Genomic DNA, 70,166 nt, shown 5'->3' on the forward strand with positions numbered 1-70,166 from the left:
CAGTGGGGCACTCACGCATCATAGCCACAGCTCCCCTCTCCCCACGGGGCCCCTGGCTCCCACCCGCACTTCACTGTGAGGCCTGCAGCATCCCCAGCGCTAGCTGCTGCTCTCTGTGCTGCCTTTCTCCTCCTCAGGAGCTGCTTTTCCGAGAGACGGAGAAGGCAAAGGGAGGCAGTACACTAGCAGTGGAGGGCCGTTTGGTGAAGTGCAGAAGGGGAGAAGGAGAAGGAGATTGGAGAGGAGGAAGTTCCTTTTCCCCCACCTTCTGCTGGTGTTAAGCTGGAGAGAGGGTGTGGAAAGATGGAAGGCATGAAGCCTGGCATGTTTCCAACGCTGCGCGATCTCACCACTGATGGTAAGGCCTTGCAGAGCCGTTTCATGTCTCTATTTGAAGAGAGGAGCAAGTGTAAGAGGTGCTGTGAAGACCCTGGAGCCTGTGGGGGACGTCTGGGCAGGACTGGGAGCTGCAAAGGGAGCCCGGAGAGAGATTGTCCCTCACGGGCCTGGGTGTCAGTTTGGCAGCCAGCATTCCGGGGTTCTGTTGCCTTGGAGAAGGCACTGGCCACCGCTGGCAGGAAGAATTGGCGTTGCCCCAGTGGAAGTGCCAAGTCTGTGCGGGCAGGCATCGAATATGGGTGAAGCTGGCCCCTGCCAGGGACAAACCTCGGCATTCCCTGAGCCCATGGGACTCCTGCGGGCACAGCAGCATCCTCTTGCGGGCTGGGAGCCCGTTGGCGAGTTTCCCTAGGGAATGGCTCTCACTTGGAGAGCTGCCCAGGACGGAGAGGAGTCTCCTTTCCAGATGGCTCAGCTGTGCGGCAGCTCTGGCCCAACTCGAGAGAGGCTGCCTGAAAGGCAGGTCTGCAAAGTGAAACCTCGTACTTTTGACAGGCGGATCTCAAGAGCACTTGGAGCTCTCTGTTTCCCTTTGGGAGCTCTCCTGGGCTGAGAATGAGGCTGATAGCATAACGCCACGCAAAATGTTGGCTCTGCAGCCCCCGCCTCGGGTGCTTTTGATGTGGGAGGGCGCCGGAGGAGGCGAGGCTCGCTCATTCCCTTTGCAGCCACTGCCTCCCTGGTTAGGAGCGAGCAGGATGATTGTGAGCTTGCTGACTTAGAGCACGGTTATCTCTCACTTGCCTTCCAGATATCGTTGCTATCTGGGGTGGTGTGTCGGATTACATTTTCCGAGAACTTATCCTGGACAAGGTATCCCCTTTCTCCCCTCAAATTCCAAGGATGTGGGTAGCCCTGACACCCCCGTGCCATCGAGTGCCCTAATGCTCCCCCTCCTTTTAAGGCAGAAAAGACAGCTTAGCAGTGCGCTGCGCTTGACCAACGTGGGGCAGAGCAGCTTCTCTCTCACTTGGGAGAAAGGAAAAAGCCCAGCTCTAGCAGAAGAAAGGGCTGTGCACTTTCTGCGGCTCCTCGAGGCCCCACGGCCAGAGTGGAAGGAGCAAGCCCAGACAGCCTTGGACACTTTGCGGGGCCTGTCCCATTGTAGGACACCCGTGGAGCTGAGCTAGCATAGGGAAGTTGCTCTGCTTCTGCTTCGCCCGCTGTCTGTTAGAGCGGGCAGAGGCAAGAGAGCACCAGACTCCACATCTTCCCCAAAGCTCTCCCAAGCTGAGAGACCCTTTGTGCGTCTGGAGTGGGCAAGGCACCAAGCACCAGGGCCATGCTCTGACAAGCCATCAGTCACTTTGCCTGCCTAAACAAAGATGCTTTCTTCCTGCCCTTCTCTTCTCTTCTCTTCTCTTCTCTTCTCTTCTCTTCTCTTCTCTTCTCTTCTCTTCTCTTCTCTTCTCTTCTCAGGCTGTCAGAATGGAAATCGGGACATTCTGCCTTCTGGACCAGGACCTCTACATGAAAAACCGTGCCCCTTTGACTGTTCGGAGGCCTGTGTTTTGTCTGTCTGCCTCCTATGCACAGTCATTAGGGCTCAGACCTGTCTGCAATGATATTTCTGGTAAGCAGACCGATCCAACCCTTTGCTTTGCCCTGCAGCGTATGTGGAGCATGCACTGCCTGGGCTCTGGCCACGGCTGGTCGATGTACAGAGGTCCCTGAGAAGCTCCTGAGAACAACTTCAGCTCTTGAAAACCAAATAGCCACCAAGTAGCACAAACTTAGGCTACGTGCCTTGGAACGGCTTTAGCCACATAGGGGCAGCTGCGGCTCTCTCAGGCCGTCCACCTTGTACAGGGAACTGGCCCCATTCTGCCCGACTTGTCCTGCAACCCTCTTCTGCTCTTCCCTAGGTTTTATGCAAACTGTTCCGCTCAACTCTGCTCTGATAACCTTGGCCACCCGGTACCCTCAGCACACGGTGGAAGCCTGTATCCGAGAGACGCTGCGTTTCTTCTCTCGGGTCTTAGCCAACGGGAAGGATGCTGACTTGGTTTTCAACAACATTGGCATCCTGGTTATCAGAGAAAAGAAAGTGAAAATGAGGTTTTACGAGGACTTTCTTCAGAGCGTGGATAGGACGGGGTACCTGCTGGAATCTCTTCTCTGTGTAAGTTGGGGCGTTTCCGCGGTGCTCCTTGCAGTTCCTTCCCAACCCGGCCAAAGCTCCATTGATCTGATCACCGCTGGCCTGCCAGGACCCAAGGAGCCCCACGGCCTCAGCATGTTCTGCACTATTGACAGCTCTCTGCAGATTTACTCTCCAGCATTTGGTGCTCTTTGCAACATAGAAGAGGTGTCTTGGGTCAGACAAAGATCGGAGTTGCTCTCTATCCCATGGTGCTTCCCTTGCTCTTCCCACACACACCTTCCAGAAAGCCATGCCTTAGAGACCCTTTGTGTGAATAAAACGTGGTGATCCGTCTCTGCCACTGTTGCAGACCCCCTGGGCAAGGGATTCGGTCATACGAAGCAGCGAAGCCACCGTCTTTGACATGCGTTCCGTTGGTGTCTTCCTGCTTCCAAGGTGAGTAGGTTGCTTTCTGTAGCCCCTGGCTGACCAAGCTGGCAGCTTCTCGGCTCCAGAATGGTAGCAGCACATTTCCAAGGCTTGTCTACTTGTGAAGTCATTCACAACCAGTGCTTTCTAAGGAACGGTTCCCCCGTAACTCCAAGCCTGTGACACGGAGAGGAGCTAAGGCAACCTTTCCCACACAGCTTCAGCCCATTGCTCTCTTAGCAGGTGGCTCAAAGAGCAGGTCCATCCAAGTCATCTGCTTGTGACTTGGGTGGACCACATCTCTTGGAGGACTCCAGTAAATAAAAGTTACCAGAAAGCCTTTGTCTTGGGCCAAAAGTGTACAGGACGAGGGATTTCTCAGCAAAACCTCCCGTGGGTCTCTGCGGAGATGCGTGCAAAGGGAATCCAGTGCTGCTAGGAAGTTCCGTTAGGGACCTAGGCGACTGACACTACGCTTCCCAGTCGCAATGACATGGCGTTACTCAGGGAGGGTCTGCAAGTGAACTCAAGGGCGAGATTAGAATTTAGTTTCACCGTGGCGACTGGGAGGAAAACCAGACGGTTCTCCACAAACTTTATGAGCCCCAGGCGAGAGCTGGGCTAACAGCACAAGAGAGCGCACTGGTGTTCGAATACGCTTTCTCACAGTAAGGCCCCCCAAAGCCCCTGAGCTTACTAACAAAGATGCTCCTGCCCCTCCAGGCACGGGAATTCTTTCCTGTGTAACTCGCGTTCTGAATATAGCCCCCCCAGACATTGCATATTCTGCTTTGGAAAACTATGGCCTTCCCAACAGCCCTGGGACACCTACACAGCGGCCTTGCTAGCGCAAGCTACAAAGGGACCTGGAGGCCTGTGTTCAAACTGATGTTGTCCGCTTGTTTCCAGGTTCGAGCTCCACCTACCCCCAAAGAGAAGAGGCACAAAATTGGCCACCGTGTCCGTAAAGCCCAGAGCAGAAGAGGCTGCGGAAGAAGAGACCGATGGTCACGGTAACAAACAAGGTAACGTAAGAGCAGGCACATGAGCACGCTTTCTACACTTTCATCCTGGCCTTCTTGCTATGCGATTTGAGACACCTCGTGAATGCACTGCAGGGGACAAGCAGACTGTGGCAAGACTACCTACCCATCATGACAAATCTCCCTACAAGCACCCTACAAATCAAGCTCAGAGAACAGCCCAGCACTGCAAACTGCAGTTGGCAGGGCCGGAGGACACTTCCTGCCGGACTCTCTTCCCTCACAGTCACAGGCATTGCAAACTGCCCTTTGCTTTGCGGTGGAGAAGAGGAAACCTGTAGGCAGGTCTCATCAGCCTTCTGGGGGACTAATTCTACCTTGAGTCATCAGCTATGGCAGGGGTTGACCCCATGTCGGGAAAACTGGTTGTACTCTTTCCATGAGAAGAGGGGGCTCGGACTGAATAGGCGGCTAGCAAGATTGTCTGTATGAGAGTGATACAGACATGCCAAAACGTGCTCCCCTGGTGTGAAGGTATTCCCCTAAAAGAGACTATGTCAGCTCCTGGAAAGGTCCCTGCTATCCACCCTGTGAAGCACAGGGACTGGGAAAAGCAGGCAAAGGGTGATGCCCCAGGGAATAAGGCTCGGCTGTGGACGTTCAGAGGCAACAAGGCAGCTGCCCTAGCCACGGAGGATAAAAGAGCCCAAAGACCTCTTCAGAAGCATGGCGTGGATGGAATGCGGCTTGCTGCTGCCATTTTCTAAGAGGCTGGATCAGATCGGAACGGCGTTTTAGTTCAAGCTGACCATGGGCTTCTGATCTGAGGAGCTCTCTCCTGTTGCCCTTGCAGGGAATCTTCCTGGGACGCGCCAGTTTCCCCAACAGAGCCATTCTTCCCGGAGCATGAGTGGGCTCACTGTGCCGGCCAAAGGGAGGGAGGAGAGCAAGTCTCCTGTGAGGTGAGAGCCTCGGAGAAGGCAGCTGGGTGGATTGTTTGCTCTGGTACTTTGGGGAGGGGAATGTGGTGCTGAGACACAATGTTCTTCAGCACCCCGAGAGATTGTGGCTCCCTGCCACCAGGGCCTCTCTGTTCTTGCTGCGTGGCTAGCAGGTATCGGGCTTTGGTGAGACTCTCCTGTCAGGCTCATTTGCCTCTTCCTCTTTGTTCCAGGTCTGAACGCAAGCTCTTTCCAAGACCTCCACCAACTAGAGTGGCCCGTGCACCGCTTTGCCCCAGCCCAACAAGCAATGTGGAAGAAGAGCTGGGCCGTGACAATACAAACAAAGGTAACGCGAAAACCCAGGGGAGAATTTGTGAAGGTTTGTAGGCCTTTGCTTTCTTCTTCTTGCTCAGGAATTCTAGCCGAGACGCAAGTGCAGTGCAGGGACCATTAGAGCTGATGTACTCTCACTGCTCGCCTTGCAGGGAGTCTTCCTGGGAAGGGCCAGCTTCCTCATCAGAGCCATTCTTCCCGGGGCACAAGTGGGCTCCCAGCGCTGGCAAAAGTAGGGACAAAGAGCAAGTCTCCTGTGAGGTGGGTGCCTTGGAGAAGGGGATTGGGCTGATCCTGTGCTCTGGTACTTGTGGAGGGAGATGTGTCACTGGGACACAATCTTCTTCCGGACCCGGAAGATTGTTACCCTTTCCCACCAGGGCCTCTCTGTTCTTGCTGCACGGCAGGCAGGTAGCTCTTCCAGGTGAAATTCTCCTGTCAGGATCATTTGTCCCTTCTTCTGGGTTCCAGGTCCGAAGGCAAGCTCTTTCCAAGACCTCCAGCAACTGGAGTGGCCCGTGCACCGCTTAGCCCCAGCCCCAAAAGGAACATGCAGGAAGAGGCTGGTGATGACAATGCAAAGAAAGGTAATGTAAGACCCGACCCGACTTTCCGTAGCAGTTTGCAGGCTTTCGCTTTGTCCTTCTTGCTCGGGAATTCTAGCCAAGACGCAAATGCAATGCAGGGACAGGCACAACTGATTTGCTCACCGCTGTCCCTCTTCCAGGGAATCTTCCGGGGAAGCGCTTGTGTCGCCAACAGAGCCATTCTTCCCGGAGCATCAGTGGGGTCCCTGTGCCGGCCAAAGGGAGGGAGAAGAGCGAGTCTCCCGCGAGGTGAGCGCTTTGGAGAAGGCGACTGGGCGGATAGTGTGCTCTACTACTTGTGGGAGGGGGATGTGGTGCTGGGACACAATGTTCTTGTGGACTCCGAATGTTGTTACCCCCTGCCACCACGGCCCCTGCTTTCTTGCTGCACCGCAAGCTTTTAGCAGCAGCTTGTGTCTCTGTCATGCCATACTCACCTCTGTCTCCTTGCTTCCAGGTCAAGCCTTTGGACAACCCCCAGAAGACCACCTTTAAAAAGTTCCTCTCTTCTCCCAAAGTCCTCCCACGTGAAGAGGATGGCAGAAAGGGAGAGTACGGCCACAAACATGGCCACGAGGAAGTGCCCGACTTACTGGGAGACACTACAGGCACTAGGTTTGTTCCCTGTGGCAAAGGGAAGGCTAAGGCAGGCTGCCTGTATGGCTTGCTTTGACTCCCCCTCACACCCCCTTACTCACACCCACTGGTTGGTTACAGGGAAGACAGAGTCAGAGCTTTCTCAGGGGTACCCAGGGAGGGGTCGAGAGGCAAGAGGGAGAGGTTGCTGGAGGAGAAGCGCCCAAAGCCAAAACCATTCACGGGGAGGGCATGCAAACTTCATACCAGGTTGCCAGGAGAGGCCCTGGAATGGCCATCCTCGGCGATACTTCACCCTTGGCTGGACAGGAACCTGAGGACCCTGATCCAAGGCGGCCCCGCTCTCTGAAGAGTTTTCTCATTTCACCCTGTCAGGGAGCCTTCCTCTAACCCCTGCCTGCAAGCGACTCCTTGCTCGAAGGAGGATAACGCCTCAGAAGTTGGCGGCTAGAGCTAAGACTGTGCAGGAAGAAATGAGGAAGAGTGCCTATCGAGACGAGTCTCCTGTGAGGTGAGAGCCTTGCGCAAGCCTGTACTTGTGCGTGGGCAGAGATGCTTCCCTTGGACACTGAGTCTCGCTGAGCTCAAGAGCTCTTGTCACAGTGACCTGTGCTTTCCTGCTGCAGGGCAGGCAAGGGCACAGCACGTTTCCATGAGACTCTCCATCTGCCCCTGCTTCTGGTGCTGGCCCATCTTTATCTGCTTCTTCCTTCCAGGTCTGAGCTTGAGATGGCACCTAAAAGAGCCGGCTCCAGATCTACCATCCTCCATGCTACACCCGCCCAAGGTAGTAAGCCCCAGGAAGAAGGGAACGTGGCCACGAAGGTCCCTAGGGGGCGAGCGCACGTGGTGGTCAAGGAGATGCTGGGGCATCTGGGTGTGGGGCAGAGAGGGCCTTGGCGGTGGGGGGAGCATTGTACTAGTGCCTTCAGCTACCCAGTGGGCAGTTTCTCCCGATTCCTGCTTTCAGGGAGCCCCGCAAAGTGCCTCCTTACGCTAAAGAGGCTTCGTCTTCAAAAGCGGTCCCAAGTTCATGTGCTGCCCAGCCTCAAGGAAGAAGCAGGGGAGGTGGCCAGCAGAGCAGTGCCTTCTGTCAGGTGAGACTCTTGGAGAAGTGCGGTGGGGTGGCCCTGTGTTCTTGTCCTGTGCGAGGGAGAGGTTTCCCCGGCACACAGGGTCCGCATGCACTCGGGAAGGTCTCTAGCAGCTGTGCCAAGTGGTGCGCATAGCTGCCTTCTCTTGTTGGGGAGGAAGGGTGTCACAGGTTGTTACGAGACTCCCATGTTGAGCTCGCTTTTCGGGGGACGGTGCTTCCAGTGCACACATCTCTTTGGGAACTAAGTGCAAGTAACCATTCACGAGGCTTAGCATCTTTGCCTCATTCCTTCTGCATTTAAAGGACCTTGATCCTTTTGATTCACAGGAGCCGTCTTCAAGATCTATAAGCATTTCATGACAAGGGGAGAAGTCAAAATGCTCTCCAGATAGCTTCCCAAGAGGGCACTTGTGGGAGCAATGACACTGCTCCTATTCTTGCTCTCTCTTACAGAGAGGGGGCCCAGGCCTGAGCTCCCTGCACCATGCTTGCGGAGTATTGGGGCACATCTGAGGGTTACAGCTCAGGGTTTTGCCTTCCTCTTTTGGTTTATCAAGCCCAGGAAGGCACTCCTGCAGAAGCACCTCCTGCTGCGGAAGCAGGCGTGCAGCTTTTGAGCACAAGGGGGACAACAAACTTATCCCGCACACACGTGAACGCATCTCTTTGCGTACTTGCAGATTGCCACCATATCCCAGCGGCTGCCGAGGGCAGGAAACCCGTGAAGCCCAGCGCCAGGCAGCACACCCTGTGTGTGAAGGATGTCTGACAGCAGGACAGGTACACTGTACGGATTGGTACGATTCTTGTGTCTGACTGCAGACAGCTGCACGAACACACTTGAACGGGTATTGAGCAGGGAGCCCTTCCTATGTGTTCATAGTAACATGCGGTTACTTCTTTTGGCTCTTACTTTCAAAGATGCCAGCTGCTCCACGTTTTTACAGACTACTCTTCATGCCTAGAGTCTCACAAAACACTTTACAGCTCCTTCTTGGGGCATTGTTCATCCCAGAATGGTTAATTGCAAGGCTTTTGGGGGATAGCAAATGTGCAGTTTCCTTGTAGCGCCCTGATGGTTTCGAACTCCGGTCAATGCAGAAGGGCCTCTCAGTTGTGCCTTGAGAACAAAACGCTGTGGACAGAAAGGCACGAAGAGAAGGGGCAGAAGCGAGAGCGAGCACTAGCTACTCGTCTGAAAAAGAAAAAGAAAGAAAAAAGGAGAAAGAAAAAAAGCTGAGACTAATCCTGCATACTCTTGCCTTTGTGTGGCCCTGCAGGAAATGTGCTTCCACTGCCTGCAGGAGGAGCAAAGAATCTTCTGGGCTTCTGTGGCTGCAGATATACAAAGGAAAGAAAAGGAAGAAAGAAAGAGATGGCAAGAGAGGCGGAAAGCAATATAAACGGGAAGCGGCATTCAAAGAAAGCGCCTGTGAGCCTTTGTCCTTTCCCATTCAAGTGCTGCCTGCTTGCGAGAGATGAGTTAGCCAGCTTTCCAGCTGAAGGGCATTGCTCTTGCCTGGTGCTCACTGGCATGCCCAGCCAGGGGCAGCAAGGAGTTTGGAGGTCACTGGGGGACCAGGCACTTCTGGGACAGAACCTAGGCTGAGGGAGGGCATCCTGGCCTCAGGGGCCATTAGCGTGCTGCCAGGCTGAAGAGAAAGGCTTCTCTCGGAACTATGTCAAGGCCCCACAGAAACATCTCTAAGTGTACCTCCCGCCGTACGCATGCACGCACCTGAACACGGATAAATAAGGCAGAGATACCTGCTTTTATTCTCTTTCTTATAGACATATGACTGATAGGAGTATATATGTACAAGGGAGGGCACATAGATAAAAGCATACATTTATCCACATATGTATGCATTATATATATATATATATATATATACACATGCCCCCCACTATTATCCTCCATTGCCCTCAGAGCAATGTCTGCTAGGCACCTCCAGGTGTACTCAGGCCCCCACCTGCTCCCTCCCTGTGTTTTCAGTGCTTCAAGTGCTGCTGTTGCAGAAAGAAAGGCAGCGGTTTCTTCCCTCTGCCACAGACTCACTTCCCTGCCTGGCCGTCACAGTGCCACTTCCACAGGAGAGCAGGAGCGCAATGGTGAGAGTGGAGAAGGCTGAAACCACCTGGGAGCTGGAAGGCTCAGAGGGGGCTAGCTAAACCATAATCAGGCTTCTTAAAAGCACCACGTTACACACTGGCCTTTTCTGTCCAACCATTTCCCGCCTGTGAGCGGGAAGCTTTCCAGCAGACAGCTGACCCAAGGGATGACCTCCTTCTTCCCTCACCTGCACCTGGTTGTCCCCTTCAGACCTCTCCTGCTGAGGCCTGGGCACTTGTCTCAGCGGGCAAATGAGCACGTACGAATGGCAGCCCCACCATCTCTCTGCTGCACCCGGCCAGGCTCTTCCATGCCGGCAGACAGCCCCAGAGGCACGCACAGCTGACTGCTGCAGCCACTGCTGCAACTCTCCTCACCAAGTCCCCAGGCAGGAGGCTTTGGAGACTGCTTCCTCCCCTCCCCGGGCTCCCCAGCAGCACTCCCTCAGCTGATGCTGCCATAGGGATGGGGGCTGCCGGAGAGGACGTGCTCATGGCCCGGGCCACTGCGGCTGTCTTCAGCACGATCGGCGCTCTGGCTCTGACACCACCAGCCAGGGCAAAGGGCCACCAGGTGCCTTGACGGGAGGCCTGAGACCACCCCGACACACACTTTCCGCCTCTTCTTTCCCAAGCCCCGTCCTCCAGGGGCATGGGACCCCCTTCAGCACCTGGAAACCACTCCACATTTTCCCACACGCACGTATTGTCTGCAGAGCGAGCAGCCCCCTCTGAAGCCCAGGAGGCAGTGAGCAGTGCCCAGTCTCTTGGCTCTACGCCCACGCGGAGGTCTGCCCCAGGCAGGTAGGGCGCTGCCCTTCCTGGAGCACTTGGAGCATGCAGACACACAGAAGCCAACTCTGCCAGCACCGTTGCTCCCGCCCCACTGACCACGGTGCCACTGACTCCCCTGCTGCATGTAAAGCCTGACCAAGGTAATCACGTGCAGCAAGGAGAGAGGACAGCCACCAAGGTCATTAGGGGACAGGAACAGGAGTGGTGTTAGCTTGCTGGAGGGCATGGAGGGAGGCAGCACCATGCTTCTACTGCCCCTGGCTCTGCCCTCCAAACGCCTGAGTGCTGATGCAGAAAGGGCTTGTCATGGCTGCTTTCAAGGCATTCATTTGTGCTGTGTAAGTGAAATGACACTTTCTGGAAACCAGCTGTCTGGTATGGTGGTAAACAGTCCAGCACGTGCAGTCCTCAGAATGTGAGAATTGCTCATAGAGCGGTGTGGTGCGAGGCCTTCTTTCCCACACGTTGTCAGGTTGGCCACCTGTAGGCGCCTCTGCCTTAACCCTAACCCCCTTATGAAAGAGCAGGTGGTGCTGGGCTCTCGGAAGATGCTTTGAGGAATGGTAAGGGCAGAGAAATCCCATTTGCTCACCAGTCTCTACCATTCTAATGCCAGACTAATAAACACAGGGGAGCATCTCCATCGAAGCAGCACACTTCCATTGCACATGGAATGGGAAGCAGATGAACCCCTGCTAGAAAGCAGCTTTTGGTTTCTATACCTGTTGGGTTGTGTAGTATTGTTGGTAGTGCGCGTAGGCACTCAGCTAACACTGGTGCATGAGATCCCCGAAAGAGAAAAGCCAAGAGCAGCCAGACAAGCAGTCAGGGCAACGACTGTGGCTGGCTACCACAGAAATGCTGTAGTTTGGCTGAGAAATGCTCTCCTTGGCAAGCTTCCACCTACTTTCTCTTCCTGGTCAGAAGGGGTTTAAAGGCCCCCTGACTCTTTTCTCTCCCTTCAATCGGGCTGGGCGCTGTCAGCATTTCTTCTCCATTGTCGCGGCCTCTTTCATCAGGAGCCCCTCTGGATGCGGGGCCGCTTGGGTTTGCGAGGGTTAGGGGGGATTTGTAGTCTTTGGAGGCTCAAAGGGTATTGTAAAGTGTTCACTGAGGAAGCGCCCCGAGTTGTATCCCCTTTCCTGTCTGTCTCTCCTTCAGGGGAATTCTGGTGGATTTCATCGTCCGTTTGTTTGAGGCTTGCTTGTTGTTCCCAGTGGGGAAAGAAGACTTGGCGAGGGAGTGCGTGTGTGGGGTGGACTTAGTTCGACAGTGCGTGTGAAAATACTTTCTCCTGCAAGAAGCACTCGTGTGGCAGTGATGCTGCCTGAAGCAAGTTACTTAGCAGGTTTATGCCCAAGTCCCATTCAGCAGTATCAGTGCAGGAGAGATCAGCAGTCCCGGGGGCCTGGGCAGTGAAGAGGACGAAGAAACATGAGGGGAACGACTTTGCCCTGAGATTTCTCTGAGGAGGAAAAGGGGAAATGATGCCTAGCCATGAGCACCTAGTGGCATCCGTTGTGCTCTCCCTTATCCATGAGCTGGTCATGTAGCTTGTTAGGAAGCCATCCGTGAGGGCAGGCATCAGATCTGTCTCTGTGCAAGGCGGCCTGGGACTTTCGAGCTTCTCAGCTCCCGTGCACTACCTCTGGAGCCAACGGTTCAGGCTGCAGGCTAGCTCTGTGCATTCTTGATCAAGGCGCACTGGTGAGCACAGGGCAAGGGTGCCTACCTGGCTTCCTGAGGGGGACAGCCACACCGGAAGGGACTTGGTGAGACAGAAAACGGGGGGAAAACTTGGCTCGGCAGGACACACTGCTCCCTGCCCTGATTCTTCCATTGCAGCCGTGTCCCAGGGGGAAACTCTCCTTTCTGCAGGAGTGCTTACTACTGCAGGGGCTAGAGACCTGGTGCTTTTCAAAGGCTCGTGTGTGACTGAGGAGTGTGACCCCGAGAGAGCTGTAAATCATCAGATTATGTTACAGGCGGGCGCTATTTCCAGGCATCGTTGGGGTCCCTCTTGTTGTGTTGCCATGATCTGGATCAGGAGTGGGTCTAAAAGTCCTCCAGAGGACAGGAGTGTGGGAGGCTGCAAGTGAGTTTTGTGGCCTGCTTGCACAAAAGGAGCAATCTCCAGTCAAAGTTGGTGTTCAGCCTCCCATCACAACCTCAGCCTCGATCTCCTCCCGTGTGATTGTGAGGACTGCTTAAGAAAACACAAACGATGTCACACCAAAAGAACCCCCCCACCACCACCACCCCAGCCTTCTCAGCGCTCCTCAGCATGGCGGGAGATTTGGGCAGCACGAGCAGAAGCAAACTGTCCCGTGTCCGACTGGAGAGTCTTCACAGGCTTTGGCACCACCTGGTGGCAACCACGATAAGACTTGCTTCCAAGTTTTTGAGAATCCCTGTGGGAAGAGGAAGTAACCCTTCCTCAAGCTGACAGGGGAAATCTCTCTGCTCCTTTGCCAGGCTGTGCTATTTCCACGCGCATGGCCTACTGAAATACCAGCCAGCATCAGCCCTTCCTTCCCACTGGCCGCATGAGCGTATAGCCAACAGTGCAGGCCTCTTTATTCATTCCCTCCCCTGGGCAGCAGGGAGAGCAGGAGGAGGGCAGCTCCCCCAAAGGGCCAGTGCCACCGCCATGTCCATTGTAGGGCATGATCTGGCAGGCCGGTCAGGGCCCTGCAGCCCCTCCGGGTGTGACAAGGCCTGGGGTCACAGTGGGGCACTCACGCATCATAGCCACAGCTCCCCTCTCCCCACGGGGCCCCTGGCTCCCACCCGCACTTCACTGTGAGGCCTGCAGCATCCCCAGCGCTAGCTGCTGCTCTCTGTGCTGCCTTTCTCCTCCTCAGGAGCTGCTTTTCCGAGAGACGGAGAAGGCAAAGGGAGGCAGTACACTAGCAGTGGAGGGCCGTTTGGTGAAGTGCAGAAGGGGAGAAGGAGAAGGAGATTGGAGAGGAGGAAGTTCCTTTTCCCCCGCCTTCTGCTGGTGTTAAGCTGGAGAGAGGGTGTGGAAAGATGGAAGGCATGAAGCCTGGCATGTTTCCAACGCTGCGTGATCTCACCACTGATGGTAAGGCCTTGCAGAGCCGTTTCATGTCTCTATTTGAAGAGAGGAGCAAGTGTAAGAGGTGCTGTGAAGACCCTGGAGCCTGTGGGGGACGTCTGGGCAGGACTGGGAGCTGCAAAGGGAGCCCGGAGAGAGATTGTCCCTCACGGGCCTGGGTGTCAGTTTGGCAGCCAGCATTCCAGGGTTCTGTTGCCTTGGAGAAGGCACTGGCCACCGCTGGCAGGAAGAATTGGCGTTGCCCCAGTGGAAGTGCCAAGTCTGTGCGGGCAGGCATCGAATATGGGTGAAGCTGGCCCCTGCCAGGGACAAACCTCGGCATTCCCTGAGCCCATGGGACTCCTGCGGGCACAGCAGCATCCTCTTGCGGGCTGGGAGCCCGTTGGCGAGTTTCTCTAGGGAATGGCTCTCACTTGGAGAGCTGCCCAGGACGGAGAGGAGTCTCCTTTCCAGATGGCTCAGCTGTGCGGCAGCTCTGGCCCAACTCGAGAGAGGCTGCCTGAAAGGCAGGTCTGCAAAGTGAAACCTCGTACTTTTGACAGGCGGATCTCAAGAGCACTTGGAGCTCTCTGTTTCCCTTTGGGAGCTCTCCTGGGCTGAGAATGAGGCTGATAGCATAACGCCATGCAAAATGTTGGCTCTGCAGCCCCCGCCTCGGGTGCTTTTGATGTGGGAGGGCGCCGGAGGAGGCGAGGCTCGCTCATTCCCTTTGCAGCCACTGCCTCCCTGGTTAGGAGCAAGCAGGATGATTGTGAGCTTGCTGACTTAGAGCACGGTTATCTCTCGCTTGCCTTCCAGATATCGTTGCTATCTGGGGTGGTGTGTCGGATTACATTTTCCGAGAACTTATCCTGGACAAGGTATCCCCTTTCTCCCCTCAAATTCCAAGGATGTGGGTAGCCCTGACACCCCCGTGCCATCGAGTGCCCTAATGCTCCCCCTCCTTTTAAGGCAGAAAAGACAGCCCAGCAGTGCCCTGCGCTTGACCAACGTGGGGCAGAGCAGCTTCTCTCTCACTTGGGAGAAAGGAAAAAGCCCAGCTCTAGCAGAAGAAAGGGCTGTGCACTTTCTGCGGCTCCTCGAGGCCCCACGGCCAGAGTGGAAGGAGCAAGCCCAGACAGCCTTGGACACTTTGCGGGGCCTGTCCCATTGTAGGACACCCGTGGAGCTGAGCTAGCATAGGGAAGTTGCTCTGCTTCTGCTTCGCCCCCAGAGGCGGGCAGAGGCAAGAGAGCACCAGACTCCACATCTTCCCCAAAGCTCTCCCAAGCTGAGAGACCCTTTGTGCGTCTGGAGTGGGCAAGGCACCAAGCACCAGGGCCATGCTCTGACAAGCCATCAGTCACTTTGCCTGCCTAAACAAAGATGCTTTCTTCCTGCCCTTCTCTTCTCTTCTCTTCTCTTCTCTTCTCTTCTCTTCTCTTCTCTTCTCTTCTCTTCTCAGGCTGTCAGAATGGAAATCGGGACATTCTGCCTTCTGGACCAGGACCTCTACATGAAAAACCGTGCCCCTTTGACTGTTCGGAGGCCTGTGTTTTGTCTGTCTGCCTCCTATGCACAGTCATTAGGGCTCAGACCTGTCTGCAATGATATTTCTGGTAAGCAGACCGATCCAACCCTTTGCTTTGCCCTGCAGCGTATGTGGAGCATGCACTGCCTGGGCTCTGGCCACGGCTGGTCGATGTACAGAGGTCCCTGAGAAGCTCCTGAGAACAACTTCAGCTCTTGAAAACCAAATAGCCACCAAGTAGCACAAACTTAGGCTACGTGCCTTGGAACGGCTTTAGCCACATAGGGGCAGCTGCGGCTCTCTCAGGCCGTCCACCTTGTACAGGGAACTGGCCCCATTCTGCCCGACTTGTCCTGCAACCCTCTTCTGCTCTTCCCTAGGTTTTATGCAAACTGTTCCGCTCAACTCTGCTCTGATAACCTTGGCCACCCGGTACCCTCAGCACACGGTGGAAGCCTGTATCCGAGAGACGCTGCGTTTCTTCTCTCGGGTCTTAGCCAACGGGAAGGATGCTGACTTGGTTTTCAACAACATTGGCATCCTGGTTATCAGAGAAAAGAAAGTGAAAATGAGGTTTTACGAGGACTTTCTTCAGAGCGTGGATAGGACGGGGTACCTGCTGGAATCTCTTCTCTGTGTAAGTTGGGGCGTTTCCGCGGTGCTCCTTGCAGTTCCTTCCAAGGAACTCCTTCCAAGGCTCCTCCCAAGGAGCCCCACGGCCTCAGCATGTTCTGCACTATTGACAGCTCTCTGCAGATTTACTCTCCAGCATTTGGTGCTCTTTGCAACATAGAAGAGGTGTCTTGGGTCAGACAAAGATCGGAGTTGCTCTCTATCCCATGGTGCTTCCCTTGCTCTTCCCACACACACCTTCCAGAAAGCCATGCCTTAGAGACCCTTTGTGTGAACAAAACGTGGTGATCCGTCTCTGCCACTGTTGCAGACCCCCTGGGCAAGGGATTCGGTCATACGAAGCAGCGAAGCCACCGTCTTTGACATGCGTTCCGTTGGTGTCTTCCTGCTTCCAAGGTGAGTAGGTTGCTTTCTGTAGCCCCTGGCTGACCAAGCTGGCAGCTTCTCGGCTCCAGAATGGTAGCAGCACATTTCCAAGGCTTGTCTACTTGTGAAGTCATTCACAACCAGTGCTTTCTAAGGAACGGTTCCCCCGTAACTCCAAGCCTGTGACACGGAGAGGAGCTAAGGCAACCTTTCCCACACAGCTTCAGCCCATTGCTCTCTTAGCAGGTGGCTCAAAGAGCAGGTCCATCCAAGTCATCTGCTTGTGACTTGGGTGGACCACATCTCTTGGAGGACTCCAGTAAATAAAAGTTACCAGAAAGCCTTTGTCTTGGGCCAAAAGTGTACAGGATGAGGGATTTCTCAGCAAAACCTCCCGTGGGTCTCTGCGGAGATGCGTGCAAAGGGAATCCAGTGCTGCTAGGAAGTTCCGTTAGGGACCTAGGCGACTGACACTACGCTTCCCAGTCGCAATGACATGGCGTTACTCAGGGAGGGTCTGCAAGTGAACTCAAGGGCGAGATTAGAATTTAGTTTCACCGTGGCAACTGGGAGGAAAACCAGACGGTTCTCCACAAACTTTATGAGCCCCAGGCGAGAGCTGGGCTAACAGCACAAGAGAGCGCACTGGTGTTCGAATACGCTTTCTCACAGTAAGGCCCCCCAAAGCCCCTGAGCTTACTAACAAAGATGCTCCTGCCCCTCCAGGCACGGGAATTCTTTCCTGTGTAACTCGCGTTCTGAATATAGCCCCCCCAGACATTGCATATTCTGCTTTGGAAAACTATGGCCTTCCCAACAGCCCTGGGACACCTACGCAGCGGCCTTGCTAGCGCAAGCTACAAAGGGACCTGGAGGCCTGTGTTCAAACTGATGTTGTCCGCTTGTTTCCAGGTTCGAGCTCCACCTACCCCCAAAGAGAAGAGGCACAAAATTGGCCACCGTGTCCGTAAAGCCCAGAGCAGAAGAGGCTGCGGAAGAAGAGACCGATGGTCACGTTAACAAACAAGGTAACGTAAGAGCAGGCACATGAGCACGCTTTCTACACTTTCATCCTGGCCTTCTTGCTATGCGATTTGAGACACCTCGTGAATGCACTGCAGGGGACAAGCAGACTGTGGCAAGACTACCTACCCATCATGACAAATCTCCCTACAAGCACCCTACAAATCAAGCTCAGAGAACAGCCCAGCACTGCAAACTGCAGTTGGCAGGGCCGGAGGACACTTCCTGCCGGACTCTCTTCCCTCACAGTCACAGGCATTGCAAACTGCCCTTTGCTTTGCGGTGGAGAAGAGGAAACCTGTAGGCAGGTCTCATCAGCCTTCTGGGGGACTAATTCTACCTTGAGTCATCAGCTATGGCAGGGGTTGACCCCATGTCGGGAAAACTGGTTGTACTCTTTCCATGAGAAGAGGGGGCTCGGACTGAATAGGCGGCTAGCAAGATTGTCTGTATGAGAGTGATACAGACATGCCAAAACGTGCTCCCCTGGTGTGAAGGTATTCCCCTAAAAGAGACTATGTCAGCTCCTGGAAAGGTCCCTGCTATCCACCCTGTGAAGCACAGGGACTGGGAAAAGCAGGCAAAGGGTGATGCCCCAGGGAATAAGGCTCGGCTGTGGACGTTCAGAGGCAACAAGGCAGCTGCCCTAGCCACGGAGGATAAAAGAGCCCAAAGACCTCTTCAGAAGCATGGCGTGGATGGAATGCGGCTTGCTGCTGCCATTTTCTAAGAGGCTGGATCAGATCGGAACGGCGTTTTAGTTCAAGCTGACCATGGGCTTCTGATCTGAGGAGCTCTCTCCTGTTGCCCTTGCAGGGAATCTTCCTGGGACGCGCCAGTTTCCCCAACAGAGCCATTCTTCCCGGAGCATCAGTGGGCTCACTGTGCCGGCCAAAGGGAGGGAGGAGAGCAAGTCTCCTGTGAGGTGAGAGCCTCGGAGAAGGCAGCTGGGTGGATTGTTTGCTCTGGTACTTTGGGGAGGGGAATGTGGTGCTGAGACACAATGTTCTTCAGCACCCCGAGAGATTGTGGCTCCCTGCCACCAGGGCCTCTCTGTTCTTGCTGCGTGGCTAGCAGGTATCGGGCTTTGGTGAGACTCTCCTGTCAGGCTCATTTGCCTCTTCCTCTTTGTTCCAGGTCTGAACGCAAGCTCTTTCCAAGACCTCCACCAACTAGAGTGGCCCGTGCACCGCTTTGCCCCAGCCCAACAAGCAATGTGGAAGAAGAGCTGGGCCGTGACAATACAAACAAAGGTAACGCGAAAACCCAGGGGAGAATTTGTGAAGGTTTGTAGGCCTTTGCTTTCTTCTTCTTGCTCAGGAATTCTAGCCGAGACGCAAGTGCAGTGCAGGGACCATTAGAGCTGATGTACTCTCACTGCTCGCCTTGCAGGGAGTCTTCCTGGGAAGGGCCAGCTTCCTCATCAGAGCCATTCTTCCCGGGGCACAAGTGGGCTCCCAGCGCTGGCAAAAGCAGGGACAAAGAGCAAGTCTCCTGTGAGGTGGGTACCTTGGAGAAGGGGATTGGGCTGATCCTGTGCTCTGGTACTTGTGGAGGGAGATGTGTCACTGGGACACAATCTTCTTCCGGACCCGGAAGATTGTTACCCTTTCCCACCAGGGCCTCTCTGTTCTTGCTGCACGGCAGGCAGGTAGCTCTTCCAGGTGAAATTCTCCTGTCAGGATCATTTGTCCCTTCTTCTGGGTTCCAGGTCCGAAGGCAAGCTCTTTCCAAGACCTCCAGCAACTGGAGTGGCCCGTGCACCGCTTAGCCCCAGCCCCAAAAGGAACATGCAGGAAGAGGCTGGTGATGACAATGCAAAGAAAGGTAATGTAAGACCCGACCCGACTTTCCGTAGCAGTTTGCAGGCTTTCGCTTTGTCCTTCTTGCTCGGGAATTCTAGCCAAGACGCAAATGCAATGCAGGGACAGGCACAACTGATTTGCTCACCGCTGTCCCTCTTCCAGGGAATCTTCCGGGGAAGCGCTTGTGTCGCCAACAGAGCCATTCTTCCCGGAGCATCAGTGGGGTCCCTGTGCCGGCCAAAGGGAGGGAGAAGAGCGAGTCTCCCGCGAGGTGAGCGCTTTGGAGAAGGCGACTGGGCGGATAGTGTGCTCTTCTACTTGTGGGAGGGGGATGTGGTGCTGGGACACAATGTTCTTGTGGACTCCGAATGTTGTTACCCCCTGCCACCACGGCCCCTGCTTTCTTGCTGCACCGCAAGCTTTTAGCAGCAGCTTGTGTCTCTGTCATGCCATACTCACCTCTGTCTCCTTGCTTCCAGGTCAAGCCTTTGGACAACCCCCAGAAGACCACCTTTAAAAAGTTCCTCTCTTCTCCCAAAGTCCTCCCACGTGAAGAGGATGGCAGAAAGGGAGAGTACGGCCACAAACATGGCCACGAGGAAGTGCCCGACTTACTGGGAGACACTACAGGCACTAGGTTTGTTCCCTGTGGCAAAGGGAAGGCTAAGGCAGGCTGCCTGTATGGCTTGCTTTGACTCCCCCTCACACCCCCTTACTCACACCCACTGGTTGGTTACAGGGAAGACAGAGTCAGAGCTTTCTCAGGGGTACCCAGGGAGGGGTCGAGAGGCAAGAGGGAGAGGTTGCTGGAGGAGAAGCGCCCAAAGCCAAAACCATTCACGGGGAGGGCATGCAAACTTCAGACCAGGTTGCCAGGAGAGGCCCTGGAATGGCCATCCTCGGCGATACTTCACCCTTGGCTGGACAGGAACCTGAGGACCCTGATCCAAGGCGGCCCCGCTCTCTGAAGAGTTTTCTCATTTCACCCTGTCAGGGAGCCTTCCTCTAACCCCTGCCTGCAAGCGACTCCTTGCTCGAAGGAGGATAACGCCTCAGAAGTTGGCGGCTAGAGCTAAGACTGTGCAGGAAGAAATGAGGAAGAGTGCCTATCGAGACGAGTCTCCTGTGAGGTGAGAGCCTTGCGCAAGCCTGTACTTGTGCGTGGGCAGAGATGCTTCCCTTGGACACTGAGTCTCGCTGAGCTCGAGAGCTCTTGTCACAGTGACCTGTGCTTTCCTGCTGCAGGGCAGGCAAGGGCACAGCACGTTTCCATGAGACTCTCCATCTGCCCCTGCTTCTGGTGCTGGCCCATCTTTATCTGCTTCTTCCTTCCAGGTCTGAGCTTGAGATGGCACCTAAAAGAGCCGGCTCCAGATCTACCATCCTCCATGCTACACCCGCCCAAGGTAGTAAGCCCCAGGAAGAAGGGAACGTGGCCACGAAGGTCCCTAGGGGGCGAGCGCACGTGGTGGTCAAGGAGATGCTGGGGCATCTGGGTGTGGGGCAGAGAGGGCCTTGGCGGTGGGGGGAGCATTGTACTAGTGCCTTCAGCTACCCAGTGGGCAGTTTCTCCCGATTCCTGCTTTCAGGGAGCCCCGCAAAGTGCCTCCTTACGCTAAAGAGGCTTCGTCTTCAAAAGCGGTCCCAAGTTCATGTGCTGCCCAGCCTCAAGGAAGAAGCAGGGGAGGTGGCCAGCAGAGCAGTGCCTTCTGTCAGGTGAGACTCTTGGAGAAGTGCGGTGGGGTGGCCCTGTGTTCTTGTCCTGTGCGAGGGAGAGGTTTCCCCGGCACACAGGGTCCGCATGCACTCGGGAAGGTCTCTAGCAGCTGTGCCAAGTGGTGCGCATAGCTGCCTTCTCTTGTTGGGGAGGAAGGGTGTCACAGGTTGTTACGAGACTCCCATGTTGAGCTCGCTTTTCGGGGGACGGTGCTTCCAGTGCACACATCTCTTTGGGAACTAAGTGCAAGTAACCATTCACGAGGCTTAGCATCTTTGCCTCATTCCTTCTGCATTTAAAGGACCTTGATCCTTTTGATTCACAGGAGCCGTCTTCAAGATCTATAAGCATTTCATGACAAGGGGAGAAGTCAAAACTCTCTCCAGATAGCTTCCCAAGAGGGCACTTGTGGGAGCAATGACACTGCTCCTATTCTTGCTCTCTCTTACAGAGAGGGGGCCCAGGCCTGAGCTCCCTGCACCATGCTTGCGGAGTATTGGGGCACATCTGAGGGTTACAGCTCAGGGTTTTGCCTTCCTCTTTTGGTTTATCAAGCCCAGGAAGGCACTCCTGCAGAAGCACCTCCTGCTGCGGAAGCAGGCGTGCAGCTTTTGAGCACAAGGGGGACAACAAACTTATCCCGCACACACGTGAACGCATCTCTTTGCGTACTTGCAGATTGCCACCATATCCCAGCGGCTGCCGAGGGCAGGAAACCCGTGAAGCCCAGCGCCAGGCAGCACACCCTGTGTGTGAAGGATGTCTGACAGCAGGACAGGTACACTGTACGGATTGGTACGATTCTTGTGTCTGACTGCAGACAGCTGCACGAACACACTTGAACGGGTATTGAGCAGGGAGCCCTTCCTATGTGTTCATAGTAACATGCGGTTACTTCTTTTGGCTCTTACTTTCAAAGATGCCAGCTGCTCCACGTTTTTACAGAGTACTCTTCATGCCTAGAGTCTCACAAAACACTTTACAGCTCCTTCTTGGGGCATTGTTCATCCCAGAATGGTTAATTGCAAGGCTTTTGGGGGATAGCAAATGTGCAGTTTCCTTGTAGCGCCCTGATGGTTTCGAACTCCGGTCAATGCAGAAGGGCCTCTCAGTTGTGCCTTGAGAACAAAACGCTGTGGACAGAAAGGCACGAAGAGAAGGGGCAGAAGCGAGAGCGAGCACTAGCTACTCGTCTGAAAAAGAAAAAGAAAGAAAAAAGGAGAAAGAAAAAAAGCTGAGACTAATCCTGCATACTCTTGCCTTTGTGTGGCCCTGCAGGAAATGTGCTTCCACTGCCTGCAGGAGGAGCAAAGAATCTTCTGGGCTTCTGTGGCTGCAGATATACAAAGGAAAGAAAAGGAAGAAAGAAAGAGATGGCAAGAGAGGCGGAAAGCAATATAAACGGGAAGCGGCATTCAAAGAAAGCGCCTGTGAGCCTTTGTCCTTTCCCATTCAAGTGCTGCCTGCTTGCGAGAGATGAGTTAGCCAGCTTTCCAGCTGAAGGGCATTGCTCTTGCCTGGTGCTCACTGGCATGCCCAGCCAGGGGCAGCAAGGAGTTTGGAGGTCACTGGGGGACCAGGCACTTCTGGGACAGAACCTAGGCTGAGGGAGGGCATCCTGGCCTCAGGGGCCATTAGCGTGCTGCCAGGCTGAAGAGAAAGGCTTCTCTCGGAACTATGTCAAGGCCCCACAGAAACATCTCTAAGTGTACCTCCCGCCGTACGCATGCACGCACCTGAACACGGATAAATAAGGCAGAGATACCTCCTTTTATTCTCTTTCTTATAGACATATGACTGATAGGAGTATATATGTACAAGGGAGGGCACATAGATAAAAGCATACATTTATCCACATATGTATGCATTTTATATATATATATATATATACACATGCCCCCCACTATTATCCTCCATTGCCCTCAGAGCAATGTCTGCTAGGCACCTCCAGGTGTACTCAGGCCCCCACCTGCTCCCTCCCTGTGTTTTCAGTGCTTCAAGTGCTGCTGTTGCAGAAAGAAAGGCAGCGGTTTCTTCCCTCTGCCACAGACTCACTTCCCTGCCTGGCCGTCACAGTGCCACTTCCACAGGAGAGCAGGAGCGCAATGGTGAGAGTGGAGAAGGCTGAAACCACCTGGGAGCTGGAAGGCTCAGAGGGGGCTAGCTAAACCATAATCAGGCTTCTTAAAAGCACCACGTTACACACTGGCCTTTTCTGTCCAACCATTTCCCGCCTGTGAGCGGGAAGCTTTCCAGCAGACAGCTGACCCAAGGGATGACCTCCTTCTTCCCTCACCTGCACCTGGTTGTCCCCTTCAGACCTCTCCTGCTGAGGCCTGGGCACTTGTCTCAGCGGGCAAATGAGCACGTACGAATGGCAGCCCCACCATCTCTCTGCTGCACCCGGCCAGGCTCTTCCATGCCGGCAGACAGCCCCAGAGGCACGCACAGCTGACTGCTGCAGCCACTGCTGCAACTCTCCTCACCAAGTCCCCAGGCAGGAGGCTTTGGAGACTGCTTCCTCCCCTCCCCGGGCTCCCCAGCAGCACTCCCTCAGCTGATGCTGCCATAGGGATGGGGGCTGCCGGAGAGGACGTGCTCATGGCCCGGGCCACTGCGGCTGTCTTCAGCACGATCGGCGCTCTGGCTCTGACACCACCAGCCAGGGCAAAGGGCCACCAGGGGCCTTGACGGGAGGCCTGAGACCACCCCGACACACACTTTCCGCCTCTTCTTTCCCAAGCCCCGTCCTCCAGGGGCATGGGACCCCCTTCAGCACCTGGAAACCACTCCACATTTTCCCACACGCACGTATTGTCTGCAGAGCGAGCAGCCCCCTCCGAAGCCCAGGAGGCAGTGAGCAGTGCCCAGTCTCTTGGCTCTACGCCCACGCGGAGGTCTGCCCCAGGCAGGTAGGGCGCTGCCCTTCCTGGAGCACTTGGAGCACGCAGACACACAGAAGCCAACTCTGCCAGCACCGTTGCTCCCGCCCCACTGACCACGGTGCCACTGACTCCCCTGCTGCATGTAAAGCCTGACCAAGGTAATCACGTGCAGCAAGGAGAGAGGACAGCCACCAAGGTCATTAGGGGACAGGAACAGGAGTGGTGTTAGCTTGCTGGAGGGCATGGAGGGAGGCAGCACCATGCTTCTACTGCCCCTGGCTCTGCCCTCCAAACGCCTGAGTGCTGATGCAGAAAGGGCTTGTCATGGCTGCTTTCAAGGCATTCATTTGTGCTGTGTAAGTGAAATGACACTTTCTGGAAACCAGCTGTCTGGTATGGTGGTAAACAGTCCAGCACGTGCAGTCCTCAGAATGTGAGAAGTGCTCATAGAGCGGTGTGGTGCGAGGCCTTCTTTCCCACACGTTGTCAGGTTGGCCACCTGTAGGCGCCTCTGCCTTAACCCTAACCCCCTTATGAAAGAGCAGGTGGTGCTGGGCTCTCGGAAGATGCTTTGAGGAATGGTAAGGGCAGAGAAATCCCATTTGCTCGCCAGTCTCAACCATTCTAATGCCAGACTAATAAACACAGGGGAGCATCTCCATCGAAGCAGCACACTTCCATTGCACATGGAATGGGAAGCAGATGAACCCCTGCTAGAAAGCAGCTTTTGGTTTCTATACCTGTTGGGTTGTGTAGTATTGTTGGTAGTGCGCGTAGGCACTCAGCTAACACTGGTGCATGAGATCCCCGAAAGAGAAAAGCCAAGAGCAGCCAGACAAGCAGTCAGGGCAACGACTGTGGCTGGCTACCACAGAAATGCTGTAGTTTGGCTGAGAAATGCTCTCCTTGGCAAGCTTCCACCTACTTTCTCTTCCTGGTCAGAAGGGGTTTAAAGGCCCCCTGACTCTTTTCTCTCCCTTCAATCGGGCTGGGCGCTGTCAGCATTTCTTCTCCATTGTCGCGGCCTCTTTCATCAGGAGCCCCTCTGGATGCGGGGCCGCTTGGGTTTGCGAGGGTTAGGGGGGATTTGTGGTCTTTGGAGGCTCAAAGGGTATTGTAAAGTGTTCACTGAGGAAGCGCCCCGAGTTGTATCCCCTTTCCTGTCTGTCTCTCCTTCAGGGGAATTCTGGTGGATTTCATCGTCCGTTTGTTTGAGGCTTGCTTGTTGTTCCCAGTGGGGAAAGAAGACTTGGCGAGGGAGTGCGTGTGTGGGGTGGACTTAGTTCGACAGTGCGTGTGAAAATACTTTCTCCTGCAAGAAGCACTCGTGTGGCAGTGATGCTGCCTGAAGCAAGTTACTTAGCAGGTTTATGCCCAAGTCCCATTCAGCAGTATCAGTGCAGGAGAGATCAGCAGTCCCGGGGGCCTGGGCAGTGAAGAGGACGAAGAAACATGAGGGGAACGACTTTGCCCTGAGATTTCTCTGAGGAGGAAAAGGGGAAATGATGCCTAGCCATGAGCACCTAGTGGCATCCGTTGTGCTCTCCCTTATCCATGAGCTGATCATGTAGCTTGTTAGGAAGCCATCCGTGAGGGCAGGCATCAGATCTGTCTCTGTGCAAGGCGGCCTGGGACTTTCGAGCTTCTCAGCTCCCGTGCACTACCTCTGGAGCCAACGGTTCAGGCTGCAGGCTAGCTCTGTGCATTCTTGATCAAGGCGCACTGGTGAGCACAGGGCAAGGGTGCCTACCTGGCTTCCTGAGGGGGACAGCCACACCGGAAGGGACTTGGTGAGACAGAAAACGGGGGGAAAACTTGGCTCGGCAGGACACACTGCTCCCTGCCCTGATTCTTCCATTGCAGCCGTGTCCCAGGGGGAAACTCTCCTTTCTGCAGGAGTGCTTACTACTGCAGGGGCTAGAGACCTGGTGCTTTTCAAAGGCTCGTGTGTGACTGAGGAGTGTGACCCCGAGAGAGCTGTAAATCATCAGATTATGTTACAGGCGGGCGCTATTTCCAGGCATCGTTGGGGTCCCTCTTGTTGTGTTGCCATGATCTGGATCAGGAGTGGGTCTAAAAGTCCTCCAGAGGACAGGAGTGTGGGAGGCTGCAAGTGAGTTTTGTGGCCTGCTTGCACAAAAGGAGCAATCTGCAGTCAAAGTTGGTGTTCAGCCTCCCATCACAACCTCAGCCTCGATCTCCTCCCGTGTGATTGTGAGGACTGCTTAAGAAAACACAAACGATGTCACACCAAAAGAACCCCCCCCACCACCACCACCCCAGCCTTCTCAGCGCTCCTCAGCATGGCGGGAGATTTGGGCAGCACGAGCAGAAGCAAACTGTCCCGTGTCCGACTGGAGAGTCTTCACAGGCTTTGGCACCACCTGGTGGCAACCACGATAAGACTTGCTTCCAAGTTTTTGAGAATCCCTGTGGGAAGAGGAAGTAACCCTTCCTCAAGCTGACAGGGGAAATCTCTCTGCTCCTTTGCCAGGCTGTGCTATTTCCACGCGCATGGCCTACTGAAATACCAGCCAGCATCAGCCCTTCCTTCCCACTGGCCGCATGAGCGTATAGCCAACAGTGCAGGCCTCTTTATTCATTCCCTCCCCTGGGCAGCAGGGAGAGCAGGAGGAGGGCAGCTCCCCCAAAGGGCCAGTGCCACCGCCATGTCCATTGTAGGGCATGATCTGGCAGGCCGGTCAGGGCCCTGCAGCCCCTCCGGGTGTGACAAGGCCTGGGGTCACAGTGGGGCACTCACGCATCATAGCCACAGCTCCCCTCTCCCCACGGGGCCCCTGGCTCCCACCCGCACTTCACTGTGAGGCCTGCAGCATCCCCAGCGCTAGCTGCTGCTCTCTGTGCTGCCTTTCTCCTCCTCAGGAGCTGCTTTTCCGAGAGACGGAGAAGGCAAAGGGAGGCAGTACACTAGCAGTGGAGGGCCGTTTGGTGAAGTGCAGAAGGGGAGAAGGAGAAGGAGATTGGAGAGGAGGAAGTTCCTTTTCCCCCGCCTTCTGCTGGTGTTAAGCTGGAGAGAGGGTGTGGAAAGATGGAAGGCATGAAGCCTGGCATGTTTCCAACGCTGCGCGATCTCACCACTGATGGTAAGGCCTTGCAGAGCCGTTTCATGTCTCTATTTGAAGAGAGGAGCAAGTGTAAGAGGTGCTGTGAAGACCCTGGAGCCTGTGGGGGACGTCTGGGCAGGACTGGGAGCTGCAAAGGGAGCCCGGAGAGAGATTGTCCCTCACGGGCCTGGGTGTCAGTTTGGCAGCCAGCATTCCGGGGTTCTGTTGCCTTGGAGAAGGCACTGGCCACCGCTGGCAGGAAGAATTGGCGTTGCCCCAGTGGAAGTGCCAAGTCTGTGCGGGCAGGCATCGAATATGGGTGAAGCTGGCCCCTGCCAGGGACAAACCTCGGCATTCCCTGAGCCCATGGGACTCCTGCGGGCACAGCAGCATCCTCTTGCGGGCTGGGAGCCCGTTGGCGAGTTTCTCTAGGGAATGGCTCTCCCTTGGAGAGCTGCCCAGGACGGAGAGGAGTCTCCTTTCCAGATGGCTCAGCTGTGCGGCAGCTCTGGCCCAACTCGAGAGACGCTGCCTGAAAGGCAGGTCTGCAAAGTGAAACCTCGTACTTTTGACAGGCGGATCTCAAGAGCACTTGGAGCTCTCTGTTTCCCTTTGGGAGCTCTCCTGGGCTGAGAATGAGGCTGATAGCATAACGCCACGCAAAATGTTGGCTCTGCAGCCCCCGCCTCGGGTGCTTTTGATGTGGGAGGGCGCCGGAGGAGGCGAGGCTCGCTCATTCCCTTTGCAGCCACTGCCTCCCTGGTTAGGAGCGAGCAGGATGATTGTGAGCTTGCTGACTTAGAGCACGGTTATCTCTCGCTTGCCTTCCAGATATCGTTGCTATCTGGGGTGGTGTGTCGGATTACATTTTCCGAGAACTTATCCTGGACAAGGTATCCCCTTTCTCCCCTCAAATTCCAAGGATGTGGGTAGCCCTGACACCCCCGTGCCATCGAGTGCCCTAATGCTCCCCCTCCTTTTAAGGCAGAAAAGACAGCCCAGCAGTGCCCTGCGCTTGACCAACGTGGGGCAGAGCAGCTTCTCTCTCACTTGGGAGAAAGGAAAAAGCCCAGCTCTAGCAGAAGAAAGGGCTGTGCACTTTCTGCGGCTCCTCGAGGCCCCACGGCCAGAGTGGAAGGAGCAAGCCCAGACAGCCTTGGACACTTTGCAGGGCCTGTCCCATTGTAGGACACCCGTGGAGCTGAGCTAGCATAGGGAAGTTGCTCTGCTTCTGCTTCGCCCCCAGAGGCGGGCAGAGGCAAGAGAGCACCAGACTCCACATCTTCCCCAAAGCTCTCCCAAGCTGAGAGACCCTTTGTGCGTCTGGAGTGGGCAAGGCACCAAGCACCAGGGCCATGCTCTGACAAGCCATCAGTCACTTTGCCTGCCTAAACAAAGATGCTTTCTTCCTGCCCTTCTCTTCTCTTCTCTTCTCTTCTCTTCTCTTCTCTTCTCTTCTCTTCTCTTCTCTTCTCTTCTCAGGCTGTCAGAATGGAAATCGGGACATTCTGCCTTCTGGACCAGGACCTCTACATGAAAAACCGTGCCCCTTTGACTGTTCGGAGGCCTGTGTTTTGTCTGTCTGCCTCCTATGCACAGTCATTAGGGCTCAGACCTGTCTGCAATGATATTTCTGGTAAGCAGACCGATCCAACCCTTTGCTTTGCCCTGCAGCGTATGTGGAGCATGCACTGCCTGGGCTCTGGCCACGGCTGGTCGATGTACAGAGGTCCCTGAGAAGCTCCTGAGAACAACTTCAGCTCTTGAAAACCAAATAGCCACCAAGTAGCACAAACTTAGGCTACGTGCCTTGGAACGGCTTTAGCCACATAGGGGCAGCTGCGGCTCTCTCAGGCCGTCCACCTTGTACAGGGAACTGGCCCCATTCTGCCCGACTTGTCCTGCAACCCTCTTCTGCTCTTCCCTAGGTTTTATGCAAACTGTTCCGCTCAACTCTGCTCTGATAACCTTGGCCACCCGGTACCCTCAGCACACGGTGGAAGCCTGTATCCGAGAGACGCTGCGTTTCTTCTCTCGGGTCTTAGCCAACGGGAAGGATGCTGACTTGGTTTTCAACAACATTGGCATCCTGGTTATCAGAGAAAAGAAAGTGAAAATGAGGTTTTACGAGGACTTTCTTCAGAGCGTGGATAGGACGGGGTACCTGCTGGAATCTCTTCTCTGTGTAAGTTGGGGCGTTTCCGCGGTGCTCCTTGCAGTTCCTTCCAAGGAACTCCTTCCAAGGCTCCTCCCAAGGAGCCCCACGGCCTCAGCATGTTCTGCACTATTGACAGCTCTCTGCAGATTTACTCTCCAGCATTTGGTGCTCTTTGCAACATAGAAGAGGTGTCTTGGGTCAGACAAAGATCGGAGTTGCTCTCTATCCCATGGTGCTTCCCTTGCTCTTCCCACACACACCTTCCAGAAAGCCATGCCTTAGAGACCCTTTGTGTGAACAAAACGTGGTGATCCGTCTCTGCCACTGTTGCAGACCCCCTGGGCAAGGGATTCGGTCATACGAAGCAGCGAAGCCACCGTCTTTGACATGCGTTCCGTTGGTGTCTTCCTGCTTCCAAGGTGAGTAGGTTGCTTTCTGTAGCCCCTGGCTGACCAAGCTGGCAGCTTCTCGGCTCCAGAATGGTAGCAGCACATTTCCAAGGCTTGTCTACTTGTGAAGTCATTCACAACCAGTGCTTTCTAAGGAACGGTTCCCCCGTAACTCCAAGCCTGTGACACGGAGAGGAGCTAAGGCAACCTTTCCCACACAGCTTCAGCCCATTGCTCTCTTAGCAGGTGGCTCAAAGAGCAGGTCCATCCAAGTCATCTGCTTGTGACTTGGGTGGACCACATCTCTTGGAGGACTCCAGTAAATAAAAGTTACCAGAAAGCCTTTGTCTTGGGCCAAAAGTGTACAGGATGAGGGATTTCTCAGCAAAACCTCCCGTGGGTCTCTGCGGAGATGCGTGCAAAGGGAATCCAGTGCTGCTAGGAAGTTCCGTTAGGGACCTAGGCGACTGACACTACGCTTCCCAGTCGCAATGACATGGCGTTACTCAGGGAGGGTCTGCAAGTGAACTCAAGGGCGAGATTAGAATTTAGTTTCACCGTGGCAACTGGGAGGAAAACCAGACGGTTCTCCACAAACTTTATGAGCCCCAGGCGAGAGCTGGGCTAACAGCACAAGAGAGCGCACTGGTGTTCGAATATGCTTTCTCACAGTAAGGCCCCCCAAAGCCCCTGAGCTTACTAACAAAGATGCTCCTGCCCCTCCAGGCACGGGAATTCTTTCCTGTGTAACTCGCGTTCTGAATATAGCCCCCCCAGACATTGCATATTCTGCTTTGGAAAACTATGGCCTTCCCAACAGCCCTGGGACACCTACACAGCGGCCTTGCTAGCGCAAGCTACAAAGGGACCTGGAGGCCTGTGTTCAAACTGATGTTGTCCGCTTGTTTCCAGGTTCGAGCTCCACCTACCCCCAAAGAGAAGAGGCACAAAATTGGCCACCGTGTCCGTAAAGCCCAGAGCAGAAGAGGCTGCGGAAGAAGAGACCGATGGTCACGGTAACAAACAAGGTAACGTAAGAGCAGGCACATGAGCACGCTTTCTACACTTTCATCCTGGCCTTCTTGCTATGCGATTTGAGACACCTCGTGAATGCACTGCAGGGGACAAGCAGACTGTGGCAAGACTACCTACCCATCATGACAAATCTCCCTACAAGCACCCTACAAATCAAGCTCAGAGAACAGCCCAGCACTGCAAACTGCAGTTGGCAGGGCCGGAGGACACTTCCTGCCGGACTCTCTTCCCTCACAGTCACAGGCATTGCAAACTGCCCTTTGCTTTGCGGTGGAGAAGAGGAAACCTGTAGGCAGGTCTCATCAGCCTTCTGGGGGACTAATTCTACCTTGAGTCATCAGCTATGGCAGGGGTTGACCCCATGTCGGGAAAACTGGTTGTACTCTTTCCATGAGAAGAGGGGGCTCGGACTGAATAGGCGGCTAGCAAGATTGTCTGTATGAGAGTGATACAGACATGCCAAAACGTGCTCCCCTGGTGTGAAGGTATTCCCCTAAAAGAGACTATGTCAGCTCCTGGAAAGGTCCCTGCTATCCACCCTGTGAAGCACAGGGACTGGGAAAAGCAGGCAAAGGGTGATGCCCCAGGGAATAAGGCTCGGCTGTGGACGTTCAGAGGCAACAAGGCAGCTGCCCTAGCCACGGAGGATAAAAGAGCCCAAAGACCTCTTCAGAAGCATGGCGTGGATGGAATGCGGCTTGCTGCTGCCATTTTCTAAGAGGCTGGATCAGATCGGAACGGCGTTTTAGTTCAAGCTGACCATGGGCTTCTGATCTGAGGAGCTCTCTCCTGTTGCCCTTGCAGGGAATCTTCCTGGGACGCGCCAGTTTCCCCAACAGAGCCATTCTTCCCGGAGCATGAGTGGGCTCACTGTGCCGGCCAAAGGGAGGGAGGAGAGCAAGTCTCCTGTGAGGTGAGAGCCTCGGAGAAGGCAGCTGGGTGGATTGTTTGCTCTGGTACTTTGGGGAGGGGAATGTGGTGCTGAGACACAATGTTCTTCAGCACCCCGAGAGATTGTGGCTCCCTGCCACCAGGGCCTCTCTGTTCTTGCTGCGTGGCTAGCAGGTATCGGGCTTTGGTGAGACTCTCCTGTCAGGCTCATTTGCCTCTTCCTCTTTGTTCCAGGTCTGAACGCAAGCTCTTTCCAAGACCTCCACCAACTAGAGTGGCCCGTGCACCGCTTTGCCCCAGCCCAACAAGCAATGTGGAAGAAGAGCTGGGCCGTGACAATACAAACAAAGGTAACGCGAAAACCCAGGGGAGAATTTGTGAAGGTTTGTAGGCCTTTGCTTTCTTCTTCTTGCTCAGGAATTCTAGCCGAGACGCAAGTGCAGTGCAGGGACCATTAGAGCTGATGTACTCTCACTGCTCGCCTTGCAGGGAGTCTTCCTGGGAAGGGCCAGCTTCCTCATCAGAGCCATTCTTCCCGGGGCACAAGTGGGCTCCCAGCGCTGGCAAAAGCAGGGACAAAGAGCAAGTCTCCTGTGAGGTGGGTACCTTGGAGAAGGGGATTGGGCTGATCCTGTGCTCTGGTACTTGTGGAGGGAGATGTGTCACTGGGACACAATCTTCTTCCGGACCCGGAAGATTGTTACCCTTTCCCACCAGGGCCTCTCTGTTCTTGCTGCACGGCAGGCAGGTAGCTCTTCCAGGTGAAATTCTCCTGTCAGGATCATTTGTCCCTTCTTCTGGGTTCCAGGTCCGAAGGCAAGCTCTTTCCAAGACCTCCAGCAACTGGAGTGGCCCGTGCACCGCTTAGCCCCAGCCCCAAAAGGAACATGCAGGAAGAGGCTGGTGATGACAATGCAAAGAAAGGTAATGTAAGACCCGACCCGACTTTCCGTAGCAGTTTGCAGGCTTTCGCTTTGTCCTTCTTGCTCGGGAATTCTAGCCAAGACGCAAATGCAATGCAGGGACAGGCACAACTGATTTGCTCACCGCTGTCCCTCTTCCAGGGAATCTTCCGGGGAAGCGCTTGTGTCGCCAACAGAGCCATTCTTCCCGGAGCATCAGTGGGGTCCCTGTGCCGGCCAAAGGGAGGGAGAAGAGCGAGTCTCCCGCGAGGTGAGCGCTTTGGAGAAGGCGACTGGGCGGATAGTGTGCTCTACTACTTGTGGGAGGGGGATGTGGTGCTGGGACACAATGTTCTTGTGGACTCCGAATGTTGTTACCCCCTGCCACCACGGCCCCTGCTTTCTTGCTGCACCGCAAGCTTTTAGCAGCAGCTTGTGTCTCTGTCATGCCATACTCACCTCTGTCTCCTTGCTTCCAGGTCAAGCCTTTGGACAACCCCCAGAAGACCACCTTTAAAAAGTTCCTCTCTTCTCCCAAAGTCCTCCCACGTGAAGAGGATGGCAGAAAGGGAGAGTACGGCCACAAACATGGCCACGAGGAAGTGCCCGACTTACTGGGAGACACTACAGGCACTAGGTTTGTTCCCTGTGGCAAAGGGAAGGCTAAGGCAGGCTGCCTGTATGGCTTGCTTTGACTCCCCCTCACACCCCCTTACTCACACCCACTGGTTGGTTACAGGGAAGACAGAGTCAGAGCTTTCTCAGGGGTACCCAGGGAGGGGTCGAGAGGCAAGAGGGAGAGGTTGCTGGAGGAGAAGCGCCCAAAGCCAAAACCATTCACGGGGAGGGCATGCAAACTTCAGACCAGGTTGCCAGGAGAGGCCCTGGAATGGCCATCCTCGGCGATACTTCACCCTTGGCTGGACAGGAACCTGAGGACCCTGATCCAAGGCGGCCCCGCTCTCTGAAGAGTTTTCTCATTTCACCCTGTCAGGGAGCCTTCCTCTAACCCCTGCCTGCAAGCGACTCCTTGCTCGAAGGAGGATAACGCCTCAGAAGTTGGCGGCTAGAGCTAAGACTGTGCAGGAAGAAATGAGGAAGAGTGCCTATCGAGACGAGTCTCCTGTGAGGTGAGAGCCTTGCGCAAGCCTGTACTTGTGCGTGGGCAGAGATGCTTCCCTTGGACACTGAGTCTCGCTGAGCTCAAGAGCTCTTGTCACAGTGACCTGTGCTTTCCTGCTGCAGGGCAGGCAAGGGCACAGCACGTTTCCATGAGACTCTCCATCTGCCCCTGCTTCTGGTGCTGGCCCATCTTTATCTGCTTCTTCCTTCCAGGTCTGAGCTTGAGATGGCACCTAAAAGAGCCGGCTCCAGATCTACCATCCTCCATGCTACACCCGCCCAAGGTAGTAAGCCCCAGGAAGAAGGGAACGTGGCCACGAAGGTCCCTAGGGGGCGAGCGCACGTGGTGGTCAAGGAGATGCTGGGGCATCTGGGTGTGGGGCAGAGAGGGCCTTGGCGGTGGGGGGAGCATTGTACTAGTGCCTTCAGCTACCCAGTGGGCAGTTTCTCCCGATTCCTGCTTTCAGGGAGCCCCGCAAAGTGCCTCCTTACGCTAAAGAGGCTTCGTCTTCAAAAGCGGTCCCAAGTTCATGTGCTGCCCAGCCTCAAGGAAGAAGCAGGGGAGGTGGCCAGCAGAGCAGTGCCTTCTGTCAGGTGAGACTCTTGGAGAAGTGCGGTGGGGTGGCCCTGTGTTCTTGTCCTGTGCGAGGGAGAGGTTTCCCCGGCACACAGGGTCCGCATGCACTCGGGAAGGTCTCTAGCAGCTGTGCCAAGTGGTGCGCATAGCTGCCTTCTCTTGTTGGGGAGGAAGGGTGTCACAGGTTGTTACGAGACTCCCATGTTGAGCTCGCTTTTCGGGGGACGGTGCTTCCAGTGCACACATCTCTTTGGGAACTAAGTGCAAGTAACCATTCACGAGGCTTAGCATCTTTGCCTCATTCCTTCTGCATTTAAAGGACCTTGATCCTTTTGATTCACAGGAGCCGTCTTCAAGATCTATAAGCATTTCATGACAAGGGGAGAAGTCAAAACTCTCTCCAGATAGCTTCCCAAGAGGGCACTTGTGGGAGCAATGACACTGCTCCTATTCTTGCTCTCTCTTACAGAGAGGGGGCCCAGGCCTGAGCTCCCTGCACCATGCTTGCGGAGTATTGGGGCACATCTGAGGGTTACAGCTCAGGGTTTTGCCTTCCTCTTTTGGTTTATCAAGCCCAGGAAGGCACTCCTGCAGAAGCACCTCCTGCTGCGGAAGCAGGCGTGCAGCTTTTGAGCACAAGGGGGACAACAAACTTATCCCGCACACACGTGAACGCATCTCTTTGCGTACTTGCAGATTGCCACCATATCCCAGCGGCTGCCGAGGGCAGGAAACCCGTGAAGCCCAGCGCCAGGCAGCACACCCTGTGTGTGAAGGATGTCTGACAGCAGGACAGGTACACTGTACGGATTGGTACGATTCTTGTGTCTGACTGCAGACAGCTGCACGAACACACTTGAACGGGTATTGAGCAGGGAGCCCTTCCTATGTGTTCATAGTAACATGCGGTTACTTCTTTTGGCTCTTACTTTCAAAGATGCCAGCTGCTCCACGTTTTTACAGAGTACTCTTCATGCCTAGAGTCTCACAAAACACTTTACAGCTCCTTCTTGGGGCATTGTTCATCCCAGAATGGTTAATTGCAAGGCTTTTGGGGGATAGCAAATGTGCAGTTTCCTTGTAGCGCCCTGATGGTTTCGAACTCCGGTCAATGCAGAAGGGCCTCTCAGTTGTGCCTTGAGAACAAAACGCTGTGGACAGAAAGGCACGAAGAGAAGGGGCAGAAGCGAGAGCGAGCACTAGCTACTCGTCTGAAAAAGAAAAAGAAAGAAAAAAGGAGAAAGAAAAAAAGCTGAGACTAATCCTGCATACTCTTGCCTTTGTGTGGCCCTGCAGGAAATGTGCTTCCACTGCCTGCAGGAGGAGCAAAGAATCTTCTGGGCTTCTGTGGCTGCAGATATACAAAGGAAAGAAAAGGAAGAAAGAAAGAGATGGCAAGAGAGGCGGAAAGCAATATAAACGGGAAGCGGCATTCAAAGAAAGCGCCTGTGAGCCTTTGTCCTTTCCCATTCAAGTGCTGCCTGCTTGCGAGAGATGAGTTAGCCAGCTTTCCAGCTGAAGGGCATTGCTCTTGCCTGGTGCTCACTGGCATGCCCAGCCAGGGGCAGCAAGGAGTTTGGAGGTCACTGGGGGACCAGGCACTTCTGGGACAGAACCTAGGCTGAGGGAGGGCATCCTGGCCTCAGGGGCCATTAGCGTGCTGCCAGGCTGAAGAGAAAGGCTTCTCTCGGAACTATGTCAAGGCCCCACAGAAACATCTCTAAGTGTACCTCCCGCCGTACGCATGCACGCACCTGAACACGGATAAATAAGGCAGAGATACCTCCTTTTATTCTCTTTCTTATAGACATATGACTGATAGGAGTATATATGTACAAGGGAGGGCACATAGATAAAAGCATACATTTATCCACATATGTATGCATTTTATATATATATATATATATACACATGCCCCCCACTATTATCCTCCATTGCCCTCAGAGCAATGTCTGCTAGGCACCTCCAGGTGTACTCAGGCCCCCACCTGCTCCCTCCCTGTGTTTTCAGTGCTTCAAGTGCTGCTGTTGCAGAAAGAAAGGCAGCGGTTTCTTCCCTCTGCCACAGACTCACTTCCCTGCCTGGCCGTCACAGTGCCACTTCCACAGGAGAGCAGGAGCGCAATGGTGAGAGTGGAGAAGGCTGAAACCACCTGGGAGCTGGAAGGCTCAGAGGGGGCTAGCTAAACCATAATCAGGCTTCTTAAAAGCACCACGTTACACACTGGCCTTTTCTGTCCAACCATTTCCCGCCTGTGAGCGGGAAGCTTTCCAGCAGACAGCTGACCCAAGGGATGACCTCCTTCTTCCCTCACCTGCACCTGGTTGTCCCCTTCAGACCTCTCCTGCTGAGGCCTGGGCACTTGTCTCAGCGGGCAAATGAGCACGTACGAATGGCAGCCCCACCATCTCTCTGCTGCACCCGGCCAGGCTCTTCCATGCCGGCAGACAGCCCCAGAGGCACGCACAGCTGACTGCTGCAGCCACTGCTGCAACTCTCCTCACCAAGTCCCCAGGCAGGAGGCTTTGGAGACTGCTTCCTCCCCTCCCCGGGCTCCCCAGCAGCACTCCCTCAGCTGATGCTGCCATAGGGATGGGGGCTGCCGGAGAGGACGTGCTCATGGCCCGGGCCACTGCGGCTGTCTTCAGCACGATCGGCGCTCTGGCTCTGACACCACCAGCCAGGGCAAAGGGCCACCAGGGGCCTTGACGGGAGGCCTGAGACCACCCCGACACACACTTTCCGCCTCTTCTTTCCCAAGCCCCGTCCTCCAGGGGCATGGGACCCCCTTCAGCACCTGGAAACCACTCCACATTTTCCCACACGCACGTATTGTCTGCAGAGCAAGCAGCCCCCTCCGAAGCCCAGGAGGCAGTGAGCAGTGCCCAGTCTCTTGGCTCTACGCCCACGCGGAGGTCTGCCCCAGGCAGGTAGGGCGCTGCCCTTCCTGGAGCACTTGGAGCACGCAGACACACAGAAGCCAACTCTGCCAGCACCGTTGCTCCCGCCCCACTGACCACGGTGCCACTGACTCCCCTGCTGCATGTAAAGCCTGACCAAGGTAATCACGTGCAGCAAGGAGAGAGGACAGCCACCAAGGTCATTAGGGGACAGGAACAGGAGTGGTGTTAGCTTGCTGGAGGGCATGGAGGGAGGCAGCACCATGCTTCTACTGCCCCTGGCTCTGCCCTCCAAACGCCTGAGTGCTGATGCAGAAAGGGCTTGTCATGGCTGCTTTCAAGGCATTCATTTGTGCTGTGTAAGTGAAATGACACTTTCTGGAAACCAGCTGTCTGGTATGGTGGTAAACAGTCCAGCACGTGCAGTCCTCAGAATGTGAGAAGTGCTCATAGAGCGGTGTGGTGCGAGGCCTTCTTTCCCACACGTTGTCAGGTTGGCCACCTGTAGGCGCCTCTGCCTTAACCCTAACCCCCTTATGAAAGAGCAGGTGGTGCTGGGCTCTCGGAAGATGCTTTGAGGAATGGTAAGGGCAGAGAAATCCCATTTGCTCGCCAGTCTCTACCATTCTAATGCCAGACTAATAAACACAGGGGAGCATCTCCATCGAAGCAGCACACTTCCATTGCACATGGAATGGGAAGCAGATGAACCCCTGCTAGAAAGCAGCTTTTGGTTTCTATACCTGTTGGGTTGTGTAGTATTGTTGGTAGTGCGCGTAGGCACTCAGCTAACACTGGTGCATGAGATCCCCGAAAGAGAAAAGCCAAGAGCAGCCAGACAAGCAGTCAGGGCAACGACTGTGGCTGGCTACCACAGAAATGCTGTAGTTTGGCTGAGAAATGCTCTCCTTGGCAAGCTTCCACCTACTTTCTCTTCCTGGTCAGAAGGGGTTTAAAGGCCCCCTGACTCTTTTCTCTCCCTTCAATCGGGCTGGGCGCTGTCAGCATTTCTTCTCCATTGTCGCGGCCTCTTTCATCAGGAGCCCCTCTGGATGCGGGGCCGCTTGGGTTTGCGAGGGTTAGGGGGGATTTGTAGTCTTTGGAGGCTCAAAGGGTATTGTAAAGTGTTCACTGAGGAAGCGCCCCGAGTTGTATCCCCTTTCCTGTCTGTCTCTCCTTCAGGGGAATTCTGGTGGATTTCATCGTCCGTTTGTTTGAGGCTTGCTTGTTGTTCCCAGTGGGGAAAGAAGACTTGGCGAGGGAGTGCGTGTGTGGGGTGGACTTAGTTCGACAGTGCGTGTGAAAATACTTTCTCCTGCAAGAAGCACTCGTGTGGCAGTGATGCTGCCTGAAGCAAGTTACTTAGCAGGTTTATGCCCAAGTCCCATTCAGCAGTATCAGTGCAGGAGAGATCAGCAGTCCCGGGGGCCTGGGCAGTGAAGAGGACGAAGAAACATGAGGGGAACGACTTTGCCCTGAGATTTCTCTGAGGAGGAAAAGGGGAAATGATGCCTAGCCATGAGCACCTAGTGGCATCCGTTGTGCTCTCCCTTATCCATGAGCTGATCATGTAGCTTGTTAGGAAGCCATCCGTGAGGGCAGGCATCAGATCTGTCTCTGTGCAAGGCGGCCTGGGACTTTCGAGCTTCTCAGCTCCCGGGCACTACCTCTGGAGCCAACGGTTCAGGCTGCAGGCTAGCTCTGTGCATTCTTGATCAAGGCGCACTGGTGAGCACAGGGCAAGGGTGCCTACCTGGCTTCCTGAGGGGGACAGCCACACCGGAAGGGACTTGGTGAGACAGAAAACGGGGGGAAAACTTGGCTCGGCAGGACACACTGCTCCCTGCCCTGATTCTTCCATTGCAGCCGTGTCCCAGGGGGAAACTCTCCTTTCTGCAGGAGTGCTTACTACTGCAGGGGCTAGAGACCTGGTGCTTTTCAAAGGCTCGTGTGTGACTGAGGAGTGTGACCCCGAGAGAGCTGTAAATCATCAGATTATGTTACAGGCGGGCGCTATTTCCAGGCATCGTTGGGGTCCCTCTTGTTGTGTTGCCATGATCTGGATCAGGAGTGGGTCTAAAAGTCCTCCAGAGGACAGGAGTGTGGGAGGCTGCAAGTGAGTTTTGTGGCCTGCTTGCACAAAAGGAGCAATCTGCAGTCAAAGTTGGTGTTCAGCCTCCCATCACAACCTCAGCCTCGATCTCCTCCCGTGTGATTGTGAGGACTGCTTAAGAAAACACAAACGATGTCACACCAAAAGAACCCCCCCCACCACCACCACCCCAGCCTTCTCAGCGCTCCTCAGCATGGCGGGAGATTTGGGCAGCACGAGCAGAAGCAAACTGTCCCGTGTCCGACTGGAGAGTCTTCACAGGCTTTGGCACCACCTGGTGGCAACCACGATAAGACTTGCTTCCAAGTTTTTGAGAATCCCTGTGGGAAGAGGAAGTAACCCTTCCTCAAGCTGACAGGGGAAATCTCTCTGCTCCTTTGCCAGGCTGTGCTATTTCCACGCGCATGGCCTACTGAAATACCAGCCAGCATCAGCCCTTCCTTCCCACTGGCCGCATGAGCGTATAGCCAACAGTGCAGGCCTCTTTATTCATTCCCTCCCCTGGGCAGCAGGGAGAGCAGGAGGAGGGCAGCTCCCCCAAAGGGCCAGTGCCACCGCCATGTCCATTGTAGGGCATGATCTGGCAGGCCGGTCAGGGCCCTGCAGCCCCTCCGGGTGTGACAAGGCCTGGGGTCACAGTGGGGCACTCACGCATCATAGCCACAGCTCCCCTCTCCCCACGGGGCCCCTGGCTCCCACCCGCACTTCACTGTGAGGCCTGCAGCATCCCCAGCGCTAGCTGCTGCTCTCTGTGCTGCCTTTCTCCTCCTCAGGAGCTGCTTTTCCGAGAGACGGAGAAGGCAAAGGGAGGCAGTACACTAGCAGTGGAGGGCCGTTTGGTGAAGTGCAGAAGGGGAGAAGGAGAAGGAGATTGGAGAGGAGGAAGTTCCTTTTCCCCCGCCTTCTGCTGGTGTTAAGCTGGAGAGAGGGTGTGGAAAGATGGAAGGCATGAAGCCTGGCATGTTTCCAACGCTGCGCGATCTCACCACTGATGGTAAGGCCTTGCAGAGCCGTTTCATGTCTCTATTTGAAGAGAGGAGCAAGTGTAAGAGGTGCTGTGAAGACCCTGGAGCCTGTGGGGGACGTCTGGGCAGGACTGGGAGCTGCAAAGGGAGCCCGGAGAGAGATTGTCCCTCACGGGCCTGGGTGTCAGTTTGGCAGCCAGCATTCCGGGGTTCTGTTGCCTTGGAGAAGGCACTGGCCACCGCTGGCAGGAAGAATTGGCGTTGCCCCTGTGGAAGTGCCAAGTCTGTGCGGGCAGGCATCGAATATGGGTGAAGCTGGCCCCTGCCAGGGACAAACCTCGGCATTCCCTGAGCCCATGGGACTCCTGCGGGCACAGCAGCATCCTCTTGCGGGCTGGGAGCCCGTTGGCGAGTTTCTCTAGGGAATGGCTCTCACTTGGAGAGCTGCCCAGGACGGAGAGGAGTCTCCTTTCCAGATGGCTCAGCTGTGCGGCAGCTCTGGCCCAACTCGAGAGAGGCTGCCTGAAAGGCAGGTCTGCAAAGTGAAACCTCGTACTTTTGACAGGCGGATCTCAAGAGCACTTGGAGCTCTCTGTTTCCCTTTGGGAGCTCTCCTGGGCTGAGAATGAGGCTGATAGCATAACGCCACGCAAAATGTTGGCTCTGCAGCCCCCGCCTCGGGTGCTTTTGATGTGGGAGGGCGCCGGAGGAGGCGAGGCTCGCTCATTCCCTTTGCAGCCACTGCCTCCCTGGTTAGGAGCGAGCAGGATGATTGTGAGCTTGCTGACTTAGAGCACGGTTATCTCTCGCTTGCCTTCCAGATATCGTTGCTATCTGGGGTGGTGTGTCGGATTACATTTTCCGAGAACTTATCCTGGACAAGGTATCCCCTTTCTCCCCTCAAATTCCAAGGATGTGGGTAGCCCTGACACCCCCGTGCCATCGAGTGCCCTAATGCTCCCCCTCCTTTTAAGGCAGAAAAGACAGCCCAGCAGTGCCCTGCGCTTGACCAACGTGGGGCAGAGCAGCTTCTCTCTCACTTGGGAGAAAGGAAAAAGCCCAGCTCTAGCAGAAGAAAGGGCTGTGCACTTTCTGCGGCTCCTCGAGGCCCCACGGCCAGAGTGGAAGGAGCAAGCCCAGACAGCCTTGGACACTTTGCGGGGCCTGTCCCATTGTAGGACACCCGTGGAGCTGAGCTAGCATAGGGAAGTTGCTCTGCTTCTGCTTCGCCCGCTGTCTGTTAGAGCGGGCAGAGGCAAGAGAGCACCAGACTCCACATCTTCCCCAAAGCTCTCCCAAGCTGAGAGACCCTTTGTGCGTCTGGAGTGGGCAAGGCACCAAGCACCAGGGCCATGCTCTGACAAGCCATCAGTCACTTTGCCTGCCTAAACAAAGATGCTTTCTTCCTGCCCTTCTCTTCTCTTCTCTTCTCTTCTCTTCTCTTCTCTTCTCTTCTCTTCTCTTCTCTTCTCTTCTCAGGCTGTCAGAATGGAAATCGGGACATTCTGCCTTCTGGACCAGGACCTCTACATGAAAAACCGTGCCCCTTTGACTGTTCGGAGGCCTGTGTTTTGTCTGTCTGCCTCCTATGCACAGTCATTAGGGCTCAGACCTGTCTGCAATGATATTTCTGGTAAGCAGACCGATCCAACCCTTTGCTTTGCCCTGCAGCGTATGTGGAGCATGCACTGCCTGGGCTCTGGCCATGGCTGGTCGATGTACAGAGGTCCCTGAGAAGCTCCTGAGAACAACTTCAGCTCTTGAAAACCAAATAGCCACCAAGTAGCACAAACTTAGGCTACGTGCCTTGGAACGGCTTTAGCCACATAGGGGCAGCTGCGGCTCTCTCAGGCCGTCCACCTTGTACAGGGAACTGGCCCCATTCTGCCCGACTTGTCCTGCAACCCTCTTCTGCTCTTCCCTAGGTTTTATGCAAACTGTTCCACTCAACTCTGCTCTGATAACCTTGGCCACCCGGTACCCTCAGCACACGGTGGAAGCCTGTATCCGAGAGACGCTGCGTTTCTTCTCTCGGGTCTTAGCCAACGGGAAGGATGCTGACTTGGTTTTCAACAACATTGGCATCCTGGTTATCAGAGAAAAGAAAGTGAAAATGAGGTTTTACGAGGACTTTCTTCAGAGCGTGGATAGGACGGGGTACCTGCTGGAATCTCTTCTCTGTGTAAGTTGGGGCGTTTCCGCGGTGCTCCTTGCAGTTCCTTCCCAACCCGGCCAAAGCTCCATTGATCTGATCACCGCTGGCCTGCCAGGACCCAAGGAGCCCCACGGCCTCAGCATGTTCTGCACTATTGACAGCTCTCTGCAGATTTACTCTCCAGCATTTGGTGCTCTTTGCAACATAGAAGAGGTGTCTTGGGTCAGACAAAGATCGGAGTTGCTCTCTATCCCATGGTGCTTCCCTTGCTCTTCCCACACACACCTTCCAGAAAGCCATGCCTTAGAGACCCTTTGTGTGAACAAAACGTGGTGATCCGTCTCTGCCACTGTTGCAGACCCCCTGGGCAAGGGATTCGGTCATACGAAGCAGCGAAGCCACCGTCTTTGACATGCGTTCCGTTGGTGTCTTCCTGCTTCCAAGGTGAGTAGGTTGCTTTCTGTAGCCCCTGGCTGACCAAGCTGGCAGCTTCTCGGCTCCAGAGTGGTAGCAGCACATTTCCAAGGCTTGTCTACTTGTGAAGTCATTCACAACTAGTGCTTTCTAAGGAACGGTTCCCCCGTAACTCCAAGCCTGTGACACGGAGAGGAGCTAAGGCAACCTTTCCCACACAGCTTCAGCCCATTGCTCTCTTAGCAGGTGGCTCAAAGAGCAGGTCCATCCAAGTCATCTGCTTGTGACTTGGGCGGACCACATCTCTTGGAGGACTCCAGTAAATAAAAGTTACCAGAAAGCCTTTGTCTTGGGCCAAAAGTGTACAGGACGAGGGATTTCTCAGCAAAACCTCCCGTGGGTCTCTGCGGAGATGCGTGCAAAGGGAATCCAGTGCTGCTAGGAAGTTCCGTTAGGGACCTAGGCGACTGACACTACGCTTCCCAGTCGCAATGACATGGCGTTACTCAGGGAGGGTCTGCAAGTGAACTCAAGGGCGAGATTAGAATTTAGTTTCACCGTGGCAACTGGGAGGAAAACCAGACGGTTCTCCACAAACTTTATGAGCCCCAGGCGAGAGCTGGGCTAACAGCACAAGAGAGCGCACTGGTGTTCGAATACGCTTTCTCACAGTAAGGCCCCCCAAAGCCCCTGAGCTTACTAACAAAGATGCTCCTGCCCCTCCAGGCACGGGAATTCTTTCCTGTGTAACTCGCGTTCTGAATATAGCCCCCCCCAGACATTGCATATTCTGCTTTGGAAAACTATGGCCTTCCCAACAGCCCTGGGACACCTACACAGCGGCCTTGCTAGCGCAAGCTACAAAGGGACCTGGAGGCCTGTGTTCAAACTGATGTTGTCCGCTTGTTTCCAGGTTCGAGCTCCACCTACCCCCAAAGAGAAGAGGCACAAAATTGGCCACCGTGTCCGTAAAGCCCAGAGCAGAAGAGGCTGCGGAAGAAGAGACCGATGGTCACGGTAACAAACAAGGTAACGTAAGAGCAGGCACATGAGCACGCTTTCTACACTTTCATCCTGGCCTTCTTGCTATGCGATTTGAGACACCTCGTGAATGCACTGCAGGGGACAAGCAGACTGTGGCAAGACTACCTACCCATCATGACAAATCTCCCTACAAGCACCCTACAAATCAAGCTCAGAGAACAGCCCAGCACTGCAAACTGCAGTTGGCAGGGCCGGAGGACACTTCCCGCCGGACTCTCTTCCCTCACAGTCACAGGCATTGCAAACTGCCCTTTGCTTTGCGGTGGAGAAGAGGAAACCTGTAGGCAGGTCTCATCAGCCTTCTGGGGGACTAATTCTACCTTGAGTCATCAGCTATGGCAGGGGTTGACCCCATGTCGGGAAAACTGGTTGTACTCTTTCCATGAGAAGAGGGGGCTCGGACTGAATAGGCGGCTAGCAAGATTGTCTGTATGAGAGTGATACAGACATGCCAAAACGTGCTCCTCTGGTGTGAAGGTATTCCCCTAAAAGAGACTATGTCAGCTCCTGGAAAGGTCCCTGCTATCCACCCTGTGAAGCACAGGGACTGGGAAAAGCAGGCAAAGGGTGATGCCCCAGGGAATAAGGCTCGGCTGTGGACGTTCAGAGGCAACAAGGCAGCTGCCCTAGCCACGGAGGATAAAAGAGCCCAAAGACCTCTTCAGAAGCATGGCGTGGATGGAATGCGGCTTGCTGCTGCCATTTTCTAAGAGGCTGGATCAGATCGGAACGGCGTTTTAGTTCAAGCTGACCATGGGCTTCTGATCTGAGGAGCTCTCTCCTGTTGCCCTTGCAGGGAATCTTCCTGGGACGCGCCAGTTTCCCCAACAGAGCCATTCTTCCCGGAGCATGAGTGGGCTCACTGTGCCGGCCAAAGGGAGGGAGGAGAGCAAGTCTCCTGTGAGGTGAGAGCCTCGGAGAAGGCAGCTGGGTGGATTGTTTGCTCTGGTACTTTGGGGAGGGGAATGTGGTGCTGAGACACAATGTTCTTCAGCACCCCGAGAGATTGTGGCTCCCTGCCACCAGGGCCTCTCTGTTCTTGCTGCGTGGCTAGCAGGTATCGGGCTTTGGTGAGACTCTCCTGTCAGGCTCATTTGCCTCTTCCTCTTTGTTCCAGGTCTGAACGCAAGCTCTTTCCAAGACCTCCACCAACTAGAGTGGCCCGTGCACCGCTTTGCCCCAGCCCAACAAGCAATGTGGAAGAAGAGCTGGGCCGTGACAATACAAACAAAGGTAACGCGAAAACCCAGGGGAGAATTTGTGAAGGTTTGTAGGCCTTTGCTTTCTTCTTCTTGCTCAGGAATTCTAGCCGAGACGCAAGTGCAGTGCAGGGACCATTAGAGCTGATGTACTCTCACTGCTCGCCTTGCAGGGAGTCTTCCTGGGAAGGGCCAGCTTCCTCATCAGAGCCATTCTTCCCGGGGCACAAGTGGGCTCCCAGCGCTGGCAAAAGCAGGGACAAAGAGCAAGTCTCCTGTGAGGTGGGTGCCTTGGAGAAGGGGATTGGGCTGATCCTGTGCTCTGGTACTTGTGGAGGGAGATGTGTCACTGGGACACAATCTTCTTCCGGACCCGGAAGATTGTTACCCTTTCCCACCAGGGCCTCTCTGCTCTTGCTGCACGGCAGGCAGGTAGCTCTTCCAGGTGAAATTCTCCTGTCAGGATCATTTGTCCCTTCTTCTGGGTTCCAGGTCCAAAGGCAAGCTCTTTCCAAGACCTCCAGCAACTGGAGTGGCCCGTGCACCGCTTAGCCCCAGCCCCAAAAGGAACATGCAGGAAGAGGCTGGTGATGACAATGCAAAGAAAGGTAATGTAAGACCCGACCCGACTTTCCGTAGCAGTTTGCAGGCTTTCGCTTTGTCCTTCTTGCTCGGGAATTCTAGCCAAGACGCAAATGCAATGCAGGGACAGGTACAACTGATTTGCTCACCGCTGTCCCTCTTCCAGGGAATCTTCCGGGGAAACGCTTGTGTCGCCAACAGAGCCATTCTTCCCGGAGCGTAAGTGGGGTCCCTGTGCCGGCCAAAGGGAGGCAGAAGAGCCAGTCTCCTGTGAGGTGAGAGCTTTGCAGAAGGCAGCTGGGCACACAGTGTGCTCTGGTACTTGTGGGCAGGCAGTGTTGCTGGGACACAATGTTCTTCTGCACTCGGAAAGGTTGTTACCCTTCTCCCACCGTGGCTTCTGCTTTCTTGCTAAACAGCAAGCAGGTAGCGGGTTTTGCTAAGGCACTTCTGTCTGGCTCATTTTTCCCTTCCTCTTGCTTCCAGGTCCAAATGCAACCTTTTCCCAAGACCTCCAGCAGCTACAGCGCACCGTGCACCTCTCAGCCCCAGCCCAAAAAAGAACAGGGAAGATCAGCTTGACAAGGACAATACAAACAAAGGTAATGTAAAAACCCAGAGGAGAATTTCCGGACGCTTGTAGGCCTTTGCTTGCTTCTCCTTGCTTGGGAATTCTAGCCACGATGCAAAGGCAACGCACGGCCTCGTAGAGCCGATGAACTCCCCACTGTCCCCCTTGCAGGGAGTCTTCCTGGGAAACGCCAGTTTCCCCAACAGAGCCATTCTTCCCGGAGCATCAGTGGGCTCACTGTGCCGGCCAAAGGGAGGGAGAAGAGCGAGTCTCCCGCGAGGTGAGCGCTTTGGAGAAGGCGACTGGGTGGATAGTGTGCTCTACTACTTGTGGGAGGGGGATGTGGTGCTGGGACACAATGTTCTTGTGGACTCCGAATGTTGTTACCCCCTGCCACCACGGCCCCTGCTTTCTTGCTGCACCGCAAGCTTTTAGCAGCAGCTTGTGTCTCTGTCATGCCATACTCACCTCTGTCTCCTTGCTTCCAGGTCAAGCCTTTGGACAACCCCCAGAAGACCACCTTTAAAAAGTTCCTCTCTTCTCCCAAAGTCCTCCCACGTGAAGAGGATGGCAGAAAGGGAGAGTACGGCCACAAACATGGCCACGAGGAAGTGCCCGACTTACTGGGAGACACTACAGGCACTAGGTTTGTTCCCTGTGGCAAAGGGAAGGCTAAGGCAGGCTGCCTGTATGGCTTGCTTTGACTCCCCCTCACACCCCCTTACTCACACCCACTGGTTGGTTACAGGGAAGACAGAGTCAGAGCTTTCTCAGGGGTACCCAGGGAGGGGTCGAGAGGCAAGAGGGAGAGGTTGCTGGAGGAGAAGCGCCCAAAGCCAAAACCATTCACGGGGAGGGCATGCAAACTTCAGACCAGGTTGCCAGGAGAGGCCCTGGAATGGCCATCCTCGGCGATACTTCACCCTTGGCTGGACAGGAACCTGAGGACCCTGATCCAAGGCGGCCCCGCTCTCTGAAGAGTTTTCTCATTTCACCCTGTCAGGGAGCCTTCCTCTAACCCCTGCCTGCAAGCGACTCCTTGCTCGAAGGAGGATAACACCTCAGAAGTTGGCGGCTAGAGCTAAGACTGTGCAGGAAGAAATGAGGAAGAGTGCCTATCGAGACGAGTCTCCTGTGAGGTGAGAGCCTTGCGCAAGCCTGTACTTGTGCGTGGGCAGAGATGCTTCCCTTGGACACTGAGTCTCGCTGAGCTCGAGAGCTCTTGTCACAGTGACCTGTGCTTTCCTGCTGCAGGGCAGGCAAGGGCACAGCACGTTTCCATGAGACTCTCCATCTGCCCCTGCTTCTGGTGCTGGCCCATCTTTATCTGCTTCTTCCTTCCAGGTCTGAGCTTGAGATGGCACCTAAAAGAGCCGGCTCCAGATCTACCATCCTCCATGCTACACCCGCCCAAGGTAGTAAGCCCCAGGAAGAAGGGAACGTGGCCACGAAGGTCCCTAGGGGGCGAGCGCACGTGGTGGTCAAGGAGATGCTGGGGCATCTGGGTGTGGGGCAGAGAGGGCCTTGGCAGTGGGGGGAGCATTGTACTAGTGCCTTCAGCTACCCAGTGGGCAGTTTCTCCCGATTCCTGCTTTCAGGGAGCCCCGCAAAGTGCCTCCTTACGCTAAAGAGGCTTCGTCTTCAAAAGCGGTCCCAAGTTCATGTGCTGCCCAGCCTCAAGGAAGAAGCAGGGGAGGTGGCCAGCAGAGCAGTGCCTTCTGTCAGGTGAGACTCTTGGAGAAGTGCGGTGGGGTGGCCCTGTGTTCTTGTCCTGTGCGAGGGAGAGGTTTCCCCGGCACACAGGGTCTGCATGCACTCGGGAAGGTCTCTAGCAGCTGTGCCAAGTGGTGCGCATAGCTGCCTTCTCTTGTTGGGGAGGAAGGGTGTCACAGGTTGTTACGAGACTCCCATGTTGAGCTCGCTTTTCGGGGGACGGTGCTTCCAGTGCACACATCTCTTTGGGAACTAAGTGCAAGTAACCATTCACGAAGCTTAGCATCTTTGCCTCATTCCTTCTGCATTTAAAGGACCTTGATCCTTTTGATTCACAGGAGCCGTCTTCAAGATCTATAAGCATTTCATGACAAGGGGAGAAGTCAAAATGCTCTCCAGATAGCTTCCCAAGAGGGCACTTGTGGGAGCAATGACACTGCTCCTATTCTTGCTCTCTCTTACAGAGAGGGGGCCCAGGCCTGAGCTCCCTGCACCATGCTTGCGGAGTATTGGGGCACATCTGAGGGTTACAGCTCAGGGTTTTGCCTTCCTCTTTTGGTTTATCAAGCCCAGGAAGGCACTCCTGCAGAAGCACCTCCTGCTGCGGAAGCAGGCGTGCAGCTTTTGAGCACAAGGGGGACAACAAACTTATCCCGCACACACGTGAACGCATCTCTTTGCATACTTGCAGATTGCCACCATATCCCAGCGGCTGCCGAGGGCAGGAAACCCGTGAAGCCCAACGCCAGGCAGCACACCCTGTGTGTGAAGGATGTCTGACAGCAGGACAGGTACACTGTACGGATTGGTACGATTCTTGTGTCTGACTGCAGACAGCTGCACGAACACACTTGAACGGGTATTGAGCAGGGAGCCCTTCCTATGTGTTCATAGTAACATGCGGTTACTTCTTTTGGCTCTTACTTTCAAAGATGCCAGCTGCTCCACGTTTTTACAGAGTACTCTTCATGCCTAGAGTCTCACAAAACACTTTACAGCTCCTTCTTGGGGCATTGTTCATCCCAGAATGGTTAATTGCAAGGCTTTTGGGGGATAGCAAATGTGCAGTTTCCTTGTAGCGCCCTGATGGTTTCGAACTCCGGTCAATGCAGAAGGGCCTCTCAGTTGTGCCTTGAGAACAAAACGCTGTGGACAGAAAGGCACGAAGAGAAGGGGCAGAAGCGAGAGCGAGCACTAGCTACTCGTCTGAAAAAGAAAAAGAAAGAAAAAAGGAGAAAGAAAAAAAGCTGAGACTAATCCTGCATACTCTTGCCTTTGTGTGGCCCTGCAGGAAATGTGCTTCCACTGCCTGCAGGAGGAGCAAAGAATCTTCTGGGCTTCTGTGGCTGCAGATATACAAAGGAAAGAAAAGAAAGAAAGAAAGAGATGGCAAGAGAGGCGGAAAGCAATATAAACGGGAAGCGGCATTCAAAGAAAGCGCCTGTGAGCCTTTGTCCTTTCCCATTCAAGTGCTGCCTGCTTGCGAGAGATGAGTTAGCCAGCTTTCCAGCTGAAGGGCATTGCTCTTGCCTGGTGCTCACTGGCATGCCCAGCCAGGGGCAGCAAGGAGTTTGGAGGTCACTGGGGGACCAGGCACTTCTGGGACAGAACCTAGGCTGAGGGAGGGCATCCTGGCCTCAGGGGCCATTAGCGTGCTGCCAGGCTGAAGAGAAAGGCTTCTCTCGGAACTATGTCAAGGCCCCACAGAAACATCTCTAAGTGTACCTCCCGCCGTACGCATGCACGCACCTGAACACGGATAAATAAGGCAGAGATACCTGCTTTTATTCTCTTTCTTATAGACATATGACTGATAGGAGTATATATGTACAAGGGAGGGCACATAGATAAAAGCATACATTTATCCACATATGTATGCATTTTATATATATATATATATATACACATGCCCCCCACTATTATCCTCCATTGCCCTCAGAGCAATGTCTGCTAGGCACCTCCAGGTGTACTCAGGCCCCCACCTGCTCCCTCCCTGTGTTTTCAGTGCTTCAAGTGCTGCTGTTGCAGAAAGAAAGGCAGCGGTTTCTTCCCTCTGCCACAGACTCACTTCCCTGCCTGGCCGTCACAGTGCCACTTCCACAGGAGAGCAGGAGCGCAATGGTGAGAGTGGAGAAGGCTGAAACCACCTGGGAGCTGGAAGGCTCAGAGGGGGCTAGCTAAACCATAATCAGGCTTCTTAAAAGCACCACGTTACACACTGGCCTTTTCTGTCCAACCATTTCCCGCCTGTGAGCGGGAAGCTTTCCAGCAGACAGCTGACCCAAGGGATGACCTCCTTCTTCCCTCACCTGCACCTGGTTGTCCCCTTCAGACCTCTCCTGCTGAGGCCTGGGCACTTGTCTCAGCGGGCAAATGAGCACGTACGAATGGCAGCCCCACCATCTCTCTGCTGCACCCGGCCAGGCTCTTCCATGCCGGCAGACAGCCCCAGAGGCACGCACAGCTGACTGCTGCAGCCACTGCTGCAACTCTCCTCACCAAGTCCCCAGGCAGGAGGCTTTGGAGACTGCTTCCTCCCCTCCCCGGGCTCCCCAGCAGCACTCCCTCAGCTGATGCTGCCATAGGGATGGGGGCTGCCGGAGAGGGCGTGCTCATGGCCCGGGCCACTGCGGCTGTCTTCAGCACGATCGGCGCTCTGGCTCTGACACCACCATCCAGGGCAAAGGGCCACCAGGTGCCTTGACGGGAGGCCTGAGACCACCCCGACACACACTTTCCGCCTCTTCTTTCCCAAGCCCCGTCCTCCAGGGGCATGGGACCCCCTTCAGCACCTGGAAACCACTCCACATTTTCCCACACGCACGTATTGTCTGCAGAGCGAGCAGCCCCCTCCGAAGCCCAGGAGGCAGTGAGCAGTGCCCAGTCTCTTGGCTCTACGCCCACGCGGAGGTCTGCCCCAGGCAGGTAGGGCGCTGCCCTTCCTGGAGCACTTGGAGCACGCAGACACACAGAAGCCAACTCTGCCAGCACCGTTGCTCCCGCCCCACTGACCACGGTGCCACTGACTCCCCTGCTGCATGTAAAGCCTGACCAAGGTAATCACGTGCAGCAAGGAGAGAGGACAGCCACCAAGGTCATTAGGGGACAGGAACAGGAGTGGTGTTAGCTTGCTGGAGGGCATGGAGGGAGGCAGCACCATGCTTCTACTGCCCCTGGCTCTGCCCTCCAAACGCCTGAGTGCTGATGCAGAAAGGGCTTGTCATGGCTGCTTTCAAGGCATTCATTTGCGCTGTGTAAGTGAAATGACACTTTCTGGAAACCAGCTGTCTGGTATGGTGGTAAACAGTCCAGCACGTGCAGTCCTCAGAATGTGAGAAGTGCTCATAGAGCGGTGTGGTGCGAGGCCTTCTTTCCCACACGTTGTCAGGTTGGCCACCTGTAGGCGCCTCTGCCTTAACCCTAACCCCCTTATGAAAGAGCAGGTGGTGCTGGGCTCTCGGAAGATGCTTTGAGGAATGGTAAGGGCAGAGAAATCCCATTTGCTCGCCAGTCTCAACCATTCTAATGCCAGACTAATAAACACAGGGGAGCATCTCCATCGAAGCAGCACACTTCCATTGCACATGGAATGGGAAGCAGATGAACCCCTGCTAGAAAGCAGCTTTTGGTTTCTATACCTGTTGGGTTGTGTAGTATTGTTGGTAGTGCGCGTAGGCACTCAGCTAACACTGGTGCATGAGATCCCCGAAAGAGAAAAGCCAAGAGCAGCCAGACAAGCAGTCAGGGCAACGACTGTGGCTGGCTACCACAGAAATGCTGTAGTTTGGCTGAGAAATGCTCTCCTTGGCAAGCTTCCACCTACTTTCTCTTCCTGGTCAGAAGGGGTTTAAAGGCCCCCTGACTCTTTTCTCTCCCTTCAATCGGGCTGGGCGCTGTCAGCATTTCTTCTCCATTGTCGCGGCCTCTTTCATCAGGAGCCCCTCTGGATGCGGGGCCGCTTGGGTTTGCGAGGGTTAGGGGGGATTTGTAGTCTTTGGAGGCTCAAAGGGTATTGTAAAGTGTTCACTGAGGAAGCGCCCCGAGTTGTATCCCCTTTCCTGTCTGTCTCTCCTTCAGGGGAATTCTGGTGGATTTCATCGTCCGTTTGTTTGAGGCTTGCTTGTTGTTCCCAGTGGGGAAAGAAGACTTGGCGAGGGAGTGCGTGTGTGGGGTGGACTTAATTCGACAGTGCGTGTGAAAATACTTTCTCCTGCAAGAAGCACTCGTGTGGCAGTGATGCTGCCTGAAGCAAGTTACTTAGCAGGTTTGTGCCCAAGTCCCATTCAGCAGTATCAGTGCAGGAGAGATCAGCAGTCCCGGGGGCCTGGGCAGTGAAGAGGACGAAGAAACATGAGGGGAACGACTTTGCCCTGAGATTTCTCTGAGGAGGAAAAGGGGAAATGATGCCTAGCCATGAGCACCTAGTGGCATCCGTTGTGCTCTCCCTTATCCATGAGCTGATCATGTAGCTTGTTAGGAAGCCATCCGTGAGGGCAGGCATCAGATCTGTCTCTGTGCAAGGCGGCCTGGGACTTTCGAGCTTCTCAGCTCCCGTGCACTACCTCTGGAGCCAACGGTTCAGGCTGCAGGCTAGCTCTGTGCATTCTTGATCAAGGCGCACTGGTGAGCACAGGGCAAGGGTGCCTACCTGGCTTCCTGAGGGGGACAGCCACACCGGAAGGGACTTGGTGAGACAGAAAACGGGGGGAAAACTTGGCTCGGCAGGACACACTGCTCCCTGCCCTGATTCTTCCATTGCAGCCGTGTCCCAGGGGGAAACTCTCCTTTCTGCAGGAGTGCTTACTACTGCAGGGGCTAGAGACCTGGTGCTTTTCAAAGGCTCGTGTGTGACTGAGGAGTGTGACCCCAAGAGAGCTGTAAATCATCAGATTATGTTACAGGCGGGCGCTATTTCCAGGCATCGTTGGGGTCCCTCTTGTTGTGTTGCCATGATCTGGATCAGGAGTGGGTCTAAAAGTCCTCCAGAGGACAGGAGTGTGGGAGGCTGCAAGTGAGTTTTGTGGCCTGCTTGCACAAAAGGAGCAATCTGCAGTCAAAGTTGGTGTTCAGCCTCCCATCACAACCTCAGCCTCGATCTCCTCCCGTGTGATTGTGAGGACTGCTTAAGAAAACACAAACGATGTCACACCAAAAGAACCCCCCCCACCACCACCACCCCAGCCTTCTCAGCGCTCCTCAGCATGGCGGGAGATTTGGGCAGCACGAGCAGAAGCAAACTGTCCCATGTCCGACTGGAGAGTCTTCACAGGCTTTGGCACCACCTGGTGGCAACCACGATAAGACTTGCTTCCAAGTTTTTGAGAATCCCTGTGGGAAGAGGAAGTAACCCTTCCTCAAGCTGACAGGGGAAATCTCTCTGCTCCTTTGCCAGGCTGTGCTATTTCCACGCGCATGGCCTACTGAAATACCAGCCAGCATCAGCCCTTCCTTCCCACTGGCCGCATGAGCGTATAGCCAACAGTGCAGGCCTCTTTATTCATTCCCTCCCCTGGGCAGCAGGGAGAGCAGGAGGAGGGCAGCTCCCCCAAAGGGCCAGTGCCACCGCCATGTCCATTGTAGGGCATGATCTGGCAGGCCGGTCAGGGCCCTGCAGCCCCTCCGGGTGTGACAAGGCCTGGGGTCACAGTGGGGCACTCACGCATCATAGCCACAGCTCCCCTCTCCCCACGGGGCCCCTGGCTCCCACCCGCACTTCACTGTGAGGCCTGCAGCATCCCCTTCGCTAGCTGCTGCTCTCTGTGCTGCCTTTCTCCTCCTCAGGAGCTGCTTTTCCGAGAGACGGAGAAGGCAAAGGGAGGCAGTACACTAGCAGTGGAGGGCCGTTTGGTGAAGTGCAGAAGGGGAGAAGGAGAAGGAGATTGGAGAGGAGGAAGTTCCTTTTCCCCCGCCTTCTGCTGGTGTTAAGCTGGAGAGAGGGTGTGGAAAGATGGAAGGCATGAAGCCTGGCATGTTTCCAACGCTGCGCGATCTCACCACTGATGGTAAGGCCTTGCAGAGCCGTTTCATGTCTCTATTTGAAGAGAGGAGCAAGTGTAAGAGGTGCTGTGAAGACCCTGGAGCCTGTGGGGGACGTCTGGGCAGGACTGGGAGCTGCAAAGGGAGCCCGGAGAGAGATTGTCCCTCACTGGCCTGGGTGTCAGTTTGGCAGCCAGCATTCCGGGGTTCTGTTGCCTTGGAGAAGGCACTGGCCACCGCTGGCAGGAAGAATTGGCGTTGCCCCAGTGGAAGTGCCAAGTCTGTGCGGGCAGGCATCGAATATGGGTGAAGCTGGCCCCTGCCAGGGACAAACCTCGGCATTCCCTGAGCCCATGGGACTCCTGCGGGCACAGCAGCATCCTCTTGCGGGCTGGGAGCCCGTTGGCGAGTTTCCCTAGGGAATGGCTCTCACTTGGAGAGCTGCCCAGGACGGAGAGGAGTCTCCTTTCCAGATGGCTCAGCTGTGCGGCAGCTCTGGCCCAACTCGAGAGAGGCTGCCTGAAAGGCAGGTCTGCAAAGTGAAACCTCGTACTTTTGACAGGCGGATCTCAAGAGCACTTGGAGCTCTCTGTTTCCCTTTGGGAGCTCTCCTGGGCTGAGAATGAGGCTGATAGCATAACGCCACGCAAAATGTTGGCTCTGCAGCCCCCGCCTCGGGTGCTTTTGATGTGGGAGGGCGCCGGAGGAGGCGAGGCTCGCTCATTCCCTTTGCAGCCACTGCCTCCCTGGTTAGGAGCGAGCAGGATGATTGTGAGCTTGCTGACTTAGAGCACGGTTATCTCTCGCTTGCCTTCCAGATATCGTTGCTATCTGGGGTGGTGTGTCGGATTACATTTTCCGAGAACTTATCCTGGACAAGGTATCCCCTTTCTCCCCTCAAATTCCAAGGATGTGGGTAGCCCTGACACCCCCGTGCCATCGAGTGCCCTAATGCTCCCCCTCCTTTTAAGGCAGAAAAGACAGCCCAGCAGTGCCCTGCGCTTGACCAACGTGGGGCAGAGCAGCTTCTCTCTCACTTGGGAGAAAGGAAAAAGCCCAGCTCTAGCAGAAGAAAGGGCTGTGCACTTTCTGCGGCTCCTCGAGGCCCCACAGCCAGAGTGGAAGGAGCAAGCCCAGACAGCCTTGGACACTTTGCGGGGCCTGTCCCATTGTAGGACACCCGTGGAGCTGAGCTAGCATAGGGAAGTTGCTCTGCTTCTGCTTCGCCCGCTGTCTGTTAGAGCGGGCAGAGGCAAGAGAGCACCAGACTCCACATCTTCCCCAAAGCTCTCCCAAGCTGAGAGACCCTTTGTGCGTCTGGAGTGGGCAAGGCACCAAGCACCAGGGCCATGCTCTGACAAGCCATCAGTCACTTTGCCTGCCTAAACAAAGATGTTTTCTTCCTGCCCTTCTCTTCTCTTCTCTTCTCTTCTCTTCTCTTCTCTTCTCTTCTCTTCTCTTCTCAGGCTGTCAGAATGGAAATCGGGACATTCTGCCTTCTGGACCAGGACCTCTACATGAAAAACCGTGCCCCTTTGACTGTTCGGAGGCCTGTGTTTTGTCTGTCTGCCTCCTATGCACAGTCATTAGGGCTCAGACCTGTCTGCAATGATATTTCTGGTAAGCAGACCGATCCAACCCTTTGCTTTGCTCCGCAGCGTATGTGGAGCATGCACTGCCTGGGCTCTGGCCACGGCTGGTCGATGTACAGAGGTCCCTGAGAAGCTCCTGAGAACAACTTCAGCTCTTGAAAACCAAATAGCCACCAAGTAGCACAAACTTAGGCTACGTGCCTTGGAACGGCTTTAGCCACATAGGGGCAGCTGCGGCTCTCTCAGGCCGTCCACCTTGTACAGGGAACTGGCCCCATTCTGCCCGACTTGTCCTGCAACCCTCTTCTGCTCTTCCCTAGGTTTTATGCAAACTGTTCCGCTCAACTCTGCTCTGATAACCTTGGCCACCCGGTACCCTCAGCACACGGTGGAAGCCTGTATCCGAGAGACGCTGCGTTTCTTCTCTCGGGTCTTAGCCAACGGGAAGGATGCTGACTTGGTTTTCAACAACATTGGCATCCTGGTTATCAGAGAAAAGAAAGTGAAAATGAGGTTTTACGAGGACTTTCTTCAGAGCGTGGATAGGACGGGGTACCTGCTGGAATCTCTTCTCTGTGTAAGTTGGGGCGTTTCCGCGGTGCTCCTTGCAGTTCCTTCCCAACCCGGCCAAAGCTCCATTGATCTGATCACCGCTGGCCTGCCAGGACCCAAGGAGCCCCACGGCCTCAGCATGTTCTGCACTATTGACAGCTCTCTGCAGATTTACTCTCCAGCATTTGGTGCTCTTTGCAACATAGAAGAGGTGTCTTGGGTCAGACAAAGATCGGAGTTGCTCTCTATCCCATGGTGCTTCCCTTGCTCTTCCCACACACACCTTCCAGAAAGCCATGCCTTAGAGACCCTTTGTGTGAACAAAACGTGGTGATCCGTCTCTGCCACTGTTGCAGACCCCCTGGGCAAGGGATTCGGTCATACGAAGCAGCGAAGCCACTGTCTTTGACATGCGTTCCGTTGGTGTCTTCCTGCTTCCAAGGTGAGTAGGTTGCTTTCTGTAGCCCCTGGCTGACCAAGCTGGCAGCTTCTCGGCTCCAGAATGGTAGCAGCACATTTCCAAGGCTTGTCTACTTGTGAAGTCATTCACAACTAGTGCTTTCTAAGGAACGGTTCCCCCGTAACTCCAAGCCTGTGACACGGAGAGGAGCTAAGGCAACCTTTCCCACACAGCTTCAGCCCATTGCTCTCTTAGCAGGTGGCTCAAAGAGCAGGTCCATCCAAGTCATCTGCTTGTGACTTGGGCGGACCACATCTCTTGGAGGACTCCAGTAAATAAAAGTTACCAGAAAGCCTTTGTCTTGGGCCAAAAGTGTACAGGACGAGGGATTTCTCAGCAAAACCTCCCGTGGGTCTCTGCGGAGATGCGTGCAAAGGGAATCCAGTGCTGCTAGGAAGTTCCGTTAGGGACCTAGGCGACTGACACTACGCTTCCCAGTCGCAATGACATGGCGTTACTCAGGGAGGGTCTGCAAGTGAACTCAAGGGCGAGATTAGAATTTAGTTTCACCGTGGCAACTGGGAGGAAAACCAGACGGTTCTCCACAAACTTTATGAGCCCCAGGCGAGAGCTGGGCTAACAGCACAAGAGAGCGCACTGGTGTTCGAATACGCTTTCTCACAGTAAGGCCCCCCAAAGCCCCTGAGCTTACTAACAAAGATGCTCCTGGCATCCTCCAGGCACGGGAATTCTTTCCTGTGTAACTCGCGTTCTGAATATAGCCCCCCCAGACATTGCATATTCTGCTTTGGAAAACTATGGCCTTCCCAACAGCCCTGGGACACCTACACAGCGGCCTTGCTAGCGCAAGCTACAAAGGGACCTGGAGGCCTGTGTTCAAACTGATGTTGTCCGCTTGTTTCCAGGTTCGAGCTCCACCTACCCCCAAAGAGAAGAGGCACAAAATTGGCCACCGTGTCCGTAAAGCCCAGAGCAGAAGAGGCTGCGGAAGAAGAGACCGATGGTCACGGTAACAAACAAGGTAACGTAAGAGCAGGCACATGAGCACGCTTTCTACACTTTCATCCTGGCCTTCTTGCTATGCGATTTGAGACACCTCGTGAATGCACTGCAGGGGACAAGCAGACTGTGGCAAGACTACCTACCCATCATGACAAATCTCCCTACAAGCACCCTACAAATCAAGCTCAGAGAACAGCCCAGCACTGCAAACTGCAGTTGGCAGGGCCGGAGGACACTTCCCGCCGGACTCTCTTCCCTCACAGTCACAGGCATTGCAAAATGCCCTTTGCTTTGCGGTGGAGAAGAGGAAACCTGTAGGCAGGTCTCATCAGCCTTCTGGGGGACTAATTCTACCTTGAGTCATCAGCTATGGCAGGGGTTGACCCCATGTCGGGAAAACCGGTTGTACTCTTTCCATGAGAAGAGGGGGCTCGGACTGAATAGGCGGCTAGCAAGATTGTCTGTATGAGAGTGATACAGACATGCCAAAACGTGCTCCTCTGGTGTGAAGGTATTCCCCTAAAAGAGACTATGTCACCTCCTGGAAAGGTCCCTGCTATCCACCCTGTGAAGCACAGGGACTGGGAAAAGCAGGCAAAGGGTGATGCCCCAGGGAATAAGGCTCGGCTGTGGACGTTCAGAGGCAACAAGGCAGCTGCCCTAGCCACGGAGGATAAAAGAGCCCAAAGACCTCTTCAGAAGCATGGCGTGGATGGAATGCGGCTTGCTGCTGCCATTTTCTAAGAGGCTGGATCAGATCGGAACGGCGTTTTAGTTCAAGCTGACCATGGGCTTCTGATCTGAGGAGCTCTCTCCTGTTGCCCTTGCAGGGAATCTTCCTGGGACGCGCCAGTTTCCCCAACAGAGCCATTCTTCCCGGAGCATGAGTGGGCTCACTGTGCCGGCCAAAGGGAGGGAGGAGAGCAAGTCTCCTGTGAGGTGAGAGCCTCGGAGAAGGCAGCTGGGTGGATTGTTTGCTCTGGTACTTTGGGGAGGGGAATGTGGTGCTGAGACACAATGTTCTTCAGCACCCGGAGAGATTGTGGCTCCCTGCCACCAGGGCCTCTCTGTTCTTGCTGCGTGGCTAGCAGGTATCGGGCTTTGGTGAGACTCTCCTGTCAGGCTCATTTGCCTCTTCCTCTTTGTTCCAGGTCTGAACGCAAGCTCTTTCCAAGACCTCCACCAACTAGAGTGGCCCGTGCACCGCTTTGCCCCAGCCCAACAAGCAATGTGGAAGAAGAGCTGGGCCGTGACAATACAAACAAAGGTAACGCGAAAACCCAGGGGAGAATTTGTGAAGGTTTGTAGGCCTTTGCTTTCTTCTTCTTGCTCAGGAATTCTAGCCGAGACGCAAGTGCAGTGCAGGGACCATTAGAGCTGATGTACTCTCACTGCTCGCCTTGCAGGGAGTCTTCCTGGGAAGGGCCAGCTTCCTCATCAGAGCCATTCTTCCCGGGGCACAAGTGGGCTCCCAGCGCTGGCAAAAGCAGGGACAAAGAGCAAGTCTCCTGTGAGGTGGGTGCCTTGGAGAAGGGGATTGGGCTGATCCTGTGCTCTGGTACTTGTGGAGGGAGATGTGTCACTGGGACACAATCTTCTTCCGGACCCGGAAGATTGTTACCCTTTCCCACCAGGGCCTCTCTGTTCTTGCTGCACGGCAGGCAGGTAGCTCTTCCAGGTGAAATTCTCCTGTCAGGATCATTTGTCCCTTCTTCTGGGTTCCAGGTCCGAAGGCAAGCTCTTTCCAAGACCTCCAGCAACTGGAGTGGCCCGTGCACCGCTTAGCCCCAGCCCCAAAAGGAACATGCAGGAAGAGGCTGGTGATGACAATGCAAAGAAAGGTAATGTAAGACCCGACCCGACTTTCCGTAGCAGTTTGCAGGCTTTCGCTTTGTCCTTCTTGCTCGGGAATTCTAGCCAAGACGCAAATGCAATGCAGGGACAGGTACAACTGATTTGCTCACCGCTGTCCCTCTTCCAGGGAATCTTCCGGGGAAGCGCTTGTGTCGCCAACAGAGCCATTCTTCCCGGAGCGTAAGTGGGGTCCCTGTGCCGGCCAAGGGGAGGGAGAAGAGCCAGTCTCCTGTGAGGTGAGAGCTTTGCAGAAGGCAGCTGGGCACACAGTGTGCTCTGGTACTTGTGGGCAGGCAGTGTTGCTGGGACACAATGTTCTTCTGCACTCGGAAAGGTTGTTACCCTTCTCCCACCGTGGCTTCTGCTTTCTTGCTGAACAGCAAGCAGGTAGCGGGTTTTGCTAAGGCACTTCTGTCTGGCTCATTTTTCCCTTCCTCTTGCTTCCAGGTCCAAATGCAACCTTTTCCCAAGACCTCCAGCAGCTACAGCGCACCGTGCACCTCTCAGCCCCAGCCCAAAAAAGAACAGGGAAGATCAGCTTGACAAGGACAATACAAACAAAGGTAATGTAAAAACCCAGAGGAGAATTTCCGGACGCTTGTAGGCCTTTGCTTGCTTCTCCTTGCTTGGGAATTCTAGCCACGATGCAAAGGCAACGCACGGCCTCGTAGAGCCGATGAACTCCCCACTGTCCCCCTTGCAGGGAGTCTTCCTGGGAAACGCCACTTTCCCCAACAGAGCCATTCTTCCCAGAGCATCAGTGGGCTCACTGTGCCGGCCAAAGGGAGGGAGAAGAGCGAGTCTTCCGCGAGGTGAGCGCTTTGGAGAAGGCGACTGGGCGGATAGTGTGCTCTACTACTTGTGGGAGGGGGATGTGGTGCTGGGACACAATGTTCTTGTGGACTCCGAATGTTGTTACCCCCTGCCACCACGGCCCCTGCTTTCTTGCTGCACCGCAAGCTTTTAGCAGCAGCTTGTGTCTCTGTCATGCCATACTCACCTCTGTCTCCTTGCTTCCAGGTCAAGCCTTTGGACAACCCCCAGAAGACCACCTTTAAAAAGTTCCTCTCTTCTCCCAAAGTCCTCCCACGTGAAGAGGATGGCAGAAAGGGAGAGTACGGCCACAAACATGGCCACGAGGAAGTGCCCGACTTACTGGGAGACACTACAGGCACTAGGTTTGTTCCCTGTGGCAAAGGGAAGGCTAAGGCAGGCTGCCTGTATGGCTTGCTTTGACTCCCCCTCACACCCCCTTACTCACACCCACTGGTTGGTTACAGGGAAGACAGAGTCAGAGCTTTCTCAGGGGTACCCAGGGAGGGGTCGAGAGGCAAGAGGGAGAGGTTGCTGGAGGAGAAGCGCCCAAAGCCAAAACCATTCACGGGGAGGGCATGCAAACTTCAGACCAGGTTGCCAGGAGAGGCCCTGGAATGGCCATCCTCGGCGATACTTCACCCTTGGCTGGACAGGAACCTGAGGACCCTGATCCAAGGCGGCCCCGCTCTCTGAAGAGTTTTCTCATTTCACCCTGTCAGGGAGCCTTCCTCTAACCCCTGCCTGCAAGCGACTCCTTGCTCGAAGGAGGATAACGCCTCAGAAGTTGGCGGCTAGAGCTAAGACTGTGCAGGAAGAAATGAGGAAGAGTGCCTATCGAGACGAGTCTCCTGTGAGGTGAGAGCCTTGCGCAAGCCTGTACTTGTGCGTGGGCAGAGATGCTTCCCTTGGACACTGAGTCTCGCTGAGCTCGAGAGCTCTTGTCACAGTGACCTGTGCTTTCCTGCTGCAGGGCAGGCAAGGGCACAGCACGTTTCCATGAGACTCTCCATCTGCCCCTGCTTCTGGTGCTGGCCCATCTTTATCTGCTTCTTCCTTCCAGGTCTGAGCTTGAGATGGCACCTAAAAGAGCCGGCTCCAGATCTACCATCCTCCATGCTACACCCGCCCAAGGTAGTAAGCCCCAGGAAGAAGGGAACGTGGCCACGAAGGTCCCTAGGGGGCGAGCGCACGTGGTGGTCAAGGAGATGCTGGGGCATCTGGGTGTGGGGCAGAGAGGGCCTTGGCGGTGGGGGGAGCATTGTACTAGTGCCTTCAGCTACCCAGTGGGCAGTTTCTCCCAATTCCTGCTTTCAGGGAGCCCCGCAAAGTGCCTCCTTACGCTAAAGAGGCTTCGTCTTCAAAAGCGGTCCCAAGTTCATGTGCTGCCCAGCCTCAAGGAAGAAGCAGGGGAGGTGGCCAGCAGAGCAGTGCCTTCTGTCAGGTGAGACTCTTGGAGAAGTGCGGTGGGGTGGCCCTGTGTTCTTGTCCTGTGCGAGGGAGAGGTTTCCCCGGCACACAGGGTCTGCATGCACTCGGGAAGGTCTCTAGCAGCTGTGCCAAGTGGTGCGCATAGCTGCCTTCTCTTGTTGGGGAGGAAGGGTGTCACAGGTTGTTACGAGACTCCCATGTTGAGCTCGCTTTTCGGGGGACGGTGCTTCCAGTGCACACATCTCTTTGGGAACTAAGTGCAAGTAACCATTCACGAGGCTTAGCATCTTTGCCTCATTCCTTCTGCATTTAAAGGACCTTGATCCTTTTGATTCACAGGAGCCGTCTTCAAGATCTATAAGCATTTCATGACAAGGGGAGAAGTCAAAATGCTCTCCAGATAGCTTCCCAAGAGGGCACTTGTGGGAGCAATGACACTGCTCCTATTCTTGCTCTCTCTTACAGAGAGGGGGCCCAGGCCTGAGCTCCCTGCACCATGCTTGCGGAGTATTGGGGCACATCTGAGGGTTACAGCTCAGGGTTTTGCCTTCCTCTTTTGGTTTATCAAGCCCAGGAAGGCACTCCTGCAGAAGCACCTCCTGCTGCGGAAGCAGGCGTGCAGCTTTTGAGCACAAGGGGGACAACAAACTTATCCCGCACACACGTGAACGCATCTCTTTGCGTACTTGCAGATTGCCACCATATCCCAGCGGCTGCCGAGGGCAGGAAACCCGTGAAGCCCAACGCCAGGCAGCACACCCTGTGTGTGAAGGATGTCTGACAGCAGGACAGGTACACTGTACGGATTGGTACGATTCTTGTGTCTGACTGCAGACAGCTGCACGAACACACTTGAACGGGTATTGAGCAGGGAGCCCTTCCTATGTGTTCATAGTAACATGCGGTTACTTCTTTTGGCTCTTACTTTCAAAGATGCCAGCTGCTCCACGTTTTTACAGAGTACTCTTCATGCCTAGAGTCTCACAAAACACTTTACAGCTCCTTCTTGGGGCATTGTTCATCCCAGAATGGTTAATTGCAAGGCTTTTGGGGGATAGCAAATGTGCAGTTTCCTTGTAGCGCCCTGATGGTTTCGAACTCCGGTCAATGCAGAAGGGCCTCTCAGTTGTGCCTTGAGAACAAAACGCTGTGGACAGAAAGGCACGAAGAGAAGGGGCAGAAGCGAGAGCGAGCACTAGCTACTCGTCTGAAAAAGAAAAAGAAAGAAAAAAGGAGAAAGAAAAAAAGCTGAGACTAATCCTGCATACTCTTGCCTTTGTGTGGCCCTGCAGGAAATGTGCTTCCACTGCCTGCAGGAGGAGCAAAGAATCTTCTGGGCTTCTGTGGCTGCAGATATACAAAGGAAAGAAAAGGAAGAAAGAAAGAGATGGCAAGAGAGGCGGAAAGCAATATAAACGGGAAGCGGCATTCAAAGAAAGCGCCTGTGAGCCTTTGTCCTTTCCCATTCAAGTGCTGCCTGCTTGCGAGAGATGAGTTAGCCAGCTTTCCAGCTGAAGGGCATTGCTCTTGCCTGGTGCTCACTGGCATGCCCAGCCAGGGGCAGCAAGGAGTTTGGAGGTCACTGGGGGACCAGGCACTTCTGGGACAGAACCTAGGCTGAGGGAGGGCATCCTGGCCTCAGGGGCCATTAGCGTGCTGCCAGGCTGAAGAGAAAGGCTTCTCTCGGAACTATGTCAAGGCCCCACAGAAACATCTCTAAGTGTACCTCCCGCCGTACGCATGCACGCACCTGAACACGGATAAATAAGGCAGAGATACCTGCTTTTATTCTCTTTCTTATAGACATATGACTGATAGGAGTATATATGTACAAGGGAGGGCACATAGATAAAAGCATACATTTATCCACATATGTATGCATTTTATATATATATATATATATACACATGCCCCCCACTATTATCCTCCATTGCCCTCAGAGCAATGTCTGCTAGGCACCTCCAGGTGTACTCAGGCCCCCACCTGCTCCCTCCCTGTGTTTTCAGTGCTTCAAGTGCTGCTGTTGCAGAAAGAAAGGCAGCGGTTTCTTCCCTCTGCCACAGACTCACTTCCCTGCCTGGCCGTCACAGTGCCACTTCCACAGGAGAGCAGGAGCGCAATGGTGAGAGTGGAGAAGGCTGAAACCACCTGGGAGCTGGAAGGCTCAGAGGGGGCTAGCTAAACCATAATCAGGCTTCTTAAAAGCACCACGTTACACACTGGCCTTTTCTGTCCAACCATTTCCCGCCTGTGAGCGGGAAGCTTTCCAGCAGACAGCTGACCCAAGGGATGACCTCCTTCTTCCCTCACCTGCACCTGGTTGTCCCCTTCAGACTTCTCCTGCTGAGGCCTGGGCACTTGTCTCAGCGGGCAAATGAGCACGTACGAATGGCAGCCCCACCATCTCTCTGCTGCACCCGGCCAGGCTCTTCCATGCCGGCAGACAGCCCCAGAGGCACGCACAGCTGACTGCTGCAGCCACTGCTGCAACTCTCCTCACCAAGTCCCCAGGCAGGAGGCTTTGGAGACTGCTTCCTCCCCTCCCCGGGCTCCCCAGCAGCACTCCCTCAGCTGATGCTGCCATAGGGATGGGGGCTGCCGGAGAGGGCGTGCTCATGGCCCGGGCCACTGCGGCTGTCTTCAGCACGATCGGCGCTCTGGCTCTGACACCACCAGCCAGGGCAAAGGGCCACCAGGGGCCTTGACGGGAGGCCTGAGACCACCCCGACACACACTTTCCGCCTCTTCTTTCCCAAGCCCCGTCCTCCAGGGGCATGGGACCCCCTTCAGCACCTGGAAACCACTCCACATTTTCCCACACGCACGTATTGTCTGCAGAGCGAGCAGCCCCCTCCGAAGCCCAGGAGGCAGTGAGCAGTGCCCAGTCTCTTGGCTCTACGCCCACGCGGAGGTCTGCCCCAGGCAGGTAGGGCGCTGCCCTTCCTGGAGCACTTGGAGCACGCAGACACACAGAAGCCAACTCTGCCAGCACCGTTGCTCCCGCCCCACTGACCACGGTGCCACTGACTCCCCTGCTGCATGTAAAGCCTGACCAAGGTAATCACGTGCAGCAAGGAGAGAGGACAGCCACCAAGGTCATTAGGGGACAGGAACAGGAGTGGTGTTAGCTTGCTGGAGGGCATGGAGGGAGGCAGCACCATGCTTCTACTGCCCCTGGCTCTGCCCTCCAAACGCCTGAGTGCTGATGCAGAAAGGGCTTGTCATGGCTGCTTTCAAGGCATTCATTTGCGCTGTGTAAGTGAAATGACACTTTCTGGAAACCAGCTGTCTGGTATGGTGGTAAACAGTCCAGCACGTGCAGTCCTCAGAATGTGAGAAGTGCTCATAGAGCGGTGTGGTGCGAGGCCTTCTTTCCCACACGTTGTCAGGTTGGCCACCTGTAGGCGCCTCTGCCTTAACCCTAACCCCCTTATGAAAGAGCAGGTGGTGCTGGGCTCTCGGAAGATGCTTTGAGGAATGGTAAGGGCAGAGAAATCCCATTTGCTCGCCAGTCTCAACCATTCTAATGCCAGACTAATAAACACAGGGGAGCATCTCCATCGAAGCAGCACACTTCCATTGCACATGGAATGGGAAGCAGATGAACCCCTGCTAGAAAGCAGCTTTTGGTTTCTATACCTGTTGGGTTGTGTAGTATTGTTAGTAGTGCGCGTAGGCACTCAGCTAACACTGGTGCATGAGATCCCCGAAAGAGAAAAGCCAAGAGCAGCCAGACAAGCAGTCAGGGCAACGACTGTGGCTGGCTACCACAGAAATGCTGTAGTTTGGCTGAGAAATGCTCTCCTTGGCAAGCTTCCACCTACTTTCTCTTCCTGGTCAGAAGGGGTTTAAAGGCCCCCTGACTCTTTTCTCTCCCTTCAATCGGGCTGGGCGCTGTCAGCATTTCTTCTCCATTGTCGCGGCCTTCTTTCATCAGGAGCCCCTCTGGATGCGGGGCCGCTTGGGTTTGCGAGGGTTAGGGGGGATTTGTAGTCTTTGGAGGCTCAAAGGGTATTGTAAAGTGTTCACTGAGGAAGCGCCCCGAGTTGTATCCCCTTTCCTGTCTGTCTCTCCTTCAGGGGAATTCTGGTGGATTTCATCGTCCGTTTGTTTGAGGCTTGCTTGTTGTTCCCAGTGGGGAAAGAAGACTTGGCGAGGGAGTGCGTGTGTGGGGTGGACTTAGTTCGACAGTGCGTGTGAAAATACTTTCTCCTGCAAGAAGCACTCGTGTGGCAGTGATGCTGCCTGAAGCAAGTTACTTAGCAGGTTTGTGCCCAAGTCCCATTCAGCAGTATCAGTGCAGGAGAGATCAGCAGTCCCGGGGGCCTGGGCAGTGAAGAGGACGAAGAAACATGAGGGGAACGACTTTGCCCTGAGATTTCTCTGAGGAGGAAAAGGGGAAATGATGCCTAGCCATGAGCACCTAGTGGCATCCGTTGTGCTCTCCCTTATCCATGAGCTGATCATGTAGCTTGTTAGGAAGCCATCCGTGAGGGCAGGCATCAGATCTGTCTCTGTGCAAGGCGGCCTGGGACTTTCGAGCTTCTCAGCTCCCGTGCACTACCTCTGGAGCCAACGGTTCAGGCTGCAGGCTAGCTCTGTGCATTCTTGATCAAGGCGCACTGGTGAGCACAGGGCAAGGGTGCCTACCTGGCTTCCTGAGGGGGACAGCCACACCGGAAGGGACTTGGTGAGACAGAAAACGGGGGGAAAACTTGGCTCGGCAGGACACACTGCTCCCTGCCCTGATTCTTCCATTGCAGCCGTGTCCCAGGGGGAAACTCTCCTTTCTGCAGGAGTGCTTACTACTGCAGGGGCTAGAGACCTGGTGCTTTTCAAAGGCTCGTGTGTGACTGAGGAGTGTGACCCCGAGAGAGCTGTAAATCATCAGATTATGTTACAGGCGGGCGCTATTTCCAGGCATCGTTGGGGTCCCTCTTGTTGTGTTGCCATGATCTGGATCAGGAGTGGGTCTAAAAGTCCTCCAGAGGACAGGAGTGTGGGAGGCTGCAAGTGAGTTTTGTGGCCTGCTTGCACAAAAGGAGCAATCTGCAGTCAAAGTTGGTGTTCAGCCTCCCATCACAACCTCAGCCTCGATCTCCTCCCGTGTGATTGTGAGGACTGCTTAAGAAAACACAAACGATGTCACACCAAAAGAACCCCCCCCACCACCACCACCCCAGCCTTCTCAGCGCTCCTCAGCATGGCGGGAGATTTGGGCAGCACGAGCAGAAGCAAACTGTCCCGTGTCCGACTGGAGAGTCTTCACAGGCTTTGGCACCACCTGGTGGCAACCACGATAAGACTTGCTTCCAAGTTTTTGAGAATCCCTGTGGGAAGAGGAAGTAACCCTTCCTCAAGCTGACAGGGGAAATCTCTCTGCTCCTTTGCCAGGCTGTGCTATTTCCACGCGCATGGCCTACTGAAATACCAGCCAGCATCAGCCCTTCCTTCCCACTGGCCGCATGAGCGTATAGCCAACAGTGCAGGCCTCTTTATTCATTCCCTCCCCTGGGCAGCAGGGAGAGCAGGAGGAGGGCAGCTCCCCCAAAGGGCCAGTGCCACCGCCATGTCCATTGTAGGGCATGATCTGGCAGGCCGGTCAGGGCCCTGCAGCCCCTCCGGGTGTGACAAGGCCTGGGGTCACAGTGGGGCACTCACGCATCATAGCCACAGCTCCCCTCTCCCCACGGGGCCCCTGGCTCCCACCCGCACTTCACTGTGAGGCCTGCAGCATCCCCAGCGCTAGCTGCTGCTCTCTGTGCTGCCTTTCTCCTCCTCAGGAGCTGCTTTTCCGAGAGACGGAGAAGGCAAAGGGAGGCAGTACACTAGCAGTGGAGGGCCGTTTGGTGAAGTGCAGAAGGGGAGAAGGAGAAGGAGATTGGAGAGGAGGAAGTTCCTTTTCCCCCGCCTTCTGCTGGTGTTAAGCTGGAGAGAGGGTGTGGAAAGATGGAAGGCATGAAGCCTGGCATGTTTCCAACGCTGCGCGATCTCACCACTGATGGTAAGGCCTTGCAGAGCCGTTTCATGTCTCTATTTGAAGAGAGGAGCAAGTGTAAGAGGTGCTGTGAAGACCATGGAGCCTGTGGGGGACGTCTGGGCAGGACTGGGAGCTGCAAAGGGAGCCCGGAGAGAGATTGTCCCTCACGGGCCTGGGTGTCAGTTTGGCAGCCAGCATTCCGGGGTTCTGTTGCCTTGGAGAAGGCACTGGCCACCGCTGGCAGGAAGAATTGGCGTTGCCCCAGTGGAAGTGCCAAGTCTGTGCGGGCAGGCATCGAATATGGGTGAAGCTGGCCCCTGCCAGGGACAAACCTCGGCATTCCCTGAGCCCATGGGACTCCTGCGGGCACAGCAGCATCCTCTTGCGGGCTGGGAGCCCGTTGGCGAGTTTCCCTAGGGAATGGCTCTCACTTGGAGAGCTGCCCAGGACGGAGAGGAGTCTCCTTTCCAGATGGCTCAGCTGTGTGGCAGCTCTGGCCCAACTCGAGAGACGCTGCCTGAAAGGCAGGTCTGCAAAGTGAAACCTCGTACTTTTGACAGGCGGATCTCAAGAGCACTTGGAGCTCTCTGTTTCCCTTTGGGAGCTCTCCTGGGCTGAGAATGAGGCTGATAGCATAACGCCACGCAAAATGTTGGCTCTGCAGCCCCCGCCTCGGGTGCTTTTGATGTGGGAGGGCGCCGGAGGAGGCGAGGCTCGCTCATTCCCTTTGCAGCCACTGCCTCCCTGGTTAGGAGCGAGCAGGATGATTGTGAGCTTGCTGACTTAGAGCACGGTTATCTCTCGCTTGCCTTCCAGATATCGTTGCTATCTGGGGTGGTGTGTCGGATTACATTTTCCGAGAACTTATCCTGGACAAGGTATCCCCTTTCTCCCCTCAAATTCCAAGGATGTGGGTAGCCCTGACACCCCCGTGCCATCGAGTGCCCTAATGCTCCCCCTCCTTTTAAGGCAGAAAAGACAGCCCAGCAGTGCCCTGCGCTTGACCAACGTGGGGCAGAGCAGCTTCTCTCTCACTTGGGAGAAAGGAAAAAGCCCAGCTCTAGCAGAAGAAAGGGCTGTGCACTTTCTGCGGCTCCTCGAGGCCCCACGGCCAGAGTGGAAGGAGCAAGCCCAGACAGCCTTGGACACTTTGCAGGGCCTGTCCCATTGTAGGACACCCGTGGAGCTGAGCTAGCATAGGGAAGTTGCTCTGCTTCTGCTTCGCCCGCTGTCTGTTAGAGCGGGCAGAGGCAAGAGAGCACCAGACTCCACATCTTCCCCAAAGCTCTCCCAAGCTGAGAGACCTTTTGTGCGTCTGGAGTGGGCAAGGCACCAAGCACCAGGGCCATGCTCTGACAAGCCATCAGTCACTTTGCCTGCCTAAACAAAGATGCTTTCTTCCTGCCCTTCTCTTCTCTTCTCTTCTCTTCTCTTCTCTTCTCTTCTCTTCTCTTCTCTTCTCTTCTCTTCTCTTCTATTCTCTTCTCTTCTCAGGCTGTCAGAATGGAAATCGGGACATTCTGCCTTCTGGACCAGGACCTCTACATGAAAAACCGTGCCCCTTTGACTGTTCGGAGGCCTGTGTTTTGTCTGTCTGCCTCCTATGCACAGTCATTAGGGCTCAGACCTGTCTGCAATGATATTTCTGGTAAGCAGACCGATCCAACCCTTTGCTTTGCTCCGCAGCGTATGTGGAGCATGCACTGCCTGGGCTCTGGCCACGGCTGGTCGATGTACAGAGGTCCCTGAGAAGCTCTTGAGAACAACTTCAGCTCTTGAAAACCAAATAGCCACCAAGTAGCACAAACTTAGGCTACGTGCCTTGGAACGGCTTTAGCCACATAGGGGCAGCTGCGGCTCTCTCAGGCCGTCCACCTTGTACAGGGAACTGGCCCCATTCTGCCCGACTTGTCCTGCAACCCTCTTCTGCTCTTCCCTAGGTTTTATGCAAACTGTTCCGCTCAACTCTGCTCTGATAACCTTGGCCACCCGGTACCCTCAGCACACGGTGGAAGCCTGTATCCGAGAGACGCTGCGTTTCTTCTCTCGGGTCTTAGCCAACGGGAAGGATGCTGACTTGGTTTTCAACAACATTGGCATCCTGGTTATCAGAGAAAAGAAAGTGAAAATGAGGTTTTACGAGGACTTTCTTCAGAGCGTGGATAGGACGGGGTACCTGCTGGAATCTCTTCTCTGTGTAAGTTGGGGCGTTTCCGCGGTGCTCCTTGCAGTTCCTTCCCAACCCGGCCAAAGCTCCATTGATCTGATCACCGCTGGCCTGCCAGGACCCAAGGAGCCCCACGGCCTCAGCATGTTCTGCACTATTGACAGCTCTCTGCAGATTTACTCTCCAGCATTTGGTGCTCTTTGCAACATAGAAGAGGTGTCTTGGGTCAGACAAAGATCGGAGTTGCTCTCTATCCCATGGTGCTTCCCTTGCTCTTCCCACACACACCTTCCAGAAAGCCATGCCTTAGAGACCCTTTGTGTGAACAAAACGTGGTGATCCGTCTCTGCCACTGTTGCAGACCCCCTGGGCAAGGGATTCGGTCATACGAAGCAGCGAAGCCACTGTCTTTGACATGCGTTCCGTTGGTGTCTTCCTGCTTCCAAGGTGAGTAGGTTGCTTTCTGTAGCCCCTGGCTGACCAAGCTGGCAGCTTCTCGGCTCCAGAGTGGTAGCAGCACATTTCCAAGGCTTGTCTACTTGTGAAGTCATTCACAACTAGTGCTTTCTAAGGAACGGTTCCCCCGTAACTCCAAGCCTGTGACACGGAGAGGAGCTAAGGCAACCTTTCCCACACAGCTTCAGCCCATTGCTCTCTTAGCAGGTGGCTCAAAGAGCAGGTCCATCCAAGTCATCTGCTTGTGACTTGGGCGGACCACATCTCTTGGAGGACTCCAGTAAATAAAAGTTACCAGAAAGCCTTTGTCTTGGGCCAAAAGTGTACAGGACGAGGGATTTCTCAGCAAAACCTCCCGTGGGTCTCTGCGGAGATGCGTGCAAAGGGAATCCAGTGCTGCTAGGAAGTTCCGTTAGGGACCTAGGCGACTGACACTACGCTTCCCAGTCGCAATGACATGGCGTTACTCAGGGAGGGTCTGCAAGTGAACTCAAGGGCGAGATTAGAATTTAGTTTCACCATGGCAACTGGGAGGAAAACCAGACGGTTCTCCACAAACTTTATGAGCCCCAGGCGAGAGCTGGGCTAACAGCACAAGAGAGCGCACTGGTGTTCGAATACGCTTTCTCACAGTAAGGCCCCCCAAAGCCCCTGAGCTTACTAACAAAGATGCTCCTGGCATCCTCCAGGCACGGGAATTCTTTCCTGTGTAACTCGCGTTCTGAATATAGCCCCCCCAGACATTGCATAT

The sequence above is a fragment of the Rhea pennata genome, chromosome 23 (assembly GCF_028389875.1).
Source record: "Rhea pennata isolate bPtePen1 chromosome 23, bPtePen1.pri, whole genome shotgun sequence".
Lineage (NCBI taxonomy): Eukaryota > Metazoa > Chordata > Aves > Rheiformes > Rheidae > Rhea > Rhea pennata.